General features: G+C 38.0%; 2 protein-coding genes across 3 annotated transcripts; both read right to left on the bottom strand.

Annotated features, from left to right (window-relative positions):
• Positions 1 to 8,092: 8,092 nt before the first annotated feature.
• Positions 8,093 to 39,731, bottom strand: GGT7 (gamma-glutamyltransferase 7). Of its 2 annotated transcripts, none has more exons than XM_070939955.1 (15): positions 39,518 to 39,731; positions 25,050 to 25,276; positions 23,154 to 23,305; positions 21,094 to 21,211; positions 20,558 to 20,625; positions 19,039 to 19,112; positions 18,399 to 18,595; positions 17,359 to 17,446; positions 16,520 to 16,647; positions 13,993 to 14,081; positions 13,091 to 13,240; positions 12,000 to 12,117; positions 10,759 to 10,896; positions 10,389 to 10,488; positions 8,093 to 8,901 (listed from the first exon to the last, which is right to left on the bottom strand). In XM_070939955.1, exons 1-15 carry the CDS (start codon positions 39,729 to 39,731, stop codon positions 8,738 to 8,740), a joined length of 2,025 nt encoding a protein of 674 aa, XP_070796056.1. In that variant the 3' UTR covers positions 8,093 to 8,737. The 2 variants fall into 2 exon arrangements, with proteins under 2 accessions (XP_070796056.1, XP_070796057.1); XM_070939956.1 differs by lacking the exon at positions 39,518 to 39,731 and adding an exon at positions 38,466 to 38,502.
• Positions 39,732 to 42,297: 2,566 nt separating this feature from the next.
• On the bottom strand, positions 42,298 to 50,193 carry RAB5IF (RAB5 interacting factor). The gene is made up of 4 exons (XM_070939957.1): positions 49,958 to 50,193; positions 47,154 to 47,257; positions 45,343 to 45,472; positions 42,298 to 43,873 (listed from the first exon to the last, which is right to left on the bottom strand). Exons 1-4 carry the CDS (start codon positions 50,108 to 50,110, stop codon positions 43,832 to 43,834), a joined length of 429 nt encoding a protein of 142 aa, XP_070796058.1. The 5' UTR covers positions 50,111 to 50,193; the 3' UTR covers positions 42,298 to 43,831.
• Between the last annotated feature and the right edge of the window lie 4,817 nt (positions 50,194 to 55,010).

The raw sequence follows: 55,010 nt of genomic DNA on the forward strand, positions 1-55,010 counted from the left end.
TTTGCCACAATAAGATTTTTTTTTCCCAACAGGATTACGGACTTGACAATGTGCAACAATAAATCTCAAAGCATTTTCAATTGTACTTGACTAGTCTACTAGGGTAAGATCCCCTGCTTATTGTGTGATATTTGTATGAGGAATTGCCCAAAACCTAAGCATGACTGAAGAATTACTGCATTTACTATCCATAAAAAGCACAATAACAAATGGTAATATAATCAGGAATTGGAAATATGCAAAAAAAAAAAAGAAAAACAACGCAACCAAAACCCTGCAGAGCTGCAGTGGGATATACTTCATGTCAATGGTCATGGATGGTCCACCTGAAATGTGTTTTCAAACACATTGTGTTATAAGAGTACTCCGAGCAAATGTTTGTTGGCAAGAACATTCATTCCTGCCAGCATGCAAGAGTAAAATAATTAAAAGATGCAGGAAGGAGACCATCGAGCAAGGAATAACATTAAAGGACAATATGGTTGAAGGATCAGACTTCTGTTATACTATTTGAAGGACTCTAAATAGGCTGAGGGTTGGAGTGCCTGAGTGTTAAGACCAATATACTCAAGTGGAATGGATAACAACACCCTATGTGAATGCAGAGGGATGCAGAGCCCGGCCCATCTGGTATTTTATACTTTGCCCCATTTTATGATCTTTCTTACCACAGATGTTAAGTGAATCACCACAGTTGTTAAGTTAGTAACAAAGTTGTTAAGTGAATGTGGCTTCCCATTGAGTTTGCTTGTCAGAAAGTTGCAAAAGGTGATCATCTGACTCAGACACTGCAACTGTCATAAATATAAACCAGTTACCAGGTGTCTGAATTTTTGATCACGTGACCACAGAGATGCTGTAATGATTGCAAGTGTGAAAAACAGTCATTAAGTTACTTTTTCATGTCATCGTATCTTTGAATAGTCACTAAATTAACTGTTGTAAATTGAGGACTATCTGTACTATATTTTAACCACTGCACCACCAGGCCCCTAGGATTTTACAGAAGCCTTCCCCAGGTGATAAAGATATGTGAAAAATGTGTTTATTTAAAGGTATTTCAAAGTGCCTAACATTTTATTGAATAGAACACAATAGATATATTAATAGAAAGATCTGTTTAATCTGCCATTCTGTTCCCATAGTGATTAAATAAATGCATATGCAACATGTGAACTCAGCAATGGTTCTTAAGTTCCTCATCCTTCATGTTGAGAGACATCATAATTAGATATGTCCAAGGCAAATGATATAAAATTTGTCATAATAAGATGTTTCATACTGTCTCACAGCCTCCTTGAAGCCTCATCCAGCATTCTGAAAAAAATTTCTTGCATAAATGCTCCTGTAGCTTTTGCGAGTTTCAAAGGAAGTCACTTGAAGTGAGAATATTTGTTTGAATCCATTACTGCAGCTTGCATTCCATAGTTTAACTATGAATTTTGTCAAAAAGAATTTATTGCTTTTGAATCTCTTACCAAGTTTTTACCTTGATGGTGATTATTGCTAGATATTTCTGAATACTTTAGAGTAATGGATTTGGTGTTCACTTTGAGTTAATCCTTCACACCTCATCCTATGTACATTGATTCATATGTTTCATTGAGTTCATTCAACCTCATTGACAGGTGTATTTAAAGTCTTTATGACTGGTTAGGTGTAGCGACTCATCTGCCTCCATTCTATATGACTGACAGACTCATTCATGCCTATGGCAGACATTCTTCTCAATCTAACCTGAAGTTGTCATGAACTTCCTGGGATCTTTTGCATACAAAATAGTGCTAGCACTTGAAGTCCTTCCTGAAGAATCTTTGGTTTGTGGTTGATTAAATGCCAAGAATAAAGATCAATCAATGCTAGAATATTGTCTAATGATTTGGCTCTAGTTCACAGGGGGTCTTTCTTATTTTTTTTTCTTAGTTTTCCCAGCCTTTTCAACATAGGGTCATCATTGTTTTCCATAAGTCCTTGCTGATTTGCAGCACCTCTTGCAACATAAAGTTCTTTTAAATATGCATATATTTTTGTAAGAGGCCATAAGAATGGGCATCTAGCACTTTAAGTGGTGTGCAGAAAAGCAATTTGCATGAAGCTATGTGCCTAATAGACTCTGGCATGCACGCAATTCTTTCTGCAAATGGCAGCTATTACTGGAAGAGTCATGAATATGCATGCTTGGCTTGCAATTTTTACCCACACTGTTTATTACCACAATACTTCTTCCAATTTCTGCAGTTATATTTTGCACTTGCATGGTAAATTAGAATTTGGAATGCATTTATACTTTGGATGCATTCTGTTGTTTTCTCAGAATAAATACATGAATATGTTCATTCAGTTAACTTCTTTTTACTCACTGAAGAAATCCATGGTACAGATAACAGAAAGAACTCTAAGAGATAGACTTGTAACTCTTTTGACTTCAGACCTTAGTTGGGTATCATATAAAATCTGACTTGCTGGAACATCTATAATGTATATAGACATATAGAAGCCCAAATGTCCTTATATTGATAATCATATATTGGATATTACAATTCTTTATAGCATTATTCCCTATAATTTTCAATACTATATCTAACTTGGTAAAATCTAGCAACCATTAGTAATAATTGCTATGTGCTTATAATTTTGCAAATTGCTTATTAAATCCTCTAGTTTTAGAGAGAGTTCTAAAATACTCAGGACCGTCAATACATAATTAGATGTCAAAAGGTGTCAAAACTAAATATATGGCTACAAAAAACTCTAGTCGCTAGACTATTTTCTCTAGATCCCAGATTTATTGCAGTTCCAATCTTTAAGAAAGGAACCAGAAACACTCACAACTAATTTTTCTCCAATTATCCTTCTAAGTATTGTCAGCTGTACCAACAGGCACATTTACTGAGTTGACTAGTTGATCCAAGACAGTTTGGGTTCAGGAGCAAACCAAATAATTTACATTATTATTATTATTATTATTATTATTATTATTATTATTATTATTATTAATTACTAGTTCTACTAGTTGATCTAGTAGAAAAATATTCTTAATATCAAGTGATATTCAGTGAGTTACTTTTATTAAAGATAGCTTTTGAGTCGATTCACAAAGGTAGGTTCTAGGCAAAGTCTGCCTATCCTTTATCCCCCGAAGGGTTCTATTCGAAACTTCACAAGATCACTCAAATTATTATTTACTTGATTATTTATTTATTTATTTATTTGCTTTCTCAATACTTTACTACTATTGTATTTATGAATGTTGCTGGATTTTATGTGCATATTCTGATCCATGACCATAAAATCTTTTTTAAGAAAGAAAAAGCTTCTGGGGGAAGAAATGGTAGATTGAAGATGGTGGTACCACAAAAGATGGGATTAACGATGATGGGGAAGAATGAAGAGTTGGTGAGTAAATGGAGGTTTTGAGCCCTGCGAGACAAGGAATAGCCATCTTGCTCAAACTATGGTTGGTACCTTTAAAAGGACACTAAGTTTGTGTATTTCCTTCTCTAATCACATTTGGAAATTGATTGTTAACTACTTTTTCAGAAGTTTTATATCACAAGACATAGAAATAGTTGACACTGAAAGTGAATCTACAAATGACAGGCTACAAGAATGAGATGGGAAAAGATGTCTTATTGGAAATACAAAACAAATCATTTGATAGTTTAAAAAGTAAAAGGAATCACAAATAATAAATCAAAATAGTGACCTGGATAATTCTTATATATTGGATTTACCAAAGTGATTTTTAAAACTTGGATTTTATGTGCATATTCTGATCTATGAATCTTGTGAGTAGGAGCAAAAACAAATAAAAAGTACTATGACATTATTTGAATTGACTAAAGATTAAAATTGTTAGAAGCAAAAGGAAGAAATATAAAGTTGGTTTATTTGATCAAGGTTAAAAGAGATATATTGTTATTTCTGGCAAACCTTAGGACTTTTGCTGACACCAGGACAGAAATGATACTTTATGGATTTGTTTATAGAGGAGAGATAGGATATGGGATGAAGTGATCACTGGCTATAAATTAAGAGGAAGTGAAAAGTCAGTAAAGGTATTTATGTTATTGTGATAAACAATATTGTTTATATTGTTACTAAACTTATTTATATTTATAAAGAAATAATTTCTCTTTCTTTAAATTTTTCTTTGCACTTTTTACTTTTTTTCATTCTTTTAGTTTGTATTAATTTTAGTTATGTAATTATAATCTTTAATACAATTATTTTAACAAAAATAAAATCTGCTTTGTTGGAACAGGGTGCAGCCTATCTCATTTGATATTTGAGACTGAATGGCAGCCAACAGTTTCAATAAAAAGCTCAAAAGCACAACATGGGGGCAATAGCTAAGAAAAGCTGGAAGATGAAGTCCAGACATCTAAAAGTTGCCAAGGTTGAGAAACACTGTATTCAGAAAAGTAGATAATTAGAGTTCCCATTGATAAGCATTACAGTAAAACAAAATTATACAATTAAAAAATCTCTCAAATGAATTAACAAATGTTTAAGGTACTCAGTGCAATGAAATCGGGAGTGTTGGTTTTTTTTCTTAATAGAATAGAAGGAATACTCTTCCAGTTTTTTTGTTATTGTGTTTGATAAAATGAATTTCCTTTTGTCTTCAAAATAGCTCTTCAAACATTAAGAGAACATGTGGAAATAGAATCACATCTATTGTCTATTTCCTTAAGCTTTCCATTTTCAATTGAAGATTAACATAGAATTGCACATGGATAGGATCTGTTAAAACAACTGTGGCCTGCAAAAGCAGGACTTTTATTCATTTTCAGTGGCGTAATTCCTATATGTTGTACTAAGCATGTGGGGAAGGGTCTATTTCTGTGCTTAAATTTCTGTTGCTGTGCATTCCACAAAGTATATTTTTTCATTAAGAGAAATACTAATATGGATGATCTCTGGAGGGCTCGGGATAGGGGTTGCTCCTCTATCCTGGTCCTGTTAGATCTCTCAGCGGCTTTTGATACCATCGACCATGGTATCCTGCTGCAACAGTTGGAGGGGTTGGGAGTGGGGGGCACCGTCCTGCGGTGGTTCTCCTCCTACCTCTCTGACCGGTCGCAGTCGGTGTTGGCAGGGGGGCAGAGGTCGACCCCGAGGCGCCTTGTTTGTGGGGTGCCTCAGGGGTCGGTCCTCTCGCCCCTTCTGTTCAACATTTATGTGAAGCTGCTGGGTGAGATCATGCGTGGCTTTGGGGTGGAGTTCCATCAGTACGCTGATGACACTCAGCTGTACATCTCCACCCCAGGCCATCCCAACGATGTCCTTGAAGTGATGTCCCGGTGCCTGGAGGCCGTGCAGATCTGGATGGGGAGTAACAGGCTTCGACTCAACCCTTCCAAGACCGAGTGGCTGTGGCTTCCAGCATCCCGATATAGCCAGCTGGTGCCATCGCTGGCTATTGGGGGCGAGTTATTGGCCCCCACGGATGGGGCTCACAACTTGGGCATCCTCCTGGATGCACGGCTGTCTTTAGAAGAGCATATGACGGCCGTGGCCAGGGGGGCTTTTTATCAGGTCCGCCTGATTCGCCAGTTGCGTCCCTTTCTGGATCGGGACTCCTTATGCACAGTCACTCAGGCACTCGTCACTTCCCTCCTGGACTACTGCAATGCTCTCTACATGGGGCTCCCCTTGAGGAGCACCCGGAGGCTCCAACTGATGCAGAATGCGGCCGTGCGGGGGATTATGGGAGCGAGGGGGCGCTCCCATGTGACACCTCTCCTGCGTGAGCTGCATTGGCTTCTAGTTGTCTTCCGAGTGCGCTTCAAGGTGTTGGTTACCACCTTTAAAGCGCTCCATGGCATAGGACCTGGGTATTTGCAGGACCGCCTTCTGCCGCCAATAGCCTCCCACCGACCAGTACAGAGAGAGGGACAGAGAGAGACTCCTCCTCCCACAGAGAGGGACTCCTCAGGGTGCCGTCAGCCAGGCAATGTCGGCTGGCGACCCCCAGGGGGAGGGCCTTCTCTGTGGCAGCTCCTGCCCTCTGGAACGATTTGCCCCCGGAGATACGAAGGATATCGGATCTCCGGGTCTTTCGCCGTGCCCTAAAAATTTTTCTTTTCCATCAAGCAGGACTGGCATGAATCCCCTCCCCCTTTTTCAGTCTTTTTTAGTTTTTTAGTTTTAAATTGTCATTGGGTTTTGAATTGTTTTAAATTGGGCCAGTTATGTAATTCTTTTAACAATTTTAAATTTTGTATTGGCATGTGTTTTAGTTCTGGCTGTTCACTGCCCTGAGTCCACTAGGAGATGGGCGGTATACAAATTTAAATAATAAATAAATAAATAAATAAATAAATAAATAAATAAATAAATAAATAAATAAATAAATAAATAAATAATAAAGTTCTAAATGCTACCTAAACAGAAATAGTTATATACTTAAAAATGTTCCCATAATAAACTGAGAGCAACAGCATAAATGTGAAGGAAAGAGTCTGTTTAGAATTGTCTTTAATTCTAATGATTCACAACTAAGCCCAATGAAAACTAATTTGAAGGCAATTGTGGAATATATGTCTCTGTATGTGTACATATATGCATGTGCGCGTGCTCATACACACACACACATACTTATACTTGCATTGAAAAAATCTTGATATAGCCTTACTGAACCAATAGCATCACTTAAGGGATGAATGCCTTTCCCATTCTGGATAGGGGCCTTCAGTGTCATGTATGAATTCTATTCTTATTCATTTTAGTTTATATTTTATTTTATTTTTAAATATTCCTGCTTTTTTCTGTATCTGTAGATGATTTTTTAAAACATCAGAAATATTGAGATTTTATTTCAGTATTTTTAAGCTATGTTACTAATGATTTAGATAAATAAAAAGTTTTGCAAGCATTAATCTAGTGCACGGATGTCAAACTCGCAGCATCACGTTGCCGTCATATGATGTTTTGTGACCTTTTTCCCATTCCCATTCGCGGAGCTGGGGTGAGCGTGGCTTGCGTGTGACGCATCCGGCCCATGGGCTGCCAGTTTGACAACCCTGATCTAGTGGGTATATTAGGAGGAAGTTTGTTTAATTAGAACTCCACGTTAATGAAAAAGAGGTATGGTTGACAAGACATCAGCTGTAAAGCATGTAAAATTATAACTTATAGCTCATTGATTTTTTTTTATCCTGTTGCCAACTAGAGCCTTCAGATTGAGGCAATTTACAAACATTTCAAATAAACAGACCACCATAAGTCTACAATGAAACTATTCAATGTGAAATGACAATAAATCTGCTTGAGTCCTTTCTGCACATGAAATTATTTCACTATAAATGAAAATAATCTATAGAGCACTAATAGAGACCAAGAAGAAAAAGGTCCAATTTTCTGCAGGATAAAATAGCTTAGTTCATAACTCCTATCCACAACTGAATGATATTACATATTGGGTCAAAACATTTGAAGTGGCACCTTCAATGTGTTGAAGTTGCCAACCATCTACCATTAAGTTAATGTCATCAAGAGGATTATGAAAACCTGCCTTCTCTTCTCAGGGCAGAGAGGATTATAAAAGTTAATATTACTTGAGATATGAGTAAGAGCAGTTACAATTAAATATGTGTGTTGGTACAAATTACATTTGAGGACCCAGATTGTTGGGGGCAATATGCTGACTCTGTAAAACCGCTTAGAGAGGGCTGCAAAGCACTATGAAGCGGAATATAAGTCTAAGTGCTATTGCTATTGCTATTTCACTCAAAGGGAATTTTTGAGACTCTTATACATGAATTGAAAATAATATGCTTAATAATCGAGAAAGGTGTGAGATCACTAAAGTACCAGAAATAAATATGTTATTACAAAACTTTTTCTGCTTGATCCTCAAGATACTGACATGAAGGCACTCTGCATTATCAAAGTACCATTTTCTTTCTTCACTGATGAATAGAGAAGTACAACTAACAAGCACACTTGAATGATATGTGAAAATCCATGTTATACTGAAATCAGCTGTATATACTGTGTTAGCTGCCTGATTTACTCTAAGGAGTTAGGCAAACAAGCTACCTTAAAAGAAAAAAAAGCGCACACATCTTTATTTCAGTATGTGTTTATCCATGTAAGGAAAACCATCAAGAAAACATTCTTACAAACAGCAAAACTGTTCCAGAGATTGAAGATGAGGAAATTTCTTAATTACTATCAATATCAGCCAATAGGCTTCCTCCCTAGATATATGTACGCATTTCCCATGCAAATTCAAACTCATGGAACTGTGTTTGATTGTTGGGGGGGGGGGTTATTAAGAACCTGGGTGAAAATAGACATATTCCTTGAACAGTGAATCTTCCACTAACACTGTCAAAATGGTACATTTTCAGTATCAGTTGTTTGTTTCTTAAATATTCCCTGTGCTCAATTTAGAATTATTTCACTGTGGTGCATCAAATAGTTGGACTAGCTATCAAAATTAAACTTATTCCCTGTGCTCCTATTTTAATAATGCCTGAGATTTTTATAACTCAAGATCATAATGAACAAAAATTCTAATTGTTGTGCTGTATCTTGATCAGGCTTCATTGTTTCAGTACAGAATTGCAGAGGGGACTATTTAGCAATGTAAAAACCCATAGAAACACCACTTGTTCCACATTATGGGGAATGATAAAGGAACTGTTTGGAAACATGCATAATGTATTTTGGGGGGAAAGCCTTTTTTTTGTTTTTTTTTTGGAGGAACAAATTCATCTGAGAGTTGCTATAATATTGTCGCTCCTGCTGCATCCACACTTCTTGGGTCTTTCACACCAATTATGAAATTGTTTGTTCTTCTGGCTCCATGAACTATAGAGAGGACCTCAACTTTCTTTACATGTTCACCTCTGGTTGTAAAATAGCTGATATCTTCTTCTGGAAACTCACCTAATAAGAAAGGTTTGAAAAAGTTATTTACATTAGAGCAATAATGCCCCATTTGAGTCAACTTGAAACATTTTGTTTTCTCAGGTACATAACGAAACAGTACCTTTCTCCCATTTTGCATCTAGAAACCATGTGAATTTGCAACTTATTTCGGAGGCACTTCCATAAGGTGGCTTTACGTCAGTCCAAAATCAGCACTGGATATATGAGGTCTCATGCCATTCTCCATGATTAGTAGCCAAGTCCATTCATTTCCTGCTCACTGTAGTGTATCTTGGATTGGCTACAGGACAGTTTTCCATGTAAAAATTTAAATTTGTGGGTGGGCTTTTTTTCTAACCAATAGGAACTCATGTCTTGGTCTCTATTTCCAGACTCAGGCTAACACATTTTTGCAGCAACCCCAAACAGCAACCATTCTGTTTCATGAACAATCAAATGCAAAATTGGATATTAATAAAACTCCTTATTATGTGAGATGCAGGTGAGAAGAAGTTTGCAGTTCTGGCATTGGCAGTTGCTCAGGGCTGAGTATTCAACTGAATGTTTTGTTTCGTTCTCTCCAATAGGCCAATGGGAGCAGATTAGTGTTCTCAATATTTTGAAACCACTGTATTTGGGATGAGTTTCAAAATGCCTTAGGGAGATTTGAGAATAAAAACAGTGCTGATACAGAAGTACTCTCACTTTCATGCAGGTACTAGGGCCCACATCTTCTGCCATAGTTGCAAATACTAGTCAAGTTAACAAAAATGGTGACACACACACACACCTATGTCCTTTCCAGCAATTTATCATTAATCCTTCTGCTTGAGAAAGTTGCCTTCCTTTGCTTAAATGAAGGATGGCTTCTCAGCTGAAGTATTGTAGTGGGGGCATCTACCAACTCTCACTTAGACCAACTGATCAGATAGATCTGAATAAATGCTGTATGCCTCTGTTTCACAGTAAAAAGCCAAAAGAGCTAACAAAGCCAAAGATTTAATTCTTCTCCATGTGTTGATAAAACAAATAGAAAAATGTAGAAGAAAAATGTTCCCAATCTTGGTTTTTTTTTTTTAAAAAAAAGATCAGGTTATGAACATGTGAAAAAAAATGCCTATGCAGTTGTTCTTTTATTTCTCCAATATAAAACCTCATTTTCTAGTGATTTCAGGGGAAAAAATCCATCAATTATATTGGCAAAAAGACAAAAGCAATTTATCTTTTCTTTAGAGGGTTTTTTTGGGGGGCTTCCTAGTCTAGCCTAAAGTGCTGGCAGTGATCTGCCATCTAAATACTGACCAAGTCCATCCCTCCTTGGCTTTTCAACCTCAGTCTCTTATGTAGTCTATCATAAAAGAATACCCCTTCTTTCTATACTTGCATGTTATAAAATTTAACAGACCATGTCTAGCTGAGAAAGGCTGCAGAATAGTTTTAGATATTTGGGAAAAAATTATTTGTGTCAGCATATTAAAGGAAACCTAGTAGACGTTCATACTTACTGTCAACTTCTAGAATATTTGATTGTAGCTGAGGGTGAAGCCGTCCAAGTGATAGACTCTCACTTAGATTTTTGTTATATGCCAAAACATTTATTAAAATCTGTCAGAAAGACATTCAATTATGAATGAATTATTCTTTAATTTTACCTTGAGTCTTGTCTACTGTTCAAAGGCTGAGCAAGCAACAAGCTCCCACCAGACAAACATACTTATAGTGGCCTATGCATGGAGATCCTTGTGGATGCACAAATCTGTTGTGTAATCTCTACACTTCACAGACCTGCCCTCCAATCCATGGGAATCATTGCCTGAACAAAGCAGTGATCTCTACTCCTATAATGAAATTATTAATCCTGTGTCCAGAACTTACCTGCATAATGCTGCTTAAAGCTTTATCTCCACCACTGGCTCCCAGGCACAGGTAAGTTCCACACATCCCTTCCGATGGCCGAACAATAGTGGGTAGTAAGAAAGACAAAGGCCGTTTCCCAGGTTGAATAAAATTCCTCTGCAGGAAAAAGATGTTATCTTCTAAAACACTGCTAAATATATCCTTTGGACCAGAGGTGGTATTCAGCAGGTTCTGAGCAGTTCTGGAGAACTGGTAGTGGAAATTTTGAGTAGTTCAGAGAACCGGTAAATACCACCTCTGCCTGGCCCCGCCCTCATCTATTCTCTGCCTCCCGAGACCCAGCTGATTGGGAGGAAATGGAGATTTTCCAGTAACCTTCCCTTGGAGTGGGGAGGGAATGGAGATTTTACAGTATCCTTCCCCTGCCACACCCACCAAGCGATGCCCACAGAACCAGTAGTACAAAATTTTGAATCCCACCACTGCTTAGGTGCTTCCTTTGCTCTTCAAGGTTCAGTTTCCTTATGAATATTTAGAACAAATACCGTTTTTAAAGACTAGATCAGAGTTTCTCAGTCTTGACAACTTTAAGTGGCTGAACCATATCTAGATAGGCTCATGAATTTTCTATTTTTGTTTAGTAAAGTCTTAATTCTTTTGTTAACTAACTTGTATGGCTTCTGTGAAGTAGATTCAACTTTGTCTAGCAGTCAGTTTCAATAATATAAGGACTCTGAATGAAAATTATCCTTGCTAAAAACTAGCAATAGTAATAGCAATAGCACTTAAACTTATATACCACTTCATAGTGCTTTTACAGCCCTCTGTAAGCAGTTCACAGAGTCAGCATATTGCCCCAACAATCTGGGTCCTCATTTTACCCACGTCGGAAGGATGGAAGACTGAGTCAACCTTGAGCTGGTGAGATTCGAACTGCTGAGCTGCAGCTAGCAGTTAGCTGAAGCAGCCTGCAGTTCTGCACTCTAACCACTGTGCCACCTCGGCTCTTATATCTACATTTACATTCCATCAATATTTTTATTAAATCAAGTTCATTTATTTAGAGGGTTTACTAAAATAAATACAACCCAATGATTCTTTAAAAATATAAGTGATCTAAAATTATAAACGTAATAGAACATTGCTTATGTTCTACTCATTAATTAATTTAATTATCTCGGGTATACATATTGAACATACTCATATATAATTATTCCTGCTTTCAGTTTTTGTCCCGGAATAATTTTATAATTTATTACCAAGCTGGAAGAGGAATGGTCCTCTGTTTCATTCATCCAAGAAAAATCCAACATCTGACTGTTTAGAAGGATTCCTGAAGAAGTCATTATTCCACTTCCAAATGGCCGATTCAAGGAACTGAAATAAAACAGAAAGATGGTTGGGCCTGGAATTCAAGTCTTCCAAATCAATCAATTGTCCAGTATTTTACAACTGTATACATCATTTTAGCCTGTCCAGAATAAAAAGTTCTTACAGATCACACCTGAGTTCAATCTTTAATATATTATGTAACTTGATCCATTTATGGTACCACTCTCAATACATTTCAAGAAGTAATACTTTGTTTGGTTCATCCTGAATCATCCAACAATCAATTACCCATCAATTATTTGTATTCTAATATTATGAGAAAGGGATAATAATAATCTGCTCCCTCTCAATTTTCTTTACACAATTCATTCTCTCATTAAGCATTGTTTTCATTTTAACCAAAAGTTCTAATAACCTTTTCTTTGCAATATTTTTAGACTGCAGATTCTGCAGACTAATTACAAATCAGATCAGTACAACATCTCTAAATAATTATAGTTCTCATGCATTTAAAGTGCATGAAATGTTTAAATTATATTTTTCTGTATGTTATCCCAATCTACCACTGCTATAATATTTGTTTTAAATGGAAAACAATAACAACAACAAACAGTTCTGCCTCAGCCGGTGGCAGCAGATGGCTCATCTTATCTGTGCTTAGAAGCTAAAGCAGGGATGGTTTGGGTTAATATCTGAATACAAGACTTCCAGAGAATATTAGAGCTATTGCTTAGACTGGGAAGACAGAAAACCACTTCTTGTTTTTCATATTTATCCCAAGAAGACTACATGAATGTGCATTTGCAGGGACCTAATGCTGAGCTTTAAAATTAAACAGTACAGGAACTTTCCCCATCACAGATTGATACGAGATTATCATAGTGGCAAGTTTATTTTTAATCCATAAAATAGGGGTATCCTTTTTCACAGATGCCTGATATTATCAGTACCACGATCACAACCCAAAATCCTTTTCCTAGTTGGAGGTTAATCATTCAGAAATTAGGAATCCTTTTACCTTACAACAGCAACAATGTAGTCATCAGGTCCCATGACAAGGACTTGGCTCGCCGAAGGGCCACTTTCAATAGAGAAATGTGGGATGTGAAGATCAGAGGGAAAGGCCTGGGAATCAATCTGCTGATGCAGGAAATTGGCTTTAGATTTACTGCGAGGAGAAGAAAAATCAGGGAAGAATTATCATTTGCCTTGATCTTTGCTCACCAAATATATAGACATTTGGTCAAACAAAGGACAGGATACTTTTTAAAAAATGAAACTACAAATAAATAAAAATATAGAAACAATAAGCAATAGCCTTTAAAATGCTTCTCAGTAGCCATCTTTAGATTCTAAAAGCCTGCATTTAGGTATCAGAGGCATCACCTTTTTCCAAGAGTGTCTACCCATCCAATGTTGGGATTCAGAGGAGCTAGGATACTTAAGAAATATTTGTGATAAAACAGAAAGAAACAGTCTTTAATGAATGTGGATTGAATATAAAAATACACGAATAAGTTGAAGAAGTGCATTGAGATGGTTTGACATTTCATAGAGAAAATGATTGAGGACTGAGTCACAAAACAAAACTATAAAATAAGGGTGAATGGTTTAGAGCAATAAGAAATCCAAGAAACATTTTGTTGGATGGAGCAATTGAGGTCCTTAAAAAGAGATGTAAGAAGTTTAAAACTCCAAAACAACATGGGAATCAATAGATAGACATGGTGGAAACAAGAATAGTTTGCCAGGATAACAAGATTGGGGAGGTATAATGAATTGTATTGTCTGACATATTTCGTTTTTTCCATCTCCTGCCTTAGTTTGTTTGACTTAGTCTTTCTTATTCCTTTTCTGCATTTAGCATGATGAAAAAAATAATATCAGTATAAAGAATGATCATCAGAAATTGAAACTTACCTCATCATATCTTCCACACTGTCAGAAATGGATGCATCATAGAAAGGATCTCCCAGACTGCTAGCTAATGCCAGCACAACCTTTAAGGTCTACATAGAATAAAAAGGGGGAAAAAACAGAATATGAAGATGGTTTTGAAATCTCTCTCCAGAGAGAGACAGCCAGGAGAATGGTTTCTTTCATTCCCTCTACAAAAGCCAAAAGAGTGGCTTCTATTATCTGAGAAAGATGTCTTACTCTTCTTAATAACTTTTCTTACAAGATCCCCATAGGTGCTTGAAATAGCAGAGTAGGGCTGGAAATTTAAGTGTATGCATTATGTGGTGGGTCTCTGTTCCTCAGGTACCCTGTTGTCCTTCAATATAGTGGAAGCTGCAGTCCCACTGTCAATGTTAAAAGAAGGCTCAGCCACTATTCCTATATGTGGAATGTGAGAGGCCTTCCCTCAGATTACAAAACTCAGGCCATTTTTATTTCCATAATTAAAACATTTTGGTTCTTTGTTAAAAATTAATGGTAGGCACACAATATAATTAATTTATATTATGGGATGGGAAAGAAGTTCTAGAAACCACTGTCCTTTTCACTGTTTCCACTTTGACATACCTTTTTAAGATTCTATATGTGTGTGTGCAGGGGTGGGTTCTACATACCTTTACTACCGGTTTGAAAGGGGGCCGCGTGCGCAAGTGCAGAAGCATTTTGATGACGTCGGGGTCAGTGGGTGGAGCTTCCCACCGGTTTTACTACCGGTTCTATAGAACTGGTGTGAACCTGGGGCAACCCGCCACTGTGTGTGTGCACATTCATGTATGTACGCACACATGCAACATTATTATTGACTCCTAGTGATTGCCTGGACTAATCCCTGCAGTTTTCTTGGCCAGATTTGAGAAGTACTTTGCCATTGCTTGCCATTGTCTCCTTCTATGGGCCTAAGGTGTGATTAGAACTCCTAGCCTCCTGATTTCTAGCCTGATGCCTTAAGCGCTACACAATATTAATATCTGCTATTTGTATCTTTTTTATAAAAAAAAAACAACTTTGGAAGCAAATAACATTCTGTTCCAACTCCAGATTGTGATCAATATTTATTGAAGTCTTAAAGGAGCGGAATTGAAAGATGATTCAATCTCAGGTCCAGTTTGATACTTGAACACCTAATTTACTTGAATATAGCAATATATACAAATCGTTGTCTAAAATGTATTTATTCATAGCATTTTTAGAGGCCAGGTAATAAAACTGTTAGCAACTGTGTTAGTCTGTTTCAATAACCACAGAAAATGCTTTGTAATTCTTAAATACTACATGTCACATCTGTTGTGAAGTAAGTATACATGGTCTAAGAATACAAGTTGCATTGGCTATAAAAACGTACATTACTATGAATATTATTGGGTATGCTGAAAACAATAGTACTTCTCTTTGACTTAAAGCCAAGAAATGCTTGTTCTGTAATAAATCAGTGATTGTTCCTACTATATCACAATGCTAGTTCAGTGTATAAAATTGAAGAGAAAACACGCTCTCATGTGTGGCCTAAGGCTACAGAATCGAACTTAGCACTACTTTCAAATTGATCAGTTTTACAGTGAAATCTTCATCTGAATTTCTTTTATTAGAATGTTTACCTCCAGTTCCTAAATTTTATTATTTTAAGTATCACATTGAAGTCTATTAATTATTTTTAAAATGCAGTTGCCAATATCAGGTATATATCAAATTTATGTTACATAGGCCATTATAAAAATAAGTATTCTTTAGGCATGGTATAGAAAATCATTTGAGACTGATCATAATTGTTGCAGGAACTTTCCCAGATTTTTTTAGTAGCCAAATTTCAAATTATTTCGGTAGATGGCTGAAAAAATTTAGAAGTTTTTTTTTTATTTTTAAGCCACAGAAAAGATGGAATTGTTATATTTCAGTTACAGTGTAACTGCCACAAGGAGGTGCTTTTAGCTAATACGTATGAAAGGATTGTCTCATCTTCCAATAATCAGGAGATTTGCAGTTTATATCCACTTATTGTAGGTTATAATGTTATGTAAATAATTTATATTAACAGGAATAATTATCCTAGTTTTAAAATAGATGAACATTTTCAAAATGGGAATTAATCAGGGTTCAGGAATCTGTAGCTCGTTGTACATTTGTAAGCCAAAATCCTGTCATTAGAAGCCACTGGCCATATTTCTGCCAGTGAAATACATTGAAATGCATTTTCTAGATCCTTTTTATAACTTCGCATGTAATTCTATTGGATATATTTATATGGAAAAGTATTTGAAATAAAATTTAATCAGTTGGTTTTTAAACTGTACAAACACTATGACTCCATTTTCAAGAGCAGACACTCTTAAGTTCATGAAACATTAACTTGCAAAAAACCCCATCCTATTTATTATACCTTACTTGCAAATGGCATGAAACAGTATAGTAAAGCATTTTATATATAATACAAAAAAGAAACAAAGTCTTATGACAACTTTAAATCCAAGCAATTTGGCTGAGCAGGTCTTACCTCTGTTATCCAATGAAGAATAATTTCTCTGCCTACTTGACTGGTAATATTAAATCCCTCAAGAATGTTTAGGGCTGTGATCAAAGCAGGACCTGTATGTGGAGGCGGTGGACTTAGAACAAGATGTCCTATTCAAGTGAAAGAAGGAGAAAGCCACAGGAAAACTGGGTTAGACTAATATGACATCAAGGGCAGCTTCACAGTGGAGTTCAGAACAATTCACTCAGAAGAAAATCTCATTGAGTTTGCCAAGTTTGATTCCTATATAAGAAAACATTACAAGTTTGGTCTTGCGTTTTCTCAAACTGTTATTCTGTTATGAGAAAACTGTTTTAAAACAAATGTTTTGAAAGCAAGTTGTGACTTCAGCAGGAATGACATGGTTACCCAACCTCAGATAAACAGAGCATTGTCTTCTGATTAACCTTCAGAAATAAAAGGGACTTTAGTGTTCTTTATGAAGAGTTGACTATCTACTGTTAGTATGCAATGGTATTATTCAGTAATATGTCTATGTAGTAACCTGAGGCTTTAGCTTATGCCAATGGCATATTTCTATGCCACCAATAATTATGGTTTCAGTCAAGGGCCAAAAAACTTCTGTTAAAGTCTCCCAAGTAGGGTTTGGGAATACCTGATTATTTCTCTTTTCAGTTTTTATGGATATACAAGGCTTAGTTTTTATTCTGTTCTGTGAGCACTCTGCTAATTTATAAACAAATGCAATCCATGTTTCTGTTTTTTTCTAAAAAGTAGCTGTATTTCCTAAATTCATTTTAAAAATGAAAATGTAAAGGATGTAAGAAATAACAGCAGAGGTTATAGAAGGGCCTTTTTACCTTGGTATATTGTATGAACTGGATTTTCAACCAACACAGTGTAGTTGCTAAAGTCCTCTTCAGACAAAGTACCTCCAGATTTAAGGACCTAGTGAGAGGATCACAGTGGTATTACTTCCAATGCATTGTCCTAGTTTAAAATAACTTTTAAAATGGCTAAGCAACTACAAAACAATGATCTGAATCTTCCAGACCAACCAAATATCATTTTATTTGTAAACATATTATAACATGCATATTTTGGTAATGTTGAAGGAACAGTTTCAGAGGTGGGTTTCAGCAGGTTCTGACCAGTTCTGGAGAACTGGTGCGGAAATTTTGAGTAGTCCGGAGAACCGGTAAATACCACCTCTGACTGGCCCCGCCCCCATCTATTCTCTGCCTCCTGAGTCCCAGCTGATCGGGAGGAAATGGGGATTTTGCAGTATCCTTCCCCTGAAGTGGGGAGGGGATGGAGATTTTACAGTATCTTCCCTGCCATGCCCATCAAGCCACACCCCCCAAGCTATGCCAAGCCATGCCATGCCATGCCATGCCATGCCACGCCGACCAAACCACACCCACAGAACCAGTAGTAAAAATATTTGAAACCCACCAGTGAACAGTTTCTATACAAATTTATCAACAGTTGAAGAGAATGAGAAAGAAGAGAAATCCTAATTTTACATAGGTCACCCTGTTCATATTGATTACTGTCTAATGAGTGCATTCTAGAATACAACAAATATTCCCTTTTAGCTAAGAGGGGGTTGATAGTGGTTGACAAACAGGCTTTTTCCACCATTACACATTTTTTGGAATACTAGCGAAACCTTAAAATGATTCTTGAACAACTTGCCAAGTGACAGCCTGAAACTCATTGTCCCAGATTCATTTAAATAAGAATCAGAATTCTCTGCAATTATAGAGTTTATATGTTTAGTTTATTTGCTTCAGACCTTTCCATAAAAAATGCTCAATGCCGCTAACAAGAATATCACTCACTCATACATATACTCAGGCATACAGACAAATGTACATAACAGCAATGAATGACTCACCTCTAAAATAATTTCTTGTGTCACATTTCCACTATAAAAAGCAGACACTCCTCTTGATCCAATCAAGTCTAAAAGAGCTGCCAGATCTGGTCTTCTCACAAACATTCCCGGCAACAAGGGTTGCCCATCAGGAAAGAAGATTTCTCTGAATTTTTCTGAATGATTGTAGTGTTCCTTCATTTCTTTGATAGCCATTGCTACAAATGACAGAAATAACAAAAGAGTAAGCATTGCATTATATAAAGCTTTCCGAACCAACTTAGAAATAGAGGAAAATTCTTTCTAAAACCACTTGTAGCCTGTTACACTGAATATATCTAATATTCTCACTTTTAGGTACTTCTGGTTTCAAAAATAAGTTTTTTCTATTTTTCTATTTTACTCCTTAAAGTGTTTCTGTAGCTGTTGTGGTGGGGATGCTGGCTTTGTATTGTGTAGCTCCAGCTGAGATCCTGGCACAAACCTGAAGGAATCTCTGCTATCCCCTTGGTGCCAGATCTAGATATTTGACCTATCTAGAAATACTGCAGAAATACTGCACTGGCCATACAGAAATACTGCACTGGCCAGCATCAAAAAATGTGGCATTTCTTGTACACAGTCTAGCTTCACCATACCTTTTTTCTGGAAAAGCACTCACCTAAATCATATGTGACATTGAATCCATCTTGAGCTATGTCTGCAACAAGGCCCAACAACTGTCTCCATGGCAGCCTGGCAAAACAGAAGTAAAGGCTTGACTTGACCGTCTTCAACTCATCAGGAATATAAAATCATACTGAAAATGTTACCAAATAATTTTAGCCAGAATTTTTCAATTTCATTTTATGTAGAATCCAAGTTTATTTGTTGTGGTTTCTGCTGTTCAGAAGATGATATACACAACTAACTGTTGACGGATATCAAAACATAAACACAGAACAGCAATTACAATGGAGTACACAATTTTTGACCAAGTTCATGTTTGATCCTTTATGCTTAGGCCTACAATTGATAGGTAGTAACAATTGATACTAATATTGGAAGAGGAAGAAGAGGCGAAGGTAAAGAACAACAAAGAACAGAAGGAGAAGCTAATTGGAGGCCAGAAGTAGCCAGGACAAGAATTAAAATTGAGTTGATTAAATTTAAATTTGTTCAATATAGTTAATAAAATTATTCCTTGAACACATTGTCCAAATGTTGCATTTTCAAGGGAAATGAACAGAAAGAAGAAAAGTGAAAGCGGCATGAGTGTAAAGTCAAAGTAGAATTGAAACAGTGTGGTAATATGAAGTGAAGGAAATTAGGAGAAGACATCTGACAGAAAATCACAACTTCTAGGACCTCTGCCAAGAGCTACACTTCCAAAAATAGGTCCAAATGTAAAAAAAAAATAGATTAAATGTGATTAGGCTATTGAAAGAGAGTTAATATATGCCCTCCCTACAAATTTAATAAAGATCTATCACATTAAATGAAATTTCCTAGCAACTTTTAGAGGAGATCTGAAAGCTACATCATAGGATCTGAAGCCCACACAAACTCTTGGAGACTCCCATTGTGTACCCCTTTGGTATTTGAAAACTGGTCCCTGATATGAAAGATTTTGGTTATTAGATTACAGGCTTTTCAGAGATATGATCTCATTTCTTTGGGCACTTTAGCACAGCAAACATGTCTGTCCCATTCACATTTTATTTTTGCATAGTATTATTTCTTGATAGGTAAAGGTAAAGGTTCCCCTCACACATATGTGCTGGTCGTTCCCACCAGCGCTGCCCAAAGAGGTCTCCATGATCATGTGGCCGACATGACTAAATGGCAAAGGAGCACAGAACAAAGGTGGTCCCTATTTTTCTACTTGCATTTTTTACGGGCTTTCAAACTGCCAGGTTGGCAGAAGTAACAGGAACTCACCCCATTACACACTAGGGATTTGAACCGCTGAACTGCCGATCTTTCAATCAACAAGCTCAGCGTCTTAGCCACTGAGCCACTGTGTCCCTGATTAGCTCTTGATAGATACACATTAAAAATTGTATATGAGACATGGATCTGACTGCTTCCATTTATAAGAGGAAATAATCCTTGCACACGGCATATTGTTATTAACATATACTTCATCTTCCAGTTGGTACTGAACAATGGAGTGCATCCACATGACAAATGTTCTTTACCTCCCATAAGACTGATGTGCTTCATAGAGTCCTTTGATCATTCCTGGAACACCCACCAAGAGACCCGGCTGGATAAAAAAAAAAAGGAAGAATGTAAGGAAAGAGTCAGGAACTTTAAAAACATTGTTTTAAATGGAATCTAACTTTTAAATCCACTTTTTAAAAAACCCTGTTTATTCTTTTAATTTACTTAATTTGTAAAGCCATCCATTGAACAATAATTCAGAATGATTTTACAGTCAGATGAAATGAGTAAATAAAATTAAACTTTGAAACATTCAAATAAGAAGCAAGAAGATAAGGTACAGAGAAGATGCAAATTCTTTAAATAGGAGTGAAGCCCATGAAAAGGATGAATGCTGTTAAAAATACCAGCAAAGTCAAAAGAGTTTCTATCAGAGTAGGAAGATAAAGCTTTATTTACAGCACTTTTACTAATTCAGTGACAGGGAAAAAAAGGAAATGACAAGAGATGAATGGAGACCTTTACCAAGCAACTCCTATTCATCACTTAAATAATAAAAGTAATGACCCACCTTTGTTTCCCAAAACTTGCTAAGTCCCTCTTCTTGGATGTTGAAGGGGGCGGTTTCTCGGAAATCAACAACCTGGCTTTCATTCTTCTTGATATCATGAACCAGCATTACCCCTCCACTGCAACAGTGGAATCACAAATCAGTAAAACTTACACTAAGAATACTTTGTCACCTCCAGAATGACTTTTTCTCAGCTGGGCTCCAGTACAAAGAATCTACCCTTTGTAGTTCAAGTAGCAACCCAAGACTGGTGGTACCCTCCTGTACATCCTTTTCTTGGAGCTAATGACAGCTCCACTCATTTTTCTACTGGCTGCCTTATCAATGTCATTCTGAAGGAGTTCTCAAAATAATGCATTGTGAAACAGCTGCAGTGGCTGCAGACATGCACCACAGGCACCTTGTAATGTGCTGAACTGAGAATCCTTCCAATGATGATACATGGGAGACAGATGCATTCGGAACACAATGAAAAGACAGCTGGGATAGTGGCTGGGGAGAGCAGTGAATGGCGCTTGGCCTTGGCCCCAGTTTGACATCTGTCTTGGTTTGATGCTCAAAGCAGCTGTTTCATTTTACCAAATTAGGACTGGCAGTGCTTAAACATTCAAGAAAGAATATTAGAGTAGGCAATTCTGGGATAGATGTATAATAGGACAATCTGTTGTAAACTAGCTTTCTATTTCTTCTATATCCGAGCTATGCAAGTTTAATCTGAATAGATTAAATTGAAAGCACTTACCTCTACTGCAGAATGGATTTTAAAATGTACAGGAGTCCAGTACATTTAATAAGAAAGAATAATAGAATACTTAAAGATAACAAATGCAATGTGAAAATAACTTTTTTGAACACTGTGTTGATGTGTTTGCTTTAAGAGATTCCTGCTCTTCAGGTTATTATTATACAGGTGAGTTGTAGAAATAGGGCTAATATATGCTTCTCTTCTTAAACCATGGCTAGTATTCACTCTAAATTATTAGTCCAGTCTGTAAGAAAAGGAAGTTTAAATTGGCCTTATCTTGGTGGATTATTTTTATTTCTCTATTCTCTAATTAAGTGCGGTGGATACCAAACTGGATTTTCCAGTTTAAACAAAAGTTCTCTCAAATCCCAGCTGATGGGTTATTATCAGGTTACATAATTCATGTAATTATATGCCTTAGAGCTTCCTGGTTTGCAGCCATTGAGACCTTGAAATCTCTCTTGTATAATACCTAAAACAAACAGCCTGATAATTGATGGGAAGCAACAGCTATAGGCAATATGTGTTGCAGACAAAAACAGAGATTCAAACACACCATTGTGGCCACTATCTTAACTTTACCATACCTTGTGGACATCCCTGACACGATGGCAACAGTCACAAGAGCAGTTAGGAATACAAAGGCATCCTGGGCTATACTAAAACATTGGAGCAATGACCATTCAAAATTTGAGGGGCTGTCTCAATTCTGGTTGGCTTCATCTGGTTGGCTTTATCTCTAGCCAGAAGATGGCTTCATAGAAAAAAATTATAACCACCAATCTACCCAAATTAGACTCTACTCATTAGATCAGGGGTCTCCAGCAAAGCTGGCTGAGGAATTCTAGGAGTTGAAGTCCACAAGCCTTAAAGTTGCCAAGGTTGGAGATCCCTGCATTAGATGACTTCTCTAGATAAACCTCTATATTGTTTAATTTGGAAAAAAAAATCCAGCAGAGAACATTTTGGAGATATAAGATTTCTCCACAATGTCTTGTAGCAAAATCTATTCTATACTCAAGATTTCAGAGCTTTTCAATCTAAAGGCTTCTCTTTGAGCAACAGACATTAAAATATAAGACTGCCATTCAGAAAGTATGTATTTCACAAGATTTTCACTATTGCAGAACAATATATTTCATGTGGGAATAAACAGGAATTGTACTCGCATCAGTTGTCAGAACAGCATAGTCTTTCATTGGTCACAGAAATTCACTCCCAAATGAAAATGAAACCTGGGGGGGGTTGTTTATATGAATGTTTATCTTGGTAAAATGACAGCAAATCAATAAAAGAGATCCTGCTGGGCACCTACCCGCCAATGCCAGCTGTGTGAGGGTTGATAATTCCTGAGCATAAGGCTGAGGCAATGGCTGCATCCACTGAGGATCCTTGCTTGTTCAGTACGTCAATCCCTAGGGCAGTGCAGCGAGCAGCATCAGTGACTACAGCACCCTGGTGGAATATCTGTCAGAAACCACATGGTGAGACAATAGCTACAAATGCAACTGACTGAATCATTAGAAAGACCCCCACAATCCTCAGCCAATCCTCCAGTCAATCATCAGGATGGCTCCATGATAGTACATTTAGGACATACATGTCAATTGTGGGTTATAGAAAGGTAATGACAGTTTACATAGCAATTATATAGTTTCAAGTAGTGCAATAGTCAGTTAATGTCTCTAACTTACTGATTAAGTTAAATTACTGCCATGAAATCCTTGACAACTCTTAGCAATCACATGGATGAGTTCTGTCCTATGCGAGAGCCCTGTTTTAATTCTAGCATATTTGGGGCTATAGTGAGTATCTAGATGACCATTACATGTCAGCAAAGAAATAGAGAAAAATCTAATGCTTTGCAGATACTCTACCTAGTGGTGAAATCCATTTTTTTTTGCTACCAGTTCTGTGGGCGTGGCTTGGTGAGCATGGCAGGGAAAGAATACTGCAAAATATCCATTCCCACCCCACTCCAGGGGAAGGATACTGCAAAATTTTCATTCCCTCTGCACTCCTGGGGGAAGGATATTGCAAAATCTCCATTCCCACCCCACTCTGGGGCCAGCCAGAGGTGGTATTTTTCAGTTCTCCGAACTGCTCAAAATTTCCGCTATCAGTTCTCCAGAACCTGTCAGAACCTGCTGGATTTCACCCCAGACTTAGAAGTGGTCCAAAATTTTGCAACCCAGATACTAGCCCAAATTTATATATTGGTGTTAAGATCTTTTATAAAAATATCTTCACACTTATTGGCATCTTATTTTTCTGTTATAATATCTATGGAGGGATTTCTTATAAAAAGACCTCATTCTGGATCTCAGAACATTTACCAGTATAACTTTCATTAATCATGGAATTAATCTCAGAGGAAGTGGGGTTTTATGTTAATGTCTCAGGCACTGGCCAAATACAGATCTGTTTAATTTAGCAAAGACACATGTCTTCAGGTCATGAAACAGAAAAAAAATGTATTTAATGCCATAAAATGTCAGGAAAATTATAATGCAAGGGAAACACATACATATTTTATTAGAATTGGCCATGTTACCTGGTGTACTCTATAATAAGAAAGTAGCACAAGGAAAGTGAGACTCCCATATGCAAGAGATCTCCTTGATTTAAAAGTCCATTATGATACACCTTGTTAAAGATTAATTCACACCATGGAACACTACTAGCAAAAATAGTAACTTGTGAAATACTTATACGCATTTTATTGATGCATCCATTTATCCCCTACTTTTCATTATTAAAAATCCCAAAATAAGATACAAAGTAATAAAAAAAAACCTGCAGGAAAAGCAGAGGAGAGAGAGAGAAAAACATAGAATTCAGCATAAATTCAGCCTACATTTGGATGACCATGTAGCTTTGCTAATGCCAAAGCTTACTGATATATAGATCATTCCTGACTATGACAAGGAAGAGAAGGGAATTCTATTAACAGGATTCAAGGACATCTTTCCTTGAATTAATAAATAAGAATCTTAGTAACTTCAGCGGCCTCAAATCAGCAGCTTCACTACATGATCTCAGTAAAGCAATTCCTAATTTAGCTTTCACTGAACTATTGCTTGCAGAGTTATAGTTATTTCTTCATATAATACTAGAAATCATTGTTATATATGCAAGATATGTTCTTCCGACCTCAACGTAATCCTTCTCAAAGGAAGAAAAAAACAAACAATCCAATACCTCTTCTTACCTGGGGATCCCCAAAGTAGATTTGCATGATTAAGGCCACCGTGACTCCTGTAGCAAACGTTAGGCAGGCAGTGATGATCACAGTCAGACCATCCTGACGACAGCTGCAGTCCCCAGAGAAGGGGTCCTTGCTGGTCTCCCGAAGTGGTGAGACATCCTGGCTTCCCATTTCCGATGAAGAAGAAGGCAGGCGCTGGAGGCGAGCTGATTTAAGGAATGAATCTGGGTCTTCAATCACAAAAGAAAACCGTATGTGAAAAAAAGTGCCAAGCAGGAATGGGTTTGTGTTCATTTAAAGCATATCCAATGAGACACTTACATTGCTGCTGCTAATAAGTCCCAATAAAACCACTGGTTTTTCTGCTTACTTGAGTTTTCAAGAGTCTTTCTGGCTCAGGTATTACAGAGTCAAATTACATATAATTCTCACTAATTCTCGGCAATCTTAAAATAGTGTTGAACAATACACAGAGAAGGGGACTAATTTGCACTTTGGAGTTTACTACTTGGGCTATACATTTTTTACTCATTGAAGTTATTGTCATTTCTGCTGTTATGTACTTATATTACAAATATGTCCCCACAGCAAATAGCAACCCCTGGTCCATCTAATCCAGAAGTATGTCAACTGCTCTACTGTAGTAGTTTCCCAACAGATGGCCTTCAAAGACATTCACACTGCCATCAAGGCTAATAACCATTGATCCCCATGAATGGGTTAACAATTGCTTTTGTAACAAATCCAATCACTGATCTAGCTATCTCAGTTTTCCCATATTCCTGAGTTTTATTATTCAGTTCCTTAGTTCCAAAGAGCATAGGAAAGAAGATGCTAATTCACAGAAGTCACCATCCTGTTCTTCTAATTCAGGCAACCCAAATTTGGTGCCCTCAAATGCACTGATCACTATAGTAAAAGTGCCTGAGGTGATGACAGTTAAAATCCAATACCTCTGGAGTGCATCAGATTGGGGAGGATTATATCATTTTAGAGCAGGGATGTCAAACTCATGTCATCACGTCGTCATCACACGAAGTATCGTGACTTTTTCTTTCCCTTCGCTAAACCAGGGGTGGGTGTGGCCAGCGCATGACGCATACAGCCCACAGGGCGCGAGTTTGACATCCCTGATCTAGAAATACCATGGATCTAGAAATCCATGGTAGTTGACAACCCAAGCCAAGGATAAGTAGCTAGTGCCACTCCAGGCGTTACTGAATTAGAAGTCCAGCACCCCTAAGAAGCATGGCCAATAATGTGAACAGGAATGTCAGAACTTGCCTCCCATTCATTGGACCTTTTTCCAGCCTCTGCTGAGTTGTAGAATTATCCACCTACTCTTGAGTAAGCAAGCAAACCATACCTGGATGACATTCGCTGCCTCCACTGAGGATCCCTCTTCTCCTCCCTCTGCTCCTTGTCAGTGGCAGTCATCTGACTTCCTTCCAAGATAAATGCTAACTAATTTTACACCAAATGCGACTGCCCTCAGATGGTACTGGGATAAGAGTAGAAATACAAATGCAATGGATAACTTTAGTCTGTCACATTCATAGGATGGGAAGGAGATAAAGGCAACATGATGGGGACCCAGCAGGAAAAAAAAAGGTGCTGCCAAAAGATGCTATTGTGTCATGATCAGGGGTGGGTTCTACTTACCTTTACTAACGGTTTGCAGAGGGGCCACGCCCGCACTCTTCTGCACATGCGCAGAAGCTTTTGCGCATGCGGAGAAGCATTTTGATGACGTCGGGGGTCGGTGGGCAGAGCCTCCCGCCAGTTTTACTACCGGTTTTATAGAACCGGTGCGAACCGGGGGCAACCCATCACTGGTCATGATGGTTCAAGGTGCAGACACAATCACAGTCTAAATCTTTTTTGAGGGAAGGAAGAACGAACTGCAGTTCAATATAACCTTAAGATACTCTTTAAAGATTTCAAGAGCCTGAAACAACTAACAATTGTTGTAATCCGGATTTAAGTTCTTTCCTTAAGAGCTATATGGATCATATGGGACAGCAAAAGATTTGTGAATGACTGCTCCTGAAAATAATCAGCTCACAGACTTTTTACTGTATTTGTCAGGGTGTAGAACCAGATATAGAAAATGATTCCATCCGCATTTTAAAGGAATGTATCTGAAAGTTTGTGAGAATCTTAGGGTTTCCAGAGAGACGATCTCAACAATTAACAATAGTATGCTAATCCCCTTAGAAACAACCTAATGAAAAATTGGTAGGTATCAACAGGTGCTAGAGAATGGAATACTGACAGGAATACTGAAATGGGAAAGATGGAATGCAAATACAGTGAATTTTCCTCACCATATTTCAAGCGGTCTCCTGCATACATTGTGCATAGAAGAACCCTTTGAAAAGTTAAGCTTGCCTCTTCACAGCACATTTGTCCTCAACATAGATTATTCAGTGCAAAACTGCTTTTGCAATCCTTAAAGCTATTGTCACTGATTTGGAGATGAGATTTAGTGCCTGATGTTATCCAGGAAGATACAGAGCAATTAAATCAGAAATGATGATCAGTACTCATGCAGAGGAATTCATGCAGTGGTCCATACCACTCCTGGGAAATTTGAATTCTACGGCATGGTATGCATTCTGAGTCCCATGAGTTCTGGAAAATTATATTATAACAAGAAATCTTAAAATACATTAAATGGGTGGACAATAATCATATAGATGCTATTATATATAGATTATATAAAATTAAGATTTGGGGCCTGGGAAAAATTATATTCTCTAATGGTCATGCTCATTTTTTGGAGTTATTGTAAGTCACTGGCACTTACTCAAAGTCCAAGTGAAATCCTTGCTTCCAAAAAAATGCATTTATCTATGCCTAAAAAGGTGCATTTTTCTTTGCTTTAAATCATAGATCCTTTAACATCAGCTAGGAATGTTAAATGATTAAGCATCACTATACATAATTTATGAAATTATTAAATCAATGGTAGTTTTTATTTGTTTTGTAAATTAGAAGAGTGTTCTGGACACCTGTATAGGACATCAACTGGATAAATCTATATTGGATAACAACTCCTCTGACCTCCAGACATCATAGCCATTGGAGGCACTGGCTTAAGTTGATTTGTTCATCTTGCTCAACCATGTTAAACCTATTTTAAAATTTTTATGAATTTTTCTTGTCTAAAAGGCAGGAAATTATGCCACCAATTTTCAAAAATTGTGGTAAAAATTGTCTTGGATGTTAATAATGATAATTATATAACATAATAAATACAATATAATAACCATCTGTAAAAATTATGTGCTAGTAATGAAAAATTGGTGAGAATATATACTTGAAAAAGTAGTTGAAAATAAGCAGATTAAAATACTGTGGGATTTCGGAATATAAAGTCTTGGCACATAACACATCAAATTTAACTCTGGTTAAAAAGAACATATGCATAATTGATGAGACAATACCAGAGGATAAAAAAATAGAAGGCAACGAATTGGAGAAGATCACAAGTATCAAGATCTAAAAATAGAAACTGAAAAATTATGGCATAAACTGATCATGGTGGTCCCAGGAATAATGGTCATACTGGGTGCCATAACAAAAACTTTGAAGGCATTTAGCAAATCTACCTATTGAGAAAATGTCCATCTGTCAACTACAAAAGGCCACACTGTTTGGATCCTCACATAGACTATGCTGATACATTATGACATCCTAAGTTCTTTCAGGAAAGAACTTGGTGCGAATGAAGGCCAACATCAGCTAAAGAACTGAGAACTGTGATTCCACATTTAATAATAAATCATTTCCTACACATGGCCATGGGACCTCTGCTAGCCCAATTTGACCCACAGTTAGCATCAGCACAGCTCCTATGCACCACCACCCCACTCACCTGATACATTTCTCATTCACAAGAAACTATCTCTACGAATCCAACTTTGCATCCTTCCACTCTGCTGCTTGCATACCCATCACTGACTTTGTGATGTCAAACTGTACAAAGTTGCATTTCCTCTTTCCGGGAGCACATTTCTTCACATTTTGTCACAAAGGTCCAATTGGTCCTTGTGCCCTGCAGAATATTCTGCTTCTGAAAGAGGATATTATGAGAACCCTTATCACAGCTATCCATATCCCAGTAAGATCTATGTTTTATTTCTGCAATGTTCAGGCCTTTGAGATTTCTAAAAAAAAATTCAATCATTTTAGAACACGAAAAGCTTATTTCTTTGAGATCATTCTTCTCTGTTTTATCCCTTTTCCCAACAGAAGTTAAAAGGGCTATTGCAGTGGTGAAATCCTCCACTGGATTTCACCAGTTTGCTGCCCGCACATCAGTGGTGAAATCTAAAATTTGTTACTACCGGTTCTGTGGCCGTGGCTTGGTGGTGGTGGGGGGTAATGTGACTGGGTGGGCATGGCCAATTTTTTTATTTACTTTTAAAACCATTTTTTACATGTAAAACCATGTTTTAAAAAATGCTTTCAAAAGGCTCTGACAATCCCGCTGAGTTGCCTGATCAGCAGAGGGTTTTTTAAACCCAGAGTTTGGATCGTCAGAGCCATTTAAAAGAAAAAAAACTTTTTATTTTGATCGGCAGGCAACTCAGCTGGGATCGTCAGAGGCATTTAAAAGAAAAAAGCCTCTGATGATCGCGCGGCTCAGCTGGGCATGGGGGGTGGGGGCAGGGATTTTTGCTGCCGGTTCTCCGAACTGCCTGCCGCCATCGCTACCTACTCACCCAAGCCGGTCCGAACCGGGAGCATTTCACCCCTGCAGCACATGCGTGGTACATGCCAAATGTGCACTGTACGCACGCATGCGCATGCATGCCAAAAGCACGCTGCGCATGTGCACGTGCACAGTGCATGCCAAACACGCACTTCGTGTGGAAAAAGGAGGCTTAACAAGGTAAGTAGAAGAGCAGGATTTCCTGCTTTCTAGCAAATATAAATCACACGGCACAGCTGATCATCAGAAATAGCTGATCGCCTGAACCAGTGTGAACCAGTAACATTTCACCACTAGGCTATTAGGCCTTTGGTAATTGTGCAATCAACCTTTCAACTACAGGTGCTAAGATAGAAATTTGTGCATGGGAGTGGGGGGTGGGGGTAGGAGGGGATTGGGGCTGCTTTTCAATTGCTGAAAACTTTTCCTACTACCATTATAGGCTGTGGTCATCAATTACGGAGAGTTGATGAAAATGTACCTAAACTCTAGGAATTAAACTGACCTGTGGTACAACTGAACCCTTAAAGAGTTACAGGTAGTCCTCGACTTATGACCACAATTGTTCCCAACATCTCTGTTGCTAAGCGAGACATTTGCTAAGTCAATTTTGGCCCATTTCACAACCTTCCTTGCCACAGTTCTTGTGCAACACGGCAGTTGTTAAGTTAGTAACATGGTTGTTAAGTGAATCTGGCTTCCCCGTTGACTTTGCTTGTCAGAAGTTTGCAAAAGGTGATCATATGACCCTGGGAGACTGCAACCGTCATAAGTACATGCCAGTTGCCAAGTGTCTGAATTTTGATCAGGTGACCATGGGGATGCTGCAATGGTTTAAGTGTGAAAAATAGTCAAAAGTCACCTTTTTTAAGTGCCATTGTAACTTTGAATGGTCACTAAATGAATTGTTGTAACTCAAAGACTTCTTGTACTTATCCTGAGGTATAATCAAGCACAATCAATATCAAACATGTACCCAGATTTTTCTTCCTTTTAAAACAGCTCTCCCTGGCTGGAATCTTCTGTTGGGATTCCAACTCAGGCCTTGTTGGCTGGAAATACTGGAACTGAATATATTTGAAAGGTATGAGTGTAGGGAATACTGCTTTAAAGTCTTGCATACATGAGCTCATGTATGACAAAACCACATTTAAACATCCTTGCAAATAAATTCACTTAAAAAAACAGATTTACTCTTATAAACTGTATTAGACTGTATCTGTAAACCGCTTAGAGAGGGCTGTGAAGCACTGTGAAGCGGTATATAAGTCTAAGTGCTATTGCTTCTACTGCTAAATCTGACACATCCATGTAAGTCAGAGGTGGGTTTCAGCAGGTTCTGGTCAGTTCTGGAGAACCGGTAGCAGAAATTTTGAGTAGTTCAGAGAACCGGTAGTAAAAATTCTGACTGCCCCCCCACCATCTATTCTCTGCCTCCCAAGTCCCAGCTGATCGGGAGGAAATGGGGATTTTGCAGGAACCTTTCCTTGGAGTGGGGTGGGAATGGAGATTTTACAGTAGCCTGACCATGCCATGCCCACCAAGCCATGCCACTCCCACCAAGCCACACCCACAGAACTGGTAGAAAAAAAATGTGAAACCACCACTGATGTAAGTGATCTCAATGTTTTATAGATTACATTGTTATTAAGCCACAGGAGGTAGGTAGGAAAAAAATGAAACAAATGTTGCATTTAAATATATTTTAATGTAACAATCTTTTAAAATTGAAAAAGAACAAAATACAACTGATTTCCTGAGTGTACATGCTTGACCTATAGGGGATACCTTAGTCAGGGGTGTCAAACTGGTGGCCCACGGGGCAGATGTGTCACACGCAGGCCACGCCTACCCCAGCTCCGCAAAAAGTCGTGATAGGTCATGTGACATCAATGTGACAAGTTTGACACCTGTGCCTTAGATCCTATCATACTAGCAAAATCAGAACACAATCCATCCAGAGTTAAGCCTATTAACATACCAATGTCTTTAACTATTTGTACATCATTTTCTCCATTTAAAATAAAGGGGAGAGGCGGGGAGCTGCTGAATTCTGTTTGGATCTTGGCCCAAGGTTTTATTTTTAGAAATCATATTGTAGAGGTAAAATACGGTCATTTCGCACTGTAGGTAGTAAACTGTAGGTGTACAAACAAAAATATTCCAATTTTTATTGAAACGTGCAGTGCGAGTATTACAGAAACAAGCAAAACTCAATTCAAATACTGCATGGACAAATTTAAAGAAAACTGATGGTTTGATCTGTAAATAATCTATTTCCTATATGATGACTCTATTTTCGAAATAATTACAGTGAAGTATAAAGGAACTTAAGTAGTTACACATACAAATTAAATGCTAAATTTATGCAGTATTTTCTACACTATTTAAGGGATGGGCCTAAGACAATTCTGAATCCCTTCCAACCAATAGTGGGAAAATTATTCTCTAATGTCAAAATACAACTTTACCAATGTATTGTCTTCTTCATGATATCTAATATTGGAACTGTATCCTTAATGTTCCCATGACCTACTCCTCATCCTAAATATGAAGACCACTCCCAAATCACCCTTCCCCATTGGAATCAATAACATTCCTATCCAAAGATGTGGGAATCTGCTTCTCCTTTTTGTAACCTTAATCCTTTACACACTAGGCTAGGTAAAAAAAGGATCTATCACATCTAGTCAGTTCAATGCAATAAATTATGCATTTTTGCATAATTATGAGCTTTTGGATTGCTGAGAAAATGGGACAGCCCTTTCTTTTTTGGCAAGTAGCCTATACTTAGTTTTTAGACCCTGATCATTATGGCATGACTGACACTTAGCCAAAATATACAGTTTTTCCCCGAAAATAAGACCCCGTGTTATATTTTTTTGAACCCCAAAATAAGCGCTTGGCCTTATTTTTGGAGAGGTCTTATTATTTTGGGGCACATGGAGCAAGACAGGGCTCCTCTTGCCATCTTACCTGATTTCCAGCTCTGTCTCCCTAATCCTAGCCAGAGAAATGGCGGGGACTGGCTGCACATGCGTTTAAATATTTTCAGGGAGGGCTTATTTTCAGGGGAGGGCTTATCTTAGTGCATGCGCTCAAAAGCCCGATTGGGCTTATTATCAGGGGATGCTATATTTTAAATATAGCTTATTTATTTAAACTATATTAAATGAAAATATGCAAATATAAGCTAAAACTCAGTCTAAAGGTTTCCAAACATCCTTAGTAAAAAGGATTTTTCCTTGCATTCGGTAAATATGGTTTACATCAGGGGTGAAATTCAGCAGGTTCTGGAGAACTGTTAGTGGAAAATTTGAGTAGTTCAGAGAACCGGCAAATACCACCTCTGGCTGGCCCCAGAGTGGGGTGGGAATGGAGATTTTACAATATCTTTTCTCCAGGAGGGGAGGGATTGAAGATTTTGCAGTATCCTTCCCCTGGAGTGGGCTGGGAATGGAGATTTTGCAGTATCCTTCCCCTGCCACTCCCACTAAGCAACGCCCACAGAACTGGTAGAGAAAAATTTTGAATTTTACCCTGGTTTACATGTAAACAAAAACAGCAATTATTTGTAGAAGATACCAGCAAAGCCTTTTCTTCATCATGTCAGTTCCCTTAAGAAGAGGAAACAAATAATGTAAAAAGAACTGGGAAGTGGGAAGGTTTTGAAGAAAGAAAGGCTGAACGAGGAAGAAGTCATTTTGATCTGTGCATAATCATTGAGTGAAACAAGTCATGATCATTTTGCATGCCAGATACTTGTAAACGCAAATCCAGGAGAAAAATTCTTTCAGAAGCATCCTAAAACATAAGAGATTTTGTAATAAAGGTGAAAATGATGTTTTTTCCCCTTCATTTCACATTACTATACAGGTGGTCCTCGACTTACAACGGTTCATTTAGTGACCATTCACAGTTACAATGGCACTGAAAAAAAGTGGCTTATGACTGTTTTTCACACTTACGACCATTGCAGCATCCCCATGGTCATGTGATCAAAATTCAGATGCCTGGCAAGTGGTTCATATTTTTGACAGCTGCTGTGTCCCGGGGTCACATGATCACCTTTTTTCAACCTTCTGACAAGCAAAGGCAATGGGGAAGCCAGATTCACTTAACAACTATGTTACTAACTTAACAAATGCAATGATTCACTTAACAACTGCGGCAAGAAAAGTTATAAAATGGGGCAAACTCACTTAACAAATGTTTCACTTAGCAAAATAAAGTTTGGGCTCAATTGTGGTCATAACTTCTGGACTACCTGTATATTATTGATAACATGTTTGCAAAGATTGTGAAGTGGCAACAAGTAATATGCCAACTTCTGCTATGTTCTAAGTTACATGGTAATGCTATTTGATATTTCTAACCAATTTCGTTGTATACATGATGTACAATGACAATAAAGGCTATACTAAAATGTATAACCATATTCCAGGGTATCAAAACCATTCCCTGGCATTTGGTAAAGACTACCAAATCTAGATGTTAGTTTTTCCAGAGAAATCTTTCATTTGAAGAACAAATACTTGCATGCTTTTAATACATTTAGTTTTCTTCGAAGTGGCCTATGGATGGCAAAGCTTTTCCTGAGAAATATGGAATGGTGAAGAAAATTATTCTCAAAGGGACATTTTATTCAATCCAGGAAATCTGTTTTAATTGTGCACAAAAATTCATCCAGAAAGTTTAACATTCAGAATAGCCATTCCCAAATGAATGCAACCTTATAGAAAAGAGATGGTGGGTTAGAAAAGGAGCTTCAGTTAAAATACAGGCAGAAAAAAAAATCACTGTTGACATATGTAGGAAAGTGCTGAACAATTGTAAACTCACCTGCTAGCAGGAGCAATTTAGACATTCTATTCAAGTTTATCTCAAACTTCATTTCTGACTTTACATATATTCATATCAGAAACTGGATAGAAATCATGCATTTTTTTCTAATAATACATATGAAATTTATCCTATTATATTAAAAGAAGGGAGGAAACCAACAATAATCATTGCACAGCATCAACTGTAGTTCTAATACATATCTATGTAATAGACCTACAGATAACTAATCCTTATTTTGCAGTTGCAGTTACCTATGAAGTTAAATTTGGATTGGAGGAACTGAATATGTACAGCCTTGATGATGGAAGGAAAAGTGGGGATATGTTTGAAGCCTTTAAATGTATTAAGAATGTGAATAAGATTCTAGAATGCAGTATTTTCAATACTAAGCAAAAATCAAGAACATGGGGGTACATCCTCAAACTGACAAGAGGAAAGTTCAAAAGTCATGTTAAATATTACTTCACAGAAATAATAATGGAAGCTTGGAACCAACTTCCAGTGGAGGTAGTGGGTCAATCATCGGTTACTGAGTTTAAACATGCTTGGGATAAACACGTCCATTATCTGCCAAAAAAATTAAAAAGTAAAAAAATAAAACAAATAAAAAATACCTCAAAGGGCAGAGTTGATGGACCAGTAAGGTTTTCCCCCACCCTGAAATCAGTTTTCTATGTTTCTAAAATCTAGAACCCTTTGTTAAAATAGTAGTACTGTGTATTGGATTAATGAAATTAATTAGTGAAATGATTAGATCTTTGGGATGCTAAAAAATAATATGTGGGAAGTGTGATCTATTGGCCACAGAATGGAAAGATAGTAGGGAAAAAAATCCCTGTAGTAGAAAAATAAAACATGGATTGTTTTTACATATACAGTGAAAACTGAAATATGAAAAACTTGGAAGTCTTGAAATGTACTTACTTTCTAAACAATAAGTGCTACTATAATGAATAATCCAGGTTTTTAAAAATATGAAGAATTTAAAAGCACATCATTTTATTAAAATTTGGTATTTCTATGGCAGTAGTTCAAGGTTATTGATTGGCATTAGTATTGTCTGCAGCAATTATACTTCCATACAAATTAATACTCTGAAGTTTGGGAGAATGTAAATATTAAAATGGAGAGGGGGACTACCATGTTTCCCCAAAAATAAGACCGTGTCTTATATTTTTTTGAACCCCCAAAAAAGTGCTTGGCCTTATTTCTGGGGAGGTCTTACTATTTTGGGGTGCCTGGAGCAAGATGAGGCTCCTCTTGCCGTCTTACCTGATTTCCAGCTCTGCGTTTAAATATTTTCGGGGAGGGCTTATTTTCAGGGGGAGGCTTATTTTTGTTTATGTGCTCAAAAGCCCAATTGAGCTTATTATCAGGGGATGTCTTATTTTCGGGGAAATAGGGGTAGTAGGTGGCAAATGTTCTTCCTGTGTTTCTCCAGTATAGAGAGGATCAATCTACCTACAAAAATGTGAATCAGGGGAAATTATGAGATATGAAAGTATTAAATAAACCCACACAATATTTTATACATAGCAAATACTTGGGTTTTGTCCAACTATATTTTGCCTTATGGGGAAATTTAAACAACTCTGCATAGTGCAACATAGTATACATAATGTAAATGTGATAAAACATAAAGGTTTCCTTACATTTTATCTTAGGAAGGAGAAAACATTTGCTATTCTGTCTCAAATAGTAAAGTATTTTGGACCAGCTGTGGCAGATGGAGAAAACACACCACGAAACATGCAAATCATTTTATATACTAATAGGCAATTAAACTCCAAATGTAGAATATTTTAACCTTCAAATCAACAGAATCCTTATTATTTAAAGAGAAATAAGCAAATGCCTAATTATATCAGTGTTGAAATACATGATCTATTTGATTCTCAAACTTCAGAAGTCTGAGATGGCACTATAATCAAGATAAAAGCAAGATAATCACACATATATGCACACATATTTTATTTAAAATGACAATGGCAATGACAAATGAAAAGTAGGGAAAATTAAGGAATGATGGTAAAATAGAAAAAAATAATAATACACATCTTAGTATTATTTTCCTCCAAGGAGATCATGACAGTTTTCAGCAATTTGACCTTCGTAAGAGATTTGTTTCATAGCCCAATGGGGATTTGAACCAATCCTATTTGGATGGATTAGATTTATATTCTCACTTTCCTCCAGCAACTCAAAACTACTTGCTTAATAAATTTTCTTTGCTTTGTCTGAGGGACTGGAACCTTAGCTATTATTTGCCACAACATCCTATATATTTCAAAGCAAGACAGAAGGAAGTATTGGTGACTCAGCCTTCTTCTTTCCTAGCCTCTATAATAAAGTGAGAGATCAAGACTTTGCACAGTGTATGATCTATGAATTCCAGAAATTGTCCTTGGACCACAAATCTTGTCCTGTGGGAAATTATGAGGTTTCATTGTCCACTTCATAGAAGGTTCCCACGGGGGGCGGGGGGCGGGAGGAAGCATAATTACTTTTTTTCTGCATAGATGGAAATACAGGGCAGGAAGGATGGAAGCATGGTTTTTTTTAAAAAAAAACTTTGAACAATGCAGACTGAAATGAAGTTGTATCTTTAAAAAAAAGTATTTAAAAGATATTATTCTGAAATGAATGTGTGCATGCCCCATACCCTTTGTTGATGTTGAGTTCATTTTCCTTCTTTGCTTTAAAATCTGTTAAGTCCTGGCCTCAGCTTTGTATTAACTTCAGAATACATATTCTGAACATTTTAGCGACATTTCTCAATCTTCCCTAAAATAGACCAAATAGAAAACCAGACTCTATTTTCAGAAGAAATTAGTATTTACAGAAAATGAGGCATATTTTGGTCTAGATGTGGTTTTTACTAGTTCATTTTTAACGTGAAAGAACTTTGAGAGGGAGAAAAGAGAAATACCCTTTAATGCAATTTGTACTAGAAGCATTTCATTTTGTGAACACAGAGCTTTAGACATAAATAAATAATTTTTTCCCCATTGGTTTAGACTTGTGAATTCCCTAATGTGACTGAAGAGGGTGAGTCTACTGAACTTGCAAGGATTTAAGGGGAAGATCAAATGCGAGCTCGGGGCTGGGGAAGAAGCTGGAATAAACATGCAAACTCTTCTCCCAATTGTATAAAAAACTCAGGATTGAACTATTGGGTCCTTGCTGTTTTGAGCATGACTGTTTTTCTGCACACATTTCATTACTTGGTTAGATAAGGACGTTACCTAGCCTGCTGTTCAGAGGACAGCAAGAACTCCACATTTAAAAGTCTCTCCGGAACTGGGAAACTGGAGAAAGGCAACATTTCCAATTACAGGTTGACTTCACAATCCTTCTAGCTCATAATTCATAATAATCCATTAAAATAACTAATTGAACAACTGTTCAGGATGACAAGTACTTTACACTGTACTATTTCTTTGTTTTATCCTCATAGAAGATTTGAACTTTACATACACAACGCATTTTGTCATCTTAACCTAATGTCAATCAGCTTGATTGGGTGGCTCAGAAAACTATATTTATGAGACCAGAGAACTTTAAGACAACCTTTTCCAGACTACCCCCTCTTCTTAGTAAGTATCTGTTATGCAGGATGGGGATTGTGAGAGTTGTATTCTATTCTCGCTATTCTGAAAGGCACCAGGCTAGAGATAATTGCTTTAAGAATTGCTGTGGTAGGAAAACTGACTGGAAGCTCTATTCAAACTATTGACCCTATGTGTTGTAATAAGTAATAAATCTGAGAACAAGATCTTGGCTATATCTCAGCTGCTACTGGTCCCATGCTCCTAAGTATTGAAAATATCTACTGAAGCAATAGCAAACTTTACCTGAGTAATTTTCAGCATATTACTCTTTTTTCTATCACACTTTTAGACTGATTGGAAGACCCTAGAATAGTAAATAACATTCTGAAGATCAAAATTCAGGGACACTTCACAAAGTTATTCTCAAGTATGAAGAACTGAGAGAAACAGTTTTTTAAAAAAAACCACCACCACCAAGTCCTGGGTTCTTAATTAACGGGAGACATTTTCAGGGAAGGTAAAAAAAAAGGCAAAAGAATGGGAGATGGCTGGCTGGGGATTCTGGGAGTTGCAGTCCAATGCATCTACAGGACACAGATATTAGGAAAGGCTGCATTAGCATCAGTAAGCATTCTTTGGAGAGCAAGAGACTATAGTGTGATCAGAAAGCTATCATGGGATGGAGGCAATACAATCACTTACATTATTGCCCTGACAGTAGAGCTGGTAGAAAGGTGGAAGGAAGGAAGGAAGGAAGGAAGGAAGGAAGGAAGGAAGGAAGGAAGGAAGGAAGGAAGGAAGGAAAAAGGAGAGGAATGGAAATGGGATAGAAACAAGACAATGGAAAGAGACAAGCCAGGAGCCTCCACAGCCTCGCCATGCAGCCCAGCACTCCCACAGCCTCACCCGGCACCAATGGAAGGAGAGGTTGGGGTGGGGGGGGGAAGGGAGAGAGAAAAGATGGTGCAGGGCAGGGGAGACGGAGGACTGGAGACTCCCGGCAAGGACGTTAGGAGAGAGGCAGGCAGGAGAAGCGGGAAGGGCAGAAGCAGGTAGGCGAAGGATGCGGGACGGCTGCACCGCTGGGCCGGTGCCAGGCGCTTCTGGGGGGTGGGGGGGGTGGGGGGGAGAAGGAAGGGATGACGCAGAAGCCCCGCCCGGCCGCCCAAGGAGAGATGCGGGGAAGCGGGCGAAGGGCAGGACGGGAGCCAGTCCCGGAGGAGTCGCTCCGCTTGGGATGGGGATGGAGGAGGTGAAGGGGAGGGGGAGGATGGAGCGATGGTCGTGAAGGTCCCGGCTGGCGGCTGGTCGGATGGAGAGGCCCGGCGAGCAAACGGGCTTGCTTCCGCGCTCACCGGTGTCCTGCTCTGCCAGGAAGGCATCCTCTTCTTTCCTGGAGCGCAGGCAGCTCTCGGGGGCGACGGCGCTGCCCGTCTCCTCTTCGGGCAAGCGGGGGAAGCTGGTGATGCTCATGTAATCCACGGGCGAATAGGCGCCCAGGCTGCTCTCCTGACTCGCCTCCTTCTCGGCGGCCCCTGCAGCCGGGGCCGCCGCCGCCGCCGCCGCCATCCTGCTTGCGCCTCCTTAGCCAGGCAGGCGCGCTGGTTGGCCGGTTCAGCCCAGGCTCCTGCTCCGGAAATGACTGCCGGGGGAGGCAGGCCCAGCTCGCCAAGAGGGGAGCCGAGCCGAGCGTCTGGAGAGGAAGCGGAGAGGCGGCCGCTAAAGGTCCGCGGGGCGGAGCTTGGGAGGCGGGATTCGCGGGCCGACTCGCTTGGTCCCTTTGCCCCGCGGGCTGCGCTCCCTGGGCCCGTCTCTAAGCTCCGCTGCGTCTCTTTCAAAGGAGGAAAAGTTGGGGTGGCGGAGATGGGAAATGTCACCACCGTCGTGAAGCGTCTTCTCGTTCCCGCCAGCCGACTCTCTTTGGCTGACGGGATCTGCAGCCTGCTCGGTCTGTTGGATCGGATTGGGAAAAAGGTACCTTTCCCCGCTTCATTCCAGCAGATAAAAGGATTTTAATGGCTATCACCATCTCTAAATAAAGCATAATCTCTCTTCAACCCATAGCTCGTCACTTAGATAAGGAAAACAAGATCCAAATGCTAACTTTTTGTCAGCCAAAGTTAAGCGCAACCAGATAGAATTATTTTCTTCTTTTAACACTGGTTGAAGAAGCCAATCTTACAACACTTCCCTTATTTTTAAAAACTATTCTTTAACCTATTCAGAAAAAAAGGCTTAAGAGGTAGTTTGCTGCTCATCTGTGTTTCAAAATGAAAATCCTTCAGAAGTTTAACATTTCTTTTTGAATACATAAAATTCATCTTTTTGGTCACCTCTAAGCGCCCCAAATCTTAGAGCTTTTTTGTTTATTTGAAACAAAAGAAATATTCGGATCGATTTCGTGGTTTAATATTTTATCATCTTTGGGAAATGAGTCATCCATCAGATCCGTTTGTATTACATTTAAATTCCTCTTCAAATTAATTTCACGGACATAAAGTTTTAAAAATCAAATTTACATCATCTTTTATGGAGGCAGAAAATTATCTGATGAATACAATAAAATATTGCCAGTCTGAAAAAAGAAATCCAAAAATGTGATTAAAATGTAAACTTAGTGTCTACAGCTTGGGAAGATGCTTTCATTGTAATTAAGAGAAATCCAGGTAGGCAGAAAGACTTCTTTGGGAACTGTAGGTTGCTTTGTGGAGGACAAGTTCAGCATAGGCCACATTGACCTGAAATCTAGGCCAGACATGGCTTTGGTAAGCAGCAACATCGGACCTCTCAGTTGGCTCCAAGCTGCTGACCCTTAACAGGCCACAAGAGATATAGCCTATTCTGCAATGAATACGTCTTTGCTTCCATTTGTTCTACAGAATCCATATACCGTGTTTTTCGGAGACGCACCTTTTTCCCCCCAAAAAGAGGGTGAAAATCTGGGTGCATCTTATACTCCGAATGTAGCCCCGCCCAGCTTCTCAAACGGAAGTTTCAGAGGCTGAAAAAAGCATCAGAAACAAAGCTTCAGAAAAAAGCCTCCAGAGCTTCAGAAAAAAAAGCCTCTAAACAAAGCTTCAGAGGCTTTTTTTCTGAAGATGTTTCTGAGGCTTTCAGAGGCAGAAAAAAAGTTTTTTCTGAGAGTTTCAGAAGTTTCAGAGGCAGAAAAAAAAAGCAAAAAAAAAAAAAAAAAAAAAGCAAGGCACGGAGCTCACAACCAAGGAACCTGTTGCTAAAATTCACCTCAGGGAACAGCTGATTGGGGGTATTCTGGGAGGTCATCCACCAGCCAATCAGCTTTTTTTTTTATTTTCCTCCCCAAAAACTAAGGTGCATCTTATACTCTGAAAAATACGGTACTATTTGGGTGAGATGTGAAAGAGCAGTAACTGTTGGCATTGTAACAGGATTTGGGAAATGACACAAGTATTTTATAGAAATGGCAGAACTGAAGGTGATCATCATTGAGATGGAACTGCTGGGGAGGCCATAACAAAGGCTTCCGGATGCTGTTCAGGAGTCATATTAAGCAAAGACTGGGATTATGTGAAGGAGATACTTGGACTCGTCATTTAGCTCCAGTTATCTATGGGCATGTACTGTGTACAGCATGGGGCCATTAGCTCCATACAGGTAGCCTATGACTTATGAGCAGAACTGAACCTCGAGTTATGATTGTAAATTACTGCGGCTGTAATGTGAGACATCAACAGGATGGAAGTTAGTGCAGGAACAATAACTTTAATCGCATAGCATGTTTGCAAATGTTTGCTGAGGAAGGTGGAGATATTTTCAAAGATACAATCTTCTCCAGTTCTAACTCTCCCCCAACCCCAACAGTTCTATGCAATTCCAAGAGAATCTATTATGTAGCTTAGATCTTAAAATCAGTAAAAAAGTTTTTCCATGAATGAAGGCAAGTTTTTCCTCCCATTACCTCCAAAGTAAAAGGCAGACCAAGATTATCCTCCTATGCTAAAATTTATATTTATGGCCAGATCTCTCAACAAAAAGCTACCATGCCATCTTCTTTTTTTAAAAGCAAGTATCCATCTACTTTAAGGGCCAAAGCAGTTATAAAATACTATTTGAAAATTTAAAAATGGCAGTAAGAATAAAAAAGCATTACACCAGCTTCTTAAAGTGATTTTTATTAGTGATCTTCCATGTATAAAATGATTTACTTATTTGGTAGATGACTCAAGCTTTGAAAAAAAAAAACCTGCTGATTGAGAAATGCAGCTTAGACTTAGCAAATATCAAAATGTCTAAGTATCTCCTCAAACTGAAGGAGAGAATACTTAAGTTGGCAATGAAGAACTGCAAGAGAAACCTCTGCTAAGGCTCTCCAATCTTTAGTAGTTTTGTCTTTCATTTCCTGTGGCTAAATTCTTCCCTGATGTTAAAACTGAACTGAAAAAAGGCAGATAGACCTGACAATGCTGAAAGCTACTTGTGGAAAAAAAAGTATGCAGGGTTAAGAGTTTAAAAGAGGAGTACAAAGAACTGGAAATTTATCCACGGCATATTAGGACTCAAAACAGCTTCTCATTGTAAGGCAGTCTTAATGAACAATTCCATTTTCTGTCTACTTACATTAACTTAAGATAGGAAATAGCTTCTTCTTGAAATTATTAAATACTTATATAGACAAGGAGTTTAAATCTTAAAATGATTGAGACAGTACAATTAAAGCTCACAAGTAGCCTAATTAGTGTTCAATTAATAGAATTTTTCATTCTGATACTTTCAATAATCATAAAAGATCAACACTGAATTTCAGTCTACTCCTATCTGAAAATTAGTTCTATGTACAAGACATTAGCTGCCTTTATTATTCTGTATTATATTTCAGCTTCAAAAACCTATAACAATCCCACAGTAATTGAATTCTGAAGCATCTGCTATTTTGTGCATTTAGATCACTGGACTCTGAGGTAGGTTCTGGAAACTGAATTGGTTAACTAACCAATATATTAAGATGTTTCTAAATCACTGCAATTGTTTTGGGAAGTTCCCTAATGAAGCTAGGAAAGCCTCACATTTCTCAGTAAATAGTTAAAATTTCAAAATATTAGCAAACCATCTGAAGATTATGCTTATTACATTGTTAAGCGATCAAAATTTTAAAACCCTGGATGAACCATTTAAAGACATTAGTACTTAATACAATCAGATCAGAGCTTTAATTTCCTCAAAAGAAGCCAGGAACCATCAAAATCTATGTTCTACAATACATTCAGCAGAGTTCTCCTCCTGCCATATGCTTCATGATGGCTACCATTTTAGTATGTCTTACAAATGGAAGACAAGTCACAATCTGAATAGATCTCAAAGAGAACAAGATAATCGACGCAAGTTAATTAACAGAATCACCCTTTTAGGATATAAAGATTTGTCATCGCCATACTGGTTCAAGTCACCAAGAAGGCTGAAAGGTTGAAAAGTCTTGTGCTGTCTGCAAAGCATTGTAATGGCTTTTTTTTTAAGTTCTGAAAAAGCAACAGCTTTTTAAAATAAGACTGATCAAACTTTTCTTCTTAGAATCCACAAGACATGTTGCATCTCCTTGGACCATTGATGCAAAAACTGGCTTATTCTACCTCTCCATAGGCCAAAGGGGTTCTTAAAGTGTTCTTCAGTTAAGACAATTAATTTGGCTGAGTTTATCAGTCATAATGGATGGCAGTGTAGAAGATTATCCAAACAACCTGAAATGAAGCACAAATAAGAACAAATAAGAAAAATATTTAAACTTTACCAAATTATATGTATGAATGTATTTTGCTTTCTTCCTTCTGAATAAGGTTGCATTATTAACATTACTACAATAAAGGTTCATAAAGAAATTTTCAAGTAGTATCAGAAAACCTCATTGCTTTTTTAGTGCTAGCTGGAGAGACAAATAAAAATGGTCTCAAGGTAAAAATTTTCTGATTCTGTTACATCTCTTTCCCTGGCCTAGCAGAAATGTTAATATGCTCTTCTAAACTTTCTTCAATATTATGACTTCAAAATGATCCTATTAGCATTTTGACCTATTAGCTATTGGAATGATTCATATGGGGTTAAAACACTTTGTTAAGATTAAAACAGTCATAAGAGTGGAATGGATATACTGTAAGTATTACAAAATCAAAATATTTTTGCACCCATTTTGAAAACTGCTCTTTTATAATTTTTTTATATTTATGTATGAGAACTTGGAAACAACCAAAGATACAGTACTGGATACTTTATGTATAAAGAGTAAACACTTACAATCAAAATTCTGTAACCCAACCAGAAGCTTTGAGACATTATAAACTAAGAAGCTTTGAGACATATAAACTTGTATATGTTTGAACAAGAATATAAGTGTGCAATCTTCTAACCACAACTAAACAGAACAATTTATATCCTAAACAGAATCACTGCCAAAGCTCTTCTTTCTCTATATTACTTTATACTGAAGATTAATAGTGGCATTTATAATATTTTCTATTAAATGCTATAGCTTGCACATAAAAATATTAGGGAGAATACATGGTGAAAAGTTGACAAATATACTTAACTGAAAAAGGGGACAGATAAAAAGCTTTCACTGCACTCAAACATGCACAGATACATATACATTTCAGTACAAATTAGCAGAGATAATGAAATGTTTTACCATTGAGTACTTTGGATTAATTCACCAACAATGCAATAGTCATCAGCAGAACAAATCTCCCCTTTCTCTATATTCCCCATCCTTTAAGTAGGCCTTAGAACAGTGATCCCCAATTTTTATGGCTTGGCAACCCGGCTTGGGGGGGGGGAGGGGAACTGGGCCACATGAGCGGTGGGCCAACCTGTGCACAGCTCCACTCACACAAGAGAAGCCTTTGGGGTGCGGTCTTTGCTCCCCAAGAACAAACTGAGGGGTAATTTTGAGCTGAAGGGAAGAAACAATGCAATTTTGCAATGGGGAGCTTGCTCATGTTATGTTGAATTCTAAAAGTTATACGTTTGCCTTTTAAATTCTTAGTAGGGGAAAGAATATCCATTCTTTTACCCACATGTAATTTACATTTCTAAATTTAATCTCAATTTCTTTTCTCTCTAGTTATAAGATTTTGAGGTTTCTTGGGATAATAATCTACCTGTTTTATACCATGCATATAATGTCAGGAATCTACAAACAAGTAACATAAATTACCAAAAACAAAGCAAAAGATGTCATGAAGCCTTCCTTTGTTAGCTCCCATGTTCCACCATATTCCTCTTCATCTATTTGCTGAAAACTGCTAAAATAGAGGTATAGGACGCCAGCATTTATGAGGCAGAATCTGGAGGAGAGGAAAAAAAAGAGAGATGTTGGGCAACTTCAATCAACTTACAATGTAACGGTATCAAGCTTTCTTGTTTCAGTTTTCATTGAAATTAACAGCAGCCCCTACACATAGTCCTCAACCTATAACCAGTCATTTAACAATTGTACAAAGTTACAGTGGACTTTTAAAAAAGGCTGCTATTGAACTGTTCTTAAAGTTACAACTTCAGCCCCTCCCCCACAGCCACCATGTTATTTCAGGTATTTGGCAACTTGGCTTGCAATTATGACAAGTTGCAACATTCTGCAATCATGTGACCAGAATTTACAACTTTTCTTATGCTACAAGTCTGTACTGCCAGTACAGATTATAATACCGGTAGGCCTTGATTTATGACCAGTCATATAACAATCATTCAGAGTTATGATGGACTTCCCTGAAATCATGTAAACACATTTTAGGCATTCAGCAACTGGCCACAATTATGGCTGTTTGTAGTGTCCCTGGGTCACATAAATATTGTTTTTTTGGGGGAAAAAATCCTGGCGTTTACTTCTGGTTTATCAGCGAAACCAATCCATAGCACACAATTGGTACACTTAATATCCATGGTGTTCGCTAAACCACCACCACAAAAAAGTTTGCAAAATTGGATTGCTCAAATAAACGGTCCATTTTATGACTGACACAACTTACAACTATAATGGACAGGATCCATTATGGTCATAAGTCAAGGAATATCTCTACTATTGTTATCAGTCTCTCCCAAATGAATTTAAATGGTAGATTGTGTCTTTCACAAGCCTGCTTCAAACAAGAACCCTGAATGCACATGCATTAACCCTTTAGCAATGTAACATTAAAAAAAGGACACTAGGTACTGAAGAGGTATCCTATTTTAAAGCTCTAAAAGCAACAGGTGACAATAAATTCAGAAAGAACATAGAAATGGCTTTTCTACTACATATGTGGAATCAAAGATTTTGATTATCTTCTTGCTGCTCTGTGTTAACTTCAGGTGAACCTGAACTATGAATTCTGCCCTCTAACCCACACTATCTTGGCTTTGTTAAAAATTTGGGTTGCTTACATTCAAGAAGCATAGATGATATTCCTTATTATAACCTCCTAAATAAAGTTAAGTCAGAAGCAGATATTTAAGTCTATAAATAGATTTAGAAGAAATAACTGGAGGCATTTCATTTTCCTATTACAGTCACTTTCTTATCATTTAAGGAAAACATAGGCAACTGCAAAAATGCCTCATGACACTTTAATTACTAACAGTATTTAAGATATTCCATTTATCATTTCTTGTCATAGCTGAAAATTCATAGTTAAACATTTATATAATCTTTCAACATAGCCATACATTTAGTTTTCAGCAATAAATAATACATTCTAAGCTTCTAGACAAATATTTTCAGGCAAATGGATGCATTTTCAACGTTTTCTTTATTTCATGCACTGCAGCCATTTTTTTCTGTGAAACCTTTTCTGATGCTTTGGTGCATGTTCCCTCCCAATAAATTTAAGCAGCTTTCTGTATCTTTCCTACAAATTGCTCTGAGAAAACTTTGCAAGGTCAAATAAATGTATCATACAAAATCTATATACTTCAAGTATATATCCCTTGTCTTAACCATTTCACTTCATCAATGATTGCCTTTAAATACATGGGGGGGGGGGAACTTACATTGCTATACCCACAAATCCCTTCAGTGGAACAATTCCCCAGATCACTCCCAAAATAACAGCAATGATCTGCCGGAACCAGTAAATGACATCTAAAAATTCATCCTGCAGAGAAAAAACAATATCAAATTCATATGGAACCAATATTCACATTCAATATATGTAGAGGAGCCTCCTGTTATAACAACAAATCTCAAGTTCTCAAAATATCTCAACTGCTTAATTCAAAATACAAATATTTTGAGAAGGTCTTAGAAGGTCTAACAAAACTAAAAGGAGATTCAGAAATTAGACACCTGCAATTATTTCCATCCTACCTAGAAATCTATCTCAATTCCAGGGTAAAAGATATATACTTACATTCTTTCGGGCCTATTTATTATATACCTGTTTTTCAAGGAGCTTAGATAAATTACTTAAATCTCATAACAACTCTGGGAGATGGAGGGGGTTACTGATTCAGTGAGGTATCTGCTCAGCTTCATTGTCAAGCCAGGGTTTAAATCTAAACTAATCTCTATGCCATTCTAATTTCACTTTATTTACAAATGGGCTGAACAAGCAGCCTGAATTCTTCTTTTTGAGAAAAAAAAGCACAATTAATTCACAGAATATATTACAATGAATAACTTCCACTTGCTATGAAATGGTGGGGAAAAAAATGTACTTTCTACTATAAGATAGTTTGCTTGGTTCTAAAATCAGATTCCAGCTTCTTTTGTTTCACAATAGTGAAATAAAAATTATACACAACTTATGATTTTAAGAGCTTAATTTGAATATCTATATTGTCTACCCATGTTTTATGACTACATTTTAGCCCTTTAAGTAGGCCAGATTAGGAAACAAAGTTTATGTAGGCCTATACTACTTTTATTATGAAGTTATGGTAACACAATCATTTCTGTGCACCCTCCCTTTATCTTCCTAAGAACTAAATTGGGTCTTGTCGCAGATGTTTATTGGGTTACAGATATGCCCTGAAGTCAGATTTCTTTTATCTGACCACTGACTTTGTAGCAGTTCCTCCTGTTCTTTGCCTTTGAATTGTGTAAACTTGGTCAACTGTGAATTACTACTCATCATGCTAAACTATAATTTAAGCAATCTAAGCTTTTAACTTCAATAGTATCCAGACTGTTCTTCAAACTCCCCACCCCCATTAAACATCTTAGTTGCTTAAATCAAAATTAAAACACTCCGAAAAACATAAAAATTGTGTTTGCACAAGTAGCTAACTCCAAGTTAAATGAATCACAACATATAGAATATTATTTACCCATCTAATCTATATATCATCCAAGTTTATAACATTAGGAAACTCACATAAATATTTTTAAAATCCTTTTTGGTGCCTTTGAATCAATCTTGATTTGTGATAATTACATGGAGAAGTCCACACACAGTTTTCTTGCCTATTTAGTTAAAAATGGTTTGCCACGGTCTTCTTCCTAGGGCTGAGAATGTCTGGTCCAACGTTACCCACCTGACTTCATATCTAAAGCAGTCTATATTGACAGTCTGTACCCCAATGGCTTTAACCACTACACCAAACTGGTTCTCACAAACATCCTAAAAACATTTAATGAAGACAATTTGATTAAAATATACTTGAAATATTTAATTAGGGATAGGCTAATAAACAAGGGCCCTCTGGCCATAAAAGCTTAGCGAAAGAGGGAAAAAAACTTTACATTTTTCTGAATTGTAAAATTCAGACCTGGGGGGTAGGGATTATGTGTTTCAAAATAAGGGAAAGGCCACCAAAAAAAAAAAAAGAAAGAAAGAAAGAAAAAAGCTTGCTCTGACATTCCAGGGAGGAAGAAGGTAACCCAAAGCATTGCTTTCTAGGCTGACTGGACAGTATAGGAAGATTCTGTTTAGAGAAGATGATCCCGAGTGTAACACACGAGAGTAAGAAAGTTGCAAACCCTGTGGGGTTCTTTACAGGTCATACAGTTCAACTCCAGTACTCTGAATTCTATTTGGAAACAGATTGGCAGCCAAGGCAGTGGCCAGAAATTTTAAGTGTTGCCACATTATGCACTAGGTTGCCACATCCTGTGCCATTTCCTAATAATCTTCAAAGGCAACATCAAGCAGGCCATATTGCAGCAATCCAGTGTTTGAGATAAGAAGGGAGAACACACCTCCTTGCTGTCAAAAGGTTTCCCTCTCCCCAACTGGGGCATGGTAGTTAGCCTGTGGTGGTGGTGGTGGTAAAAAAAGCTCTCCACCTGCTGATGATCCCTTGTGAATCTAGGGCAGAGGTCTTCAAACTTGACAGCTTTAAGACTTGTGGACTTCAACTCCCAGAATTCTCCAGCCAGCTATGCTTTCTGGGAGTTGAAGTCCACAAGTCTTAAAGCTGCCAAGTTTGAAGACCTCTGATCTAGGGGAAAACACTACCAAGAGGCTCCTTGGTGGGGAAACTATAACACACACACACATACACTCCCCGCTTCAGGCCAGCAAAGGGGCTGACACCAATCCCAACGGTTTCTGGGCAGGCGAGCAGCCTTAAATTAAGCGTCGACGTCCTTGACCTCTTCCATCCTTCCTGCCCAATAACTCAGCAGGCTCCATTTCTGCTGCCTCCTGCTCCGTTGTGACCTTTAGGAGAACCGACAGGCAGAGTCTTCCTCCCCCCCCCACCAACCGCCGCTCCAACACCCCCTCCCACCAAAAAAACCGTCAGGAAGCCCCAACCTGTCGCTCGCGAGCACAAGGCCGAAGCCTTCCCTCTCGTAAACACCTGGCTGGCCTGATGTGTGTATGTGTGTGTCCAGCCGGTCTAGGCCTCACCTTGTCCTCCCAGGCGGAGTCGCTCCGCAAGGCTTTGCTCCACAACGAGGCCCGCAACACTCCACCCCCGCCGTTGGCTACCAGGTGCTGCTGCTGTTGCTGCTGCGAGTGCTGGTGCGATGACGGCTCCTCCTTCCGTCGACCGCCGCTCATCGTCCCCCGCGCCACCACCTCGAGCTCAACGCGTCCCGGTCACGGCAGGAAAGGCAGCCGCTTGAAGCCCCGCTGACCGCGTCGCCAGAGCCACGTGGCTCCCGTCACGTGATCCCAGCGCCCTACGGCGAGAGAAAGGGGCCTTTATTCCAGCGGCGCGAAATACTTTTTTTTTGCCGGGTTGAACCGAGGCTTCTGCGGTAATGGAACCGCTGGGATGTTTGTTCTTCGGTCGCTTTTGGGAGGCGATATATCGGGGACGGGAGGGAGGGGGCCATGCAAATTTCAAGTCGACAAAGGCGGTCTCTTCCAATGCTCCCCCTGCGGCTTGCTAGTCGTGTTCAGTTCTTAAGGGTGCTTGTAAGCTTCATGCGATGGGTAAACTCATTCGTTGTGCTACTTAGCCTTCAGCGCAGACCGTACGCAAAATAAACCATATTTATATCATCTCTGCAATGGCCAGGAGAAGCTGGGGATCTGGCTCCCTTTGGTATGTTTCCTGAAATTCCCCCTATATTTATTTATTTATTAAATTTATAGGGCCGCCCATTTCACTTATGTGGCTTTGGGAGGTTCGTATGATTAAAATATCAAAACCCAAACCACCGAGACAATTAAAAAGAAACTGTTGAAATATAATTAAAACTCCTTAAAAATTATAAATGCTTTGGAACAATAAACATGGGAGAATGCCTTCCAAAACGTATGAGCAGAATTGCCCGTTTTTCAAAGGACTGTGCCGAATATACAGCCTTATTAACTATAAGCATTTTCTACTGTGATTAATATTTTCAGGATGGTTTAGAAAATAAAAAATGCTACTTTAATAAGTTACACATAAAAAAAAAACAATTAGTCCTGTGGGAAATGACTCTCCTTGCCAAATATTCATACGATTTTATTTTGAATTTTTTAATATTCCCGCCTTCCAAAGAGAAAAAGCAGTTACAGAGACTAAACAGACTTAACACTATTGGAATGCATGCTACCAGAGTAACAGAGTTACATGAAGGTGTAAATTGATGTATCTAAACATCAATAATACATACACACTGTATATTACTTCAGGCCGGATACTACTTTCTATTGTGTAGTTTCAACACAGATTTGTTACTGAAATAATATGTAGAAAGACCACTGTCTAGAAAAAGGGGCATGCAAAATTTTGTTTTATCTAGTTTAGGTTCTGGAGAAATAACCACAATAATTATTGAGAATCCTAGTCATGGATGTGGATGTCATATATATGAAGTGAAAGAGGCTGGATTAAAACTGCAGACATTGAGGCTCTGTCAGCCTTCCCAAACCAGGAATACTCCACTGTTAGTTGAAAATTCCAAGATTTGTAATCCCAACCTTCTGTTTACTTACATTTACTTTCTGTTACCAAAACCTGGCACTTGTGATCATTATGCCATGCTACATTTCATTGGTAAAACAGTTAGGTTTGTAATTGGAGATTCAAGGGGTGCGGGAACCCTCAATATTTATTAAACTTGATGCTGCCGAATTCCAACCATTCTGGCTAGTTCATGACAAACAAAAAAAGTTTGGCAAGTGCAACAGATCAGATGGGATGAAATGAGGGGGTCTTACCCTCCCTTGTTACGGGCCCAGGTGAAGAGTTTTCGTGGATCTTCTGAACAACAGTAGAATAGAGGCCAACTTGATCGTGGGAGGAATCTTGTTCCTGAGGGCAGGTGCTGTGGCAGGTGTGCTTCTGGGATCCTGATAGAGAACATTTAATTGAAAGAATGCAAAGTGCGCCAGCCCCGGCAGAATTAAATTGGTCAGGTAAATGCTATGGGTGATAGTCCCTCTAGTAAGCATGCCGTATGTCATGTAGGGTTTATAGGTAGTGACCAGCACTTTGAATCACATCTGGAAGCAATTGGAAATTAGTGCAGCTAACAAAACAGACAATCAAGCCACTACATTTTTGAACCAATTAAAGCTTTGGGTGTGGGGAGGTGTGTCCTCAAGGACAGCCCCATTAATACATGAAACTGCTAAATGTGTTACAACTTATGTCTGTTACAATGTAAGGAAGTGAAAACATCCTGTTGCAAAATACATCATCAACACATAGTATTTTACTGAGTGTAAATGAAAAACAAGGTTTTCTTCCCGATACTTTGTGAACAGCACTTTTTAATTATGCACATTTGCCACAAGGTGGCAGAAAGGTATCATGTTCCATAGCCTCTACAATGGCCTATTCTTTGGCTTTACCTGGGAGTGCCTCTCTTCTTGGACAGCAAATACAGCCTGAGAGATTTAAGGCACTAGAGAATTTACAATATTTGCATAACCCACTGCACTCACAGTAGGGATATGTAGTTTTTCAAACTGCTCTGTTTAAGGCCAACTGTGGTGAAACATTAAATCATAATGAGCTCGTGTCCATATCTACAAAACAAAAACCAAACTTTTACAATAGTTTAGTTTAAAAAAAAGAATTAAACCTCTCTGAGGCATGAACTCTGCAAATGGTTGGAGAAATAATAAAATTGACGAGGTCCTTACTAAAAAAAGAAGAAAGATTTGTCTGTCATAGGACATTTAAACCAGAGCTAATCAAAATATACTTCCCATTATTTACAGGTTGTGATATCTTTTGAATGGTTATCTTTGTTCAATTGATTGAATACACTAGTGCAATTTGTGAACCAAGCTCATGAGGTGAGTCTATGATTCATTGCGGACAGGAAACCCAAAGAATTGGCTGAGTAAAAATGTTGTATAAACAGTTGTCATTCGCTAATGTGATTTGTCTATTTATACCGCTAGCAGGTCTAAATGAATGTTCCACTGAGTTCAAGTGAACTGATTCTTACATAGCTCATTTAAAATGATAATCTGTCAGGGTCATTTTATACAGATATATTTAAAAATAAGCCCTGATAGGTATCTGAGCAAGGAATGGTAATTTAATTGTGTAACAGGGTCATCTAGGCCTAGAGGGATAAAAAAGACAAAATGGTGGCTTCGGCTATGTGGTTGAACCCACTTCCTTTTGTGTCAGAGACATCCTGACTTTTCAGCTAACCTCCCACAAAAGCTCCTGTTGTATAATCATTTCAAAAAACAATTGCTACCAACCTGCCTTCCATTGAGGACCTGTATACTGCACAAGTGAAAAAGAGGGCTGTGAAAATATTTATAAACCCGTCGCATCCTGGACATAAATTGTTTCAACTCCTACCCTCAAAACAATGCTATAGAGCACTGCACCAGAACAACTAGACACAACAGTTTTTTCCCCAAACGCCATCACTCTGCTAAACAATTCCCTTAACACTGTCAAACTATTTACTAAGTCTGCACTACTATTAATCTTCTCATCATTCCCACCACCCATCTCCTTCCACTTACTGTATGACTGTAATTTTGTTGCTTGATCCTTACGATTTATATTGATATTGTTTCCTGATTGCTTATTTGTACCCTATGACTATCATTAAGTGTTGCACGTTATGATTCTTGATGAACGTATCTTTTCCTTTATGTACACTGAAAGCAAATGCACCAAGACAAATTTCTTGTGTGTCCAATCACACTTGACCAATACAAAAAATTCTATTCTATTCTAAAAAAGCTATTACATAGATAAAATGTATTTCTTAGTGTTCCAGAACATAAGACTGGAATCCATTAGTGCAAATTGAAAGGAATATCTATCTTATCTTATCTTATCTTATCTTATCTTATCTTATCTTATCTTATCTTATCTTATCTTATCTTATATCTAATTTATATCCTGCCCATCTCATTGTTGAAGTGACACTGGGTGGCTTAAAAACAATTCAATCAGATTTAAGTAGACTAAAAACCAAGGAGATGAATAGTATGAGTGGGGGTGGGGTTGTCTTCTCTCTTACCCTATCAACTTCCTCCAGTGAAAAGTGCTCTCAAGCCACCAATCAGTAGAGCCACGTTTTAAGCCCTTCCAGGAGGCCAAAAAAGTAGTGACAAATCTCCAGTGGCAGAATATTCCAAAAGGTGGGGATCCCAATGGAAAAGGCTCTTCTTCTCGACCCCACCAACTGAAATTCCTGAACAGATGGTGTCCATAACAAGCCTCTTCTGGTTGAGCAAATGAGGAAGGGCCAATCCAATTTGGGCAATTTGGTTCCTTAGATACCCTGGACCCATGCCATAAAAGGCTTTAAAGGTAAAAAAACCCAACACCTTGAATTGGACTTGGAAGCAAACTCGCAAGCCATGAAGCTCCTGCAACAGTGGTGTTACATGCATCCCCCTTGAGGCCTCCAGAACTATCCATGCCACTGCATTCTGTACTAGCTGTAGCTTCCAAATACTCTTCAAGGGTGGCCCCGTGTAAACACATTGCAATAGTCCAATTGAGAAATGACTAGGGCAGAAGTGACCATGCATAGGGCCTCATGATCCAGAAAAAAGTGCAACTGGTACACAGCATGAAGTTGTGCAAAAACTCTCCTGGCCACAACTGTAGGTGGAAACAATTGTAGATAGATTACATTACCTCTGAAGATTGTATCATGTTCTTCTCCATTGTGGATTTTTGAAAAGAGGCTGGATGATGGATGTTGAAGTAACAGATTTCCTGAACTGGTAGGAGGTTGAATGAATTATCTTTTGTTTCCAGCACTGTGATTAATTTAAAAGGACATTATGTGGATTACATTAACAAGTCTCTGGATGAAATGCAAACTGGCCAATCACATTTTAGCATAGTTGTACAAACCTAATCCATGTAGTTAGCTTTAATGTTTAGTATAGTATAATATGTGAATTCAAATAATTGTGTTAATGAATAAACTGGTTAAGCAGAAGCTATACAATAGGATAGAATAGGATAGAAGGGGACGACAGAGAACGAGGTGGCTGGATGGAGTCACTGAAGCAGTAGGCTTTA

Source organism: Pituophis catenifer, unplaced genomic scaffold (assembly GCF_029215685.1).
Source record: "Pituophis catenifer annectens isolate HBS135680 unplaced genomic scaffold, rPitCat1.0.hap2 SCAF_3, whole genome shotgun sequence".
In the NCBI taxonomy this organism is placed as follows: Eukaryota; Metazoa; Chordata; class Lepidosauria; order Squamata; family Colubridae; genus Pituophis; species Pituophis catenifer.

Coding starts and splice junctions, on each gene's coding strand:
- GGT7 (XM_070939955.1), bottom strand. CDS start 39,731: ATGGCGGCGGCGGCGGCGGCGGCCCCGGCTGCAGGGGCCGCCGAGAAG. Junction 25,277..39,517: donor CCTGGCAGAGCAGGACACCG/GTGAGCGCGGAA, acceptor TTGTGATTGAAG/ACCCAGATTCATTCCTTAAA. Junction 12,118..13,090: donor TACATTGTTGCTGTTGTAAG/GTAAAAGGATTC, acceptor GTTTTATTTCAG/TTCCTTGAATCGGCCATTTG.
- RAB5IF (XM_070939957.1), bottom strand. CDS start 50,110: ATGAGCGGCGGTCGACGGAAGGAGGAGCCGTCATCGCACCAGCACTCG. Junction 45,473..47,153: donor GGATTTGTGGGTATAGCAAT/GTAAGTTCCCCC, acceptor CCTCTCCTCCAG/ATTCTGCCTCATAAATGCTG. Junction 43,874..45,342: donor CATCTTTTGCTTTGTTTTTG/GTAATTTATGTT, acceptor GCTTCATTTCAG/GTTGTTTGGATAATCTTCTA.